General features: G+C 37.7%; 2 pseudogenes; both read right to left on the reverse strand.

Annotated features, from left to right (window-relative positions):
- Positions 1–24,598: 24,598 nt before the first annotated feature.
- On the reverse strand, positions 24,599–25,720 carry LOC149227125 (protein GAMETE EXPRESSED 1-like; annotated as a pseudogene).
- A 347-nt stretch (positions 25,721–26,067) lies between these two features.
- Positions 26,068–27,216, reverse strand: LOC149227126 (probably inactive receptor-like protein kinase At2g46850; annotated as a pseudogene).
- Between the last annotated feature and the right edge of the window lie 44,873 nt (positions 27,217–72,089).

A 72,089-nucleotide genomic window follows, 5' to 3' on the forward strand; every position in this document is an offset into this window, starting at 1 on the left:
TTCAAGATTTTTTTTTTTGGTCCACCCACAGAAATAGAAAACCACTTTGACCATGGCTGGTCTCTTTGAAAGGCAAAGATAGTGACTGAGGTCGGTGGTGCACTTCCATTAGATATCGATGTGAATTTTGCCAGAAACAATGTAGGTAGGTAGGTAGAGTTTGATGCCATCAACCTTTACCTGTTTTATTGTTCTCAGCAGAATCCCTTTGAAACATAAATTCTTGTATCTTTGCACACAAATGGCTTCTGTCATGAGGCACGTCTCGCCAAGAAGGATTCAATATGACATATACTCATTTTCAGCTTCTGATATTAGTTCTGCAGAACCAAGTAGTCCTTGTATCCTTTCCATTCTCTCATCCCGTTGTGGTTAGGAATGAGAGACAATCAACATCTTCAAGTCAATGCTTATCACCACCAAGGTTGTGGGTTTTCCATGGCATTTGAATTCCAGACATCAGCATTGAGCAATATTTGGAGATAATTTTTAAGTATATGCATTTTAGTCCCTTTGTTTTTGTAGTTGTATATGCGTATATTGACCGCTTGTTTCAACTCAATTTAGGGTTTTGGATTACTTCTCAGAATGTACATAGACTTCCAATAACTAGTGTGATGGTTGTTGCCAAGTTTCTTGATGATATTTGAGTATCTTAGACTTGGTTATCCATTAATATTTTATTGGTGGTAATACTTCCAATTTTTTTATCCCTGTTTCCTTATTTTCAGGAAATCAAAGAAATCAAAAGTATAAAAATCTGTTCCATATTTTTAGGAAATCAAAGAAATCAAAAGTATAAAAATCGTGACTCTATTTTTTAGGATTTTTTTAAAGATCTAAAAAATGATAAAAATGAAAAATGATTAGGGATAGTGTTTGAAATCCTCCATAGATTTTAACTTCCTTGAAATGTAATGAAGGTGCCTTGTTCCATATTTATGTTTACAGTCATTTCCTGTTTCTCTTTGGCTCAATGTTGTACTTGTGTTAGTGGTGAATATGAGTTAGGGTTTCTCTGATGAATTGTGATTGAATCTCTGGTTAATATCCGACATTAACTTCAAAATAATGTCATTCTGTAGTGGAGGTAGAGTGGGATGTTAGCTTGAAGAATATTTGTACCAATACTTTCATTCAACATCTGTTAGGAAAATGAAAATTGTTTCATAATGGAAACCCATGTTAAAGTTCAATACTGTAATTCATTAGAGATCCCTAGCCAAAGAAAATGACCTGTAAATGAGACCTTAAATATCAATGTTACTGGAGACCTTGAAATGAAGAAAAAATGACTTAAATGAACCCTTTAGTATATTACTTTTGTTTTCCTCATATTTTTTCCCTGTATCTTTCGCACAAGAATTTTTCTTTACTATTGGTATCTGAGTAAGGTTGTTTTATATTTCAGTCAAATCTAAACTTTAGCATTTTGTTGAACCCATGAAGCTATGGGTTGAGCACCTTTCATGGAGGAAAAAAACTTAGTGAGCCAGGGTTTCTAATCCTCTACAATCTCATAGCTTTGGCCATGTTTTGCAGTTTTATTACTTTATAAATTATGCAAGTGATATGCTTAATGCTTCTAAGATCTGGCACAAAAACCTTTGTTGTCAATGTTTAACATATGTCTAGAATTGTCATCTTCTTTTTAGCACAAGCTTCAAATTTCAAATTTTTAATGTTTTCTATCAGCCTATTGATTTCAGAGGACTTCGTTTTGTTTATGGACAGGAACTACAACAATGTGTATTATGCAAAAGTAGATGGCAACAGATTCATGAGATGCAGTGGGTAATTAAAAGCAAAAGACCTATTAGAAAAAAAAAAGTGAATTTGATGGGCGAAGAACTCCTTATGAAGCTGCAACTACTGATGAGTTAGAGGTTGAAACTGATGCAAGAAGCAAGGATGGCTATCTGACAAGTGATTCATCAGAAGCAAATCTTTTGTGGCAATTCAAGGTACCAAATGTGGCTGTTGTGACCCTAGTGGAACATGTCTCACTAATAAAAAAGCCACCACGGAGGATGTCAAAGATTCCTGAGCAAAGGTAACTTGCCTTTGTGCCTATTGTTCTGATTATTTTTTAACATTGGAGGATGACATCCATAGTTAACTTGACGGTATTTAAACTAGAAAATACTGGCATATTATCGAAAGGATAGAGCTAAGAAAACTATTACAATTTTTTTATGGCATAATGATTTAAAGTTCCTCTTCTCTAGCAATTTTGTCTCAAAGGTGCAAGCCAAGTTGAGACTCTTGTTGCCTGCAAAATGCATCAATTTAAAATTGAAAATGGACATTAAACAATTTAAATATTTTCTGTAGAATTCCAGGCCAAGCTCAAGGCCCTCTTGGAGCTGTTAAGCTTGAACGTAAGTCACATCTAATAAGTTTGATCGTAAGGTGCCTTCTGGAGGATTGGAAGGGAAGCAATCTTCATCTGGGGGAAATTCAAGGATGATTAATCCAGAGTTCTTCTGAGTAAGTAGCTCCCTCCAATAAATTTTAATCAGGAAATTCTTAAGGAAATGTAAGAGCATGAACCCATAACATCAACTTCACCCTCTTCAATAGAACTTGAAACAAGCTTGGAAGTTTCTCATGCTACGCAATTTATTTTGATTTCCATTCTTCCCCAGTTATGTCTGAAGGATCAACTGTTGAATATTATGCACAAAAGACTTTGCCCTGTCTTCTTTGGAAAGAGGACATAAACAAGCTTTTAGATGTTTCTAAATGGAGTACTCTTCACCTATGTCCTTCTCCTTTACACCACGTGATACAAATGCCAATTTTCATATTCTTGACTATGGAATTCTTCTTTTATACATGTGACCCTTGACTATGCCATGAAATCCTCCAAAATCTTCTTAAAGGATGGGAGCACCTCTTCATGCATGAAGCTAGTGGAATGTGACAAGTTATCCAAAATTCCTCGAAATATGTGATTTGTGCCTTGGGAAATGTTAAAGGTACCCTCAATGGAAAAACACATAAAGATTTGTGGCCAAGTTCCCTAAATGTGAGATGTTGCCATTTGTGCAATTGTGCCTCCTTTTGATGCTCAAACTGGCACCCTAGTTGTGCAAGGATCACAAGATGTCACTTTGGGTCAACTCAGGGTTGTTGGCACTATCACCTTATCAGCGAATCCTCTCACTTTGGATTACTTATTGAATCTTGGAGGTATCTCAAAGCACAAATTTATGGGGTCTTTTATGTGACTAGATCACTAGCACTAAAAACCATCTCTACATTGCATGGTTCAACATCTTGATGGTCCCTATCCTATTGACCACAACTTTTGTATTCATTATTGCTTTAATTGCAACACTTCCAGTAGATATTGATGGTGTTCATGAGCCTATTTATGGTTCTCTTCTTTATGGAAACAATATTATCTCCAAGGCACATGGTTTTGTGGCTCCAAGGCTTGAAGGAAGCATGACATAGGGTTTTGTGGCTCCACTTGGCAGATTGAGGCTTGAAGAAAGCATGGTATAGGGTTTTATCACTCCAGTTGTTGATGTGGTCTTACCTCTTTCTGGAGATTCGCTCACAGAGGGTTTTCATTGGTGGGATTCTATTCAAAGTAACGACATGGGTACAACTAGAGATTCAAGTCCTCACACTAGCATTAACGATTTTCTAGAATCTTCCATTAGTTGGGGTTTACATTCCTCGGAGGGTTTCTTATTTCCATCTCCCCCCCATCTTGTCTGTTTTCAATCATCTACTTGCATATGGGCTGCCAACCAAGGTTTTCTCCTTATGGTTATATTCCCCATTGTTAAATTGGCAACTAGGGCCAAACTCCATGTGGATCAGCTTATTTATGACAGCTGATATTTTTATTGGATCCCTCTCGTCGAGAGGTGTAGGATTGATCCAAAGATCATCCGATTCCGATAAGTATTTATGGAGATATGAATTTATTTTGTTTATATAATTATTACCAAGCCGACCAGCAAACTTGAGTGGGCTCAGAAGCCCAATAGACGTGTCTATTCATCATCTACGTTCTAGTATAAATTGGTGAGGATTTGAAGTCATTTTAACACACATTCTTGGTGTGTTCTCCTCCTCTCCACGTCTTGGGTTTTTGGAGAAGGAGGGACACCTAAAATATACAGTAGCTGATGCCCTAGCCACAGTTTAGTTGTGCCCTAGCCGCAGTGCAGATGATGCCCTAGCCGCAGGCTTATAAGAAGATCTAAATGCAGATAAGAGGAGACTTATGTGCAGCATGAATAAGCCCCTATACGCTGTCTCAAGAGGCTCCATCCGCAGATGAGAGGAGGGCTAATATAGGCCCTAAATGAAGGTTTGAATCCATTGTCTATTGACCCTATATGCAGCAAGAAAGAGACTCCTTATCCACTGTCATAATCTGCCTTAGCCGCAGTCAAAGAAGGAGGTTCCAGCCACAGCAAATGGAGGTCTTAAGCAACTGTATAGTAGTGCCCTTAGCCGCAGTAAGGAGAGCCCTTATACGCAGCTCAAAGAGACCTAGTTGCTGTCACCTAAGCCGCTGACATAATGCTACATTGCTGTAGGTAACAGCGTGGCCTATTTCAGGATTGTTTGGGCATAATCAAGCTGTTCTTGATCTCGGTGTGCTAAGCAAAAGAATCCGCAAAAGGGAGGAGCTAGGGACAGTAGTTTAAGGAGCTGTTTGGATCACTGTTTGAAGGGACTAAAGTTACAGTCCACTGATGGGCTAGGCCGCAGGCCATAGCCAGCAGTTGGAGGCCTTTATTTAGTAGCTGCGTTCAGAAGGTAAGCAGCCCTATAAGGCATCGTATCATTGGAGGATTGTATGAAAGCTAGCTGCAGTAATCAGGTGAACTGTGGGGCATGGTTAAGGTGTTGTGGCTCTCAGAGGGTGCCCTAACAAATGACCAGGTCTGCCATGCACCAGTCCTTATGAAAGGTACCAGATTAGCAGCCTTGACATGATCAGTGAATCGGCAAAGGAAGGAGAGTCTTATGGAAGGAAAGCTTCAGTAATATGGGTAACTGACTGAGCTGTTCATCTGCTACATATCTTTAGTCCTTGGGATCAGATCTGCAACCTCATTGTGTCATCTTCAAGGTGAAGATCTCTGATGTCTGATCTCCTATTTGGCAAGTCAAGTATTGACTTAAAATCATTGTACTCTATCTCTCTCTCTCTGCTGAACTTTGAAGATAAAAGAAGATTTGATCAAAGGGTTTCCCCACACATTGTGGGGTTTGTCCCTGGCTTGCGCCATATCTTGTGTCCTCTTGTCTTGGCTTGTCTTCTGTGTTTTATATTTATGTTCTATCTGCAGTTTATCATAATGCTGATGTGATTGCCAATTGTGAAAATTCAAATAAATTGCTCTAGCATAGAACATACCAAAAATTAACATGGCATCAGAGCTGAGGTGAAGACAATGCCCAAGCAAGAGTGAAAGAGCAATCACCAAAGGCAGTTGGGACAAGACAGAAGGATCAATGGGTTCCCCATAATTCACCTAGGGTGAAGTCAAAGCAGAGAATGTTATCAGAATGGCGCAGCAGAAGTTTCTGATGGCCCATCTAATGATCCCTTCATTGGGAAGTTCGGTTCTAAGGGTGAAAGGAAAGGCAGATGCCTTGTTGAAATAAGTTCGGCCGTTATGCGAAGGAGTGTCTGAATGGCAGGGACACATCTCTTGATGAAGATAACAATCATTCCTGGGACATCTTCAATAATCAAAGGAATGACTGGTAATGCAGGTCATCAAGAAAGTGGTCGACTCCTCCACGAAAGCAAGAAACCCCTGAATCTCTTTTATGTACCTGATCGCAAGAAGAACCCGATGACCATCTCGGAAATGGAAATCAAAGGTTACAAGATGGCACTTATCAATGGAAAGGTACGTGTTTGAAAATATATCTTGTTAAGATGTTTTGAGTTCTGGGTTGTATCAAGTTGCTAGAAGTCCACTGGGGACCATGTCCGTTGACTCAGCACTGGAGGTCTGTGAGTCAGATGGTGACTCGGATGCTTGAATTCAAAGAGGAGCATGTAGGTACATGTCTAAAATGTACCGAAGGAAAATATTATAAGGGGACCATTCCATTCATGCAGCAGGTCCACAGGCTTGGAACAACCCGAGGAGTTTAAGACTCATGATCGGGAATCTCATGTATACAGGTGGAAGAAAGCTCTCTATGGCTTGAAGCAAAACACCTCGGGCATAGTATGAGAGGATAGATAGCTGTCTAATGCAGCTGAGACTCACCAGGAGTGAAACTGATCCAAACCATTACTCGAAGGTTGTGGATGATAAACCTCTCATACCGGCACCTATGTCTGACAGGTGCAGACCCTCTCATTTATAGGAGATAGAGGGAGTTGGATTCTGAATGTGAAAAGATAAGCTGCAAGCCTGTGACTACCTCAAGGGTCTTAACTTTCAGAAGTTATATGGTAGTGATGTCGGACCTGATTTGGGAAATGCCTCTGAGTTTTATAAACTCATTCGCGTTGATGTTCTTGGAGAACCTCTGTCCGGACATCTGTGTTGCAGTTAGCATGGTGAGCTCATATTTGATTGAGCCTCACTGGATTGGTGCCAAGAATCTTCTGAGGTATCTTCAGGGCACAATCTCTCATGGATTGAGATACACTGCCGAAAAGATGAAATTGCATTATTATTCGAATGCTGAATGGGCAGGCAGTGTGGAGGATCACTAAAGCACTTTTAAGTGCTCTTTCTCTTTGGAATCTGCCTCGATACCCTGGATGAGCAGGAAGCAGACGTCGGTGACTCTGAGCACCACCAAGGCAGAATACATTGCTGCTAGTATGGCCTTCTGTGAGGCAGTCTGGTTGCTGAAGCTCTTCAGTGAGCTGTTTGTTCACATGATGAGTACCACTGTGATTCTCTGTGACAACCAGAGGTGGGATTCGATTATTGAGGAATCCCGTATTCGTCGATTGCTCCAGCAGATAGACATCATGGTAAGTCGATGAGCAAGGAGGCTCCATCGCATTAGGATGATGCACAGGACAGAGCCCCTAGGAAAGATCAAATTTGTGATTTTCCTGAACGACTTGGAGTCGTCGAGAGACCTTTGAAGAAGGGTCCTACATGTTGTATACATTGAGCTCTGGGAGCTCTGGGGGGCTTGCAGTTCTACTGGAGCAACATATGACCACAGGGTGACTCACCCACTGTGATTCTCTGTGACAACCAGAGGTGGGATTCGATTATTGAGGAATCCCGTATTCGTCGATTGCTCCAGCAGATAGACATCATGGTAAGTCGATGAGCAAGGAGGCTCCATCGCATTAGGATGATGCACAGGACAGAGCCCCTAGGAAAGATCAAATTTGTGATTTTCCTGAACGACTTGGAGTCGTCGAGAGACCTTTGAAGAAGGGTCCTACATGTTGTATACATTGAGCTCTGGGAGCTCTGGGGGGCTTGCAGTTCTACTGGAGCAACATATGACCACAGGGTGACTCACCCTCCCCTGGTGGTGTGCACTGGAACAAGATGATTCGCTCTCTTGTGGGACAAGATGATTCGCTCTCTTGTGGAACAGGATGATTCGCTCTCCTGTGTGGTAGGATGATTAGTTCTCCTGTGAGGCCTGGATTGATGTGTTCTCCATGGCGATTGTGGCAGGATGATTAGTTCTCCTGTGAGGCCTGGATTGATGTGTTCTCCATGGCGATTGTAGCAGGATTGATGTGTTCTCCTGTGAGGATAGGATTGATTAAGTTCTCCTGTCGAGGCATCCTACCCATGCAGTCTGGGACTCATGGGAAGTACCTCTCATCTGATCAATGAGCAGGGAAATGAAGTTAGGGACCATAGTAGTACCGATGGACGCATCGTTGTATCTACCGTACTCCCTATGCTAGGATGACCTTCATTGATCTGGGATCAATGATACTGGTCTGGGACCAGTGGTAGGAGTTGTACATACTATGACGCTGACTTCGGGTCAGCTGTGACTGGTCTGGGACCAGTGGTACATACTCCGAGACTGACTTTGTGTCAGTGCAGTACTGGTTTGGGACCAGTGAGAGTGGTACATACTATGACACTGACTTCGGGTCGGTTGAAACTGGTCTGGGACCAGTGGTACACTCTCTGAGACTGCGATACTGGTCTGGGACCAGTGGTAGGAGTGGTACTTACTATGAAGCTGACTTCGGGTCGGCTGAGACTAGTCTGGGACTAGTGGTACGCACTCTGAGACTGACTTCGGGTCAGTGGAGAATGGTATGAGACATTCTCGATCAATTCTTCTTCTTCATAGTTCAGCAGAGCTGAGCAGAGCAGAGCTAGCAGAGCCAGCAGAGCTGAGCAGAGCAGAGCTAGCAGAGCCAGCAGAGCTGAGCAGAGCAGAGCTAGCAGAGCCGAGCAGAGCAGAGCTAGCAGAGCCAGCAGAGCTGAGCAAAGCAGAGTTAGCAGAGCCAGCAGAGCTGAGCAGAGTTGGGCAGAGCAGTGCAGGGCACTGATGGCCGAGATTGTACAGTCGGACTTATGGATCACTGGATGGAGTTCTCCCTAGTTGAGAGGGAGTGTTAAATTGGCAACTAGGGCCAAACTCCATGTGGATCAGCTTATTTATGACAGCTGATATTTTTATTGGATCCCTCTCGTCGAGAGGTGTAGGATTGATCCAAAGATCATCCGATTCCGATAAGTATTTATGGAGATATGAATTTATTTTGTTTATATAATTATTACCAAGCCGACCAGCAAACTTGAGTAGGCTCAAAAGCCCAATAGACGTGTCTATTCATCATCTACGTTCTAGTATAAATTGGTGAGGATTTGAAGTCATTTTAACACACATTCTTGGTGTGTTCTCCTCCTCTCCACGTCTTGGGTTTTTGGAGAAGGAGGGACACCTAAAATATACAGTAGCTGATGCCCTAGCCACAGTTCAGTTGTGCCCTAGCCGCAGTGCAGATGATGCCCTAGCCGCAGGCTTATAAGAAGATCTAAATGCAGATAAGAGGAGACTTATGTGCAGCATGAATAAGCCCCTATACGCTGTCTCAAGAGGCTCCATCCGCAGATGAGAGGAGGGCTAATATAGGCCCTAAATGAAGGTTTGAATCCATTGTCTATTGACCCTATATGCAGCAAGAAAGAGACTCCTTATCCACTGTCATAATCTGCCTTAGCCGCAGTCAAAGAAGGAGGTTCCAGCCACAGCAAATGGAGGTCTTAAGCAACTGTATAGTAGTGCCCTTAGCCGCAGTAAGGAGAGCCCTTATACGCAGCTCAAAGAGACCCAGTTGCTGTCACCTAAGCCGCTGACATAATGCTACATTGCTGTAGGTAACAGCGTGGCCTATTTCAGGATTGTTTGGGCATAATCAAGCTGTTCTTGATCTCGGTGTGCTAAGCAAAAGAATCCGCAAAAGGGAGGAGCTAGGGACAGTAGTTTAAGGAGCTGTTTGGATCACTGTTTGAAGGGACTAAAGTTACAGTCCACTGATGGGCTAGGCCGCAGGCCATAGCCAGCAGTTGGAGGCCTTTATTTAGTAGCTGCGTTCAGAAGGTAAGCAGCCCTATAAGGCAGCGTATCATTGGAGGATTGTATGAAAGCTAGCTGCAGTAATCAGGTGAACTGTGGGGCATGGTTAAGGTGTTGTGGCTCTCAGAGGGTGCCCTAACAAATGACCAGGTCTGCCATGCACCAGTCCTTATGAAAGGTACCAGATTAGCAGCCTTGACATGATCAGTGAATCGGCAAAGGAAGGAGAGTCTTATGGAAGGAAAGCTTCAGTAATATGGGTAACTGACTGAGCTGTTCATCTGCTACATATCTTTAGTCCTTGGGATCAGATCTGCAACCTCATTGTGTCATCTTCAAGGTGAAGATCTCTGATGTCTGATCTCCTATTTGGCAAGTCAAGTATTGACTTAAAATCATTGTACTCTATCTCTCTCTCTCTGCTGAACTTTGAAGATAAAAGAAGATTTGATCAAAGGGTTTCCCCACACATTGTGGGGTTTGTCCCTGGCTTGCGCCATATCTTGTGTCCTCTTGTCTTGGCTTGTCTTCTGTGTTTTATATTTATGTTCTATCTGCAGTTTACAATAATGCTGATGTGATTGCCAATTGTGAAAATTCAAATAAATTGCTCTAGCATAGAACATACCAAAAATTAACACCCATGTATTGCTCCCCATGGGTTACCGATTTCCATTACAGAGCCCTACCTTTACGAAAATCTTTCGTTGTTGTTGACAGACCTGACTACCCTTGTCGCCCATGGGCTCTCTTCCCCCTCCTCGCCTCTGGATCTCTCTATCTCGCCTGTCGGTTTTGAAGGATTTCTTCCTTTTAGTTCTTCAGAAATTGCTCCTCCACCTGGCAGTCTTGCCTCCATTCCTTTTTCTTCTCACAATGTAGTCCCCCCACCAATCTCATTGAAACCTCCTCCCTTGACCACAATCCCCTCCGTAAAGCCCACTCATTCCCCCAAGCCCAACCCCCCATTTGCTACTAGAAAATGAAAGAACCCCTCCGTTAAAGAAAAGAAGGGCCAACTCTCCTTCATTCTGGGTGACAGGATCGAGATTTACGAAGTCGTTTAAATGTATGAGTTTGCATTGATGGGTTGTGCTCGTGGTCGTCATTTTAGTGGGAAGACAATATCAGAATGGATGATAAAGGAGTAGGGGGCTCATTCAACTCACTACCAACTTTCAGATACCAGTAAGAGGTTGGCTCATTTTCTTTTTCAACAAGTCTAAAGAGGTTCATTGGGCTTTGAATAAGGTTTGGAGTATCGACTCCACCCCTTTCATGCTTAATCATTGGACCCCTCTTTTTGATCCCACTTGGATAGAGGCTAGACAAGGCCCCTATCTGGGTTCAACTTCCGAAACTAAAAGTATAATTTTGGTCAGAGTAGGCTCTTAGGGAAATTGGAAACAAGCTGGGGGAATGCTTGTAGGCCAACCTCACTTTCAAAGACTCTGTGGAGATGAAGGTGGCGAGGGTATTGGTAAATTTGGATATCACATACGACTTATGGGGTGAAATGAAGCTCCAACATCAAGGCATCACTTCTCTTCATAATTTACACTATGAGGGTGTCCCCTTTAGATATCCCAGATGTCACAAGCATGACCACAATGCTATGAATTGTTCACTGGGGTTCCATGGCATCAAAGGAAAGTACAAGCCCTTGTCTCCCAAGATGAAAGAGAAAGGATTTGTCTCGATGATGACGACTCCTTCCGTCCTTTCTGTAACTGTCTCGGCTACCCCTACTATCTTGATGGCTTTGGCTCCCGAACTCACTGCGATTGTTCCTATGATTATTGATTGGGCTTCCACAAAGCACAAATCTAATCAGCCACAACTCCACTTAGCCACTACTTCGATGGTGTCGCCTTTGGGTACTCTCTCTTCACCCGTTTCTTTAACTTCTATTCTTAGTTGTATTTTGGATTTGGGGAAATATTGGAATACAATAGAACATGAACTCCTTGTATATATGTTATTGAAATTTTTGAAATTGAAATGAACTCCTTATATATATAACAAAATTTTTGAAATTAAATCTCATTGGGAAGAAAAAGTTTTATATTCCATTAGGAGGGAAAGACATCTCTTTATCTTTCCTTTTTAATGAACTATCTCACTTTTTGAAACCTTCACATCTTTGCTCTAATTCATAATTCATGGAGGTCGACATTTTTCCCCTCCTATTACCTACTTTCAAGCCCTTTGTTTATGTAGGTATAGTTATGATCTACCCCACTTTTATAAGGTAAACTCCAAGTCGTGCATTTCTTTTTATCTAAACTCAGCGACTGAAAATCGTCCCTCTATATTCACCATACTCAACCAGTCTAGCGTTCGATGGTACATGAGCCTAGCAACATAGGTGTGCCTTCTTCGTGTCCTCAACAACAAAGATGAGCAAAGATGAGGCATATGTTGGGGTTCCGAACACCCACAACGGTAGGTAAGAAGAAGGATTCTGATCTCTCTCCTGTAATTCCTTAGACTCCTATAGTCGCGGGTTCAACTATCTTGACTAGGTTGCTGAGGTGGGTGCACTGCGATGAGAAGGGAAAATTTAGAATGAACCCGAGGCCTCACTACTCTTCAGCTAGTCAAAGGGCCCATCAGCATCATTTCTATTTGCGGCCAAGGGCACATTTATTAGGAGGTCGAGTTCATTTGGATTGGAGGCAAAAACTGTTCAAAATTACCAAAATTATCTGGAGGACAAACTCAATTACTGGAAGGCCAAGCCCATCAAGTATTGTGACCATATTTCTGAAGAGGTTGAATCTATCTGGAGGTGGATTTATTATCAGAGGGGTCAAATTATTCAGTCAGGGCAAGATCATCGTTTTCTGAGGCTGTATCCTTAAGCAAAGAGTAGCAAAAGTTGTTGAAGGTTTAAGTGTTTTGGAAGACCAAGATCAACTTCTTATAAAGGCCGAGTTGTTTCATTGTTGCCAGATCTATAAGCCAGGTTCAACAATGCACTGTAAATCTTTAGATCAAGCTAATATGATCTACAAACCACTTGAATTCTCTCAAATTAATGAAGCTCCACATGAAATTCTAGAAAATTCCATTGATAACATTCCTACATTCCAAGAAAATAATGTTCTTTTTGCCTTGGATCATTGGCCAAAATTAGGACTGTGATATTTAAAATGGGAGGAGCGAGACACTTAGATGTCACCACAAAGTTGTTTACATTGTCTCCTGTGGATGGTGTTGTGGAATGGTGGAAAGGATTTCTTGATAATTAATTCAATGCATGCCCCCTTCAAAATGCTTTCCTTGAGAAATAGGGAGAACGAAAAGATAATAGATACTTATTGGTTGCTCTTAGTAGTTCTAAAGGAAATCAAACTGAAACTATAGAAGAGTTTAATAAGTGGTTTAACCGGATTGTGCAAAAATCACCATGCAAATATTAAAAGTCTAGAGGCAACCATACTTATATATTACCTTGATTCAATTGATGGAGAGCTTTGTTTCCAGATCAAAGAAAATGATCCCCAGAACCTTAAGGCAATCCAAATTTGTTGAGTTTAGGATAACATGTTCTTGCTTAAGATAAATACTTCAAATTCCATATTAGCCCATTTGTTAGTCCATTTCACTTTCATTAGCACTGAATCATTATCACATTGAGAGCAACTTAAGAAAGAACATATGATCGAATCAGAAGACAAGCCAAGACAAGAGAACACAATAATTGGCACAAGCCAGGGAAAAACCCCAAGATGGGGAAAACCCTTGATCAAATATTCTTATTATCAATATCAAATGTTCAGCAGAGAAAGAGAGAAAGAGAGTACAATCAATGTCAAGGTTGACTTGCCAATATGATGACTAGAACCACTGACCATGTGCCAAATATACAACCCAGACAAGTTTGCAATTATGTCTTCAAATAATAGCAGATAAGTTCTGCCCTAACCAGTAGACAATAGTATTCAAAGTTGCAACTCAATTGGTTCCAAAATGAGTTTGGTCCTAGTTTACTTCAAGCAGCTTCCTTTGTTGATTATAAATAGGCCAAGACAATCCCAAATTGAGCAGTGAAGCTTGGTCAAAGGGTTGACGAGTTTTGAGGTTGAAGATCTGCAGTTAGGGCTTGTAGATTAGCCCAGATCTTGAGACACTTGTTGCGGTCCTTCCTTCAAGCAAACCTGATCTAAGGTTTTGTGCTACAAACAACCTCCATCAAGGTTTCATGTCTACTTGTACTGCGCCCTGTTCTACTCCTTAGAACAGCCTTTCGGCCCCCTGTCCAAGACTCACAAATCCTGCGGCCCTCCTGAAATGATTACAAGAAGATGCATCCTTCAATAGAGATGAAAGCTCACCAAAATTCTCTGCCCTGACCTGCGGCTACCATATTGCTTCAAGATCGAACCTATGGAAGGAAGAACACACCAAAAACATACCCAATACTTGTCCTCCTAGCTCCTTCAAGCTGCGGCTACCTCAGAGATATATTAGAGCCCTTGAGTTGTGTCAAATGAGGTTGAAAGGCACCTCTTTATATACAATTCAATGGGGTTGAATGTTAGAGAATCTAGGGAAAAGTAGTGTTGTGATGATTCTCCATGACTTGATAACAATTTGTGAAGTCTTTTTACTTTTTCTAGTTTAGCTTATGCTTCTTGTTCTTCTTATTAGTGCATATGTGTGTACTTCATCAAACTGCTACCAAAACAAAATAGCAAGAACACAAAGTTTGGTTCTCTGCCAGGGACAAACCCTATCCACTCTTGAGAGGGAAACCATTTGTAAGATTTCTCTTATTGAAGCTTCTTATTTGAACAATTGCCAAACCCTAGACCCTTGACTATAGGATCCTCCAAGCACAAGTCAAATCCTTCCTCTTTCTTCACTATAGCTTCTGGCACATGGACCTTTGTCTTCCGACACTTTTGCTCCTTAGTACTTTGTCCTTTTCTGTTGTTCTAAGTTAGGAAACCCTAGTATATTAGGGATTCTCTTCTTCGCTATAAGGAGGACCTTCTTCGCTTTCCTTGGGGACATTGTAGACCTTGTTATACATTCAAGTGAGGTCTCTCAATATGCTGCCTTTGTCTGTTGTCAAGTCTGCAACAGTCTACTTCTGTAGTCTTCGCACATGTGGACAAAAACCTTAGAACAATCCTCCTTTCTTCGCTGGATGGGGAGGCCTAATGGACCTTGTGTATTAGCCAAAAAATAGAGATATTGCTATTATGATTTCCTGCTATACTTGACCGCAGATAGGTCCTTTCTTCCTCGCACGTGTGGCTGTTGATGCCCTAGAAGACAACCCTGTACCTTCGTTGTTTTGTCTTCTTGTCTTGTTGCTCTTGTAGACTTCCTATTTCGGCTTTCTTGTCTCTCTTTGCTTGCAGATTTCAGAGCCAAGTTCCACGTTGAATGAGGAGTGGACAACCTCTATAAATAGAGGTTTTTCCCTCCTCTTTAGGCCAACTTGACTATCTTTTAAGGCCGACTTACAGTTTGCATTATAATTCAATTTTTACCCATCGTTTTGCTGCTTGGAGACCACGTTGATGCTAGGAGAGGATTTGACCATGCTTGGAGGTGTTCCCTTGACCTTGTATGATGTCATACATGATGTAACATGCCCTCAAAGGGTCTTAACATGCCCTCAAAGGGTCTTATCATAATTACATTTGACTTTGAATCTCTAGAAGAACTTCAAAATGTGCTTGACCTATTTTCAATGAGCAAGAAACTCATTGACAAATAATACAAAAATAATTTATCTTTTCTTGAATAAGTACAAATATCAAAATTACATTTATGAAGACCTAGCCTAGTTACATTTCCTTCAACATTGAAGAGACGTGACTTTTGGGCTTATTGAGCCAACATATAGGTGAGGCCGACCTTGATGATTTTATATGATAGAAACATAAATTCAAAAACACACTTTTCCTTAACCAAATTCGATGAAATTTAGGTCGATTTTGGTCCTCTCAGAAAGAGGAATTCAATGCCATAATTATCTTCTTCAAGAGACCTACCCAAAGTGGAATTTGGCCCTAGTTTTAAATTTTAACACTCCCTCTCAACTAGGGAGAATTCCACTTGCCAATCCATCCAACATCAATCATGCCATCGTGTCGTCGTGAACCATCTCAGTATCTCTTCTCTGGTCTGCTCTGCTGAACATTGATATGAATAATAAAGAAGAACTGATCGAGAGTGAGTCACAAGACCTTTCCACTCTCCACTGACAAAATTCAGTCCATATAACCAAAGGGTGAACTCCAATCGGACTTGATCCCAAGTGATCAAGTTGAAGAAACATCATTCATCCTAGACATAGGGAGTACGACAATACATGCGTCCATCGGTAGTGCTATGGTCCCAAACCATTTTTCCCAACTCATTGGCCAGATGAGAGGTACTTCCCATGTGTCCCGGACTACATGGGTAGGATGATGCAAGAACATCAACAGGGAAAAGAATATATCACATCCTGCTCACAACCACTTGTAGGGAAAGGGGAAACCACATCCTACAAACACATGTCATAATCACATGTATGGAAAGGATGAACCGCATCCTACAAACACATATCACAATCATCATAGGGAAAGGATAAACCACATCCTACATGCATGCAAAAAAATAATAGTAGGAAGGATCCTACACGTGGGGAAAGGATGAACCACATCCCACCGACATGTCAACCACAAATCGTAGGGAACAAGCATCCTACATGTGGGGAAAGGATGAACCACGTTCTACCGACATGTCAAATTCCCATATGCATTTCTCACAGGGGTATCCGCAGGATAAGGTGAACCACTCATCCTGCTCATATGCCATAGGAGAAGGTGAACCACTCATCCTATGCATATGTCATCAACAGTAGGGGAAGATGAACCACTCACCCTACACACATGTCAACCACCATGGGATATCACAGGGGAAGGTGAACCACTCACCCTGTACACAACGCACCAATAGGGGAAGGTGAACCACTCACCCTATGGTCGCTCATAGCTCAATAAGTACCCCAGGCCCCCAGGAGCTCCCAGAGCTCAATGTTCAACCAGGACCCTCATAGTAGGGTCTATCCATGACTCCCAGTCTCTCCCCGAAGAAAGATAATCTTGACCTTACCAAGAGGATGACAGTAATATGCTCATCCAACCAACAATGATGGAGCTTGGTAGCTCTCCAATGTACCATATCAAAATAAGGCGGTACCCAATACTTGGAGTTGTCGTGGAACATGGATTCCCTGAAAAATGAACCCCACTAAAAAATATCGCAATATACAATGGTGGTTACTAGTACGTGCTCAAATGGCTCACTGAAGAGCTTCCTCAACCAACTGGCTTCATAATAAGCCATACTTTCTCCTATATACATCCAACCTCAATAGTGCTTCCAGAGCAACCAAATCAAGAGATACAACACTGAATGTGCTTTTCCATCCATCACACTGCCAACCGAGCCAATATCAGAATATCCAATATATGAGGCTTTATCCATAGATCGACTCAGAGTCTTCATAGCGAGGCATATGACTGATACGGTGTTTATCAAGAATACCAGGGATCCCACAAGATATACATAAGAAAACTTGCAGCGTTTCCAACTCATCAGACCTTTAAGTGCAGGAAATAGTGCAACATGGCTAGGTCTTTCATCTTGACTTTAAAGGTCAACTCCCTCTTACATTGATAAATGAGAGGGTCATCAATCAAACATCATCAATAGTTGCATCTTTACAATCAGCATGGCTTGTCCATAACTCCCTCTGAATATAGGGAAAGTGACCATGCCAAAGCATAATCACCGAGCCATCTGTAACCTGACCCTTTTCCTTAGGTCCATGTGACAAAGTCATCAACCATAATTTGCTGCCATGACTTGTCTTTGTCAACAAACATCAGGCAGGAAGAGTCATCGAGATATACTACTGGGTGTTCTGAAGCCTTGCTTGATGAGATTCTTATGAGAGAGACTTTCCATAAGGCACCTGCAACAACAAACTTCTAAGAAGCTTACCTCAGAACAGAAAGAAAGCTTTGTAGAATCATCATGGTCCTTCTTCAACCAAAATGAAGAAATAGCTGCATTATCCTCCTTTGCTAGATGACGATGACCAATGAATTAAATTACCCAGTCCATGATATCTAGGCATCCATATTCATAAGTCTGTCTTTCATAAGATCTTGGCTTAATGCATCAAGGAGCTCAATAACATAATCAGGATGTCAAGATCAGGGTCCTCACAGTTCCATCTACTTATCATGCTTGTCAAGACATAGGATTTGATATGTTTTCATGTTGATAAGGGCTGTTATAAGGAATATCTCCAAAAGTGCCATTCAATTTTTCTCCTAGCTGCCAGACTTCCAAGGATACTCAAGGGTACCAATATAAAGGTGCTGCATAAACTTCCATTCCTCCAGCTGCTAGATAAAGATGTAAATGTTTGCTTCCATACACCATCATTTCTCCTTCGATTATTGCTACAATTCACTACATCAAATACCACCATCATTGCTTTAAATGACTATTGTTGTTGCTCCTCCATTCCTCCTACACTTCTCTTTTTAAAAACATTTTGTTGATTGCTTAACTCATCAAGTTCTTATAGACATTAAAGTCAAAGATACTGTATTATTGATTATTGTCATGAACACTCCCAGTGGAGCCTCTAGTGTATCTAAACTTAAAGGCTCTGGTCTAGAATTATATATTAATCAAAAGCATCTAAAACAAATTTCCTACTATACTCTGTTCTGTATGCGTTAATGATAATTACAACTCAAGTGTAATGATCCTTTTTGTACTTGAAGCATATTGCTATCAATAGTACATCACAAGGATTAGGCTGGTTGATGCTTTTAGGATCCCTTCAGGTTGATGGTCTTGATCTACAAACCACTCATTCAATACCATGCTAGCGAACTCTAGAAGATCTCTGTGCTAGCGAAACAGTGTGATCTTCAGAACTTCCTTATTGCAGGTATTCTTCAGTTAGATCCACAGGTGGACTATCATGAAAAATTTAGGATTACTGTCATACAAATGGTTACTATCACAATGGTGATGTGTCAAATTGATAGTCTTAAGCAATTGTTGTAGGGCAATGATGAATTTGCTCTTCCCTTACTACTGTGAAAGGATGCTTGACCTGTTGTAGTAACACTGCAAATATTGATGAAGTCCTATCAGCTATAATATTGCAACTATCCTTTAAGTCTCTTTACTATAAAGGTCATATCAGGGATACATATACAGTCATTGAGATGAGCCTTCAATTTTGCCTTCTACCAAAAGTGCACTATAGCTTTCTTTAGGAATTTTTTATTCAAGTTTCAAGAGAATGACTTCAACATGTCTCTTACTTTTCTGTAGGCAGATAATCACTTTCCATGCTGCTTCTCAATAAAAAATTCTGCAATGAAGGCCGAGCTTGGAGAATGCCTTTCAGTGGCCTGAACCTTCAAGCTCTTTTCCGAATCAGTGCCCTAAACTCTTTGCTACCCAGACAATACAGAAGAATTGTCACAAATCCTTCACAACTGCACAAGAATGATGTCATATATAGTCTTGCGTTGAACCTACAGAAGACGAGACTTAGCTTAAGAGACTTGTAATGATCCTTCAAGACCTGTAGAATATTCTTAGATCCAAACCCATAGAGATTAGAGACAAACTTTGTTCTTCACCTTGCAGAATAGTTTCCCATAAACAAGAGAATTATGCTGTGTCTTAGGTCTTTAGGTCTGCAAAATAAAAATAAAACTTTGGTGTTCTGCAATTGATGCCCTAATTGGGGCTTGTCAATGAGACTTCTTTCTTCTACCTCAAGGATGACCATATCCCAATTGGATTGCTTGATCTTTTTCAGTCTGGGATATACAAGAGGATGTCCTCAAAATACTTCGGTTCTTTACCAGCAAGAGAAAGGAATACACCTCAGCAAAATACAGGTCTGCAAAATATACAGCTCCTTGGTCTAGAAGAAAAACAAAAGAAAACTTTTTTTGTTGTGCGTTAGCATCCCAGGACCACAAATATTTAGAGATAATCGAATTCTCTGTCTTGGACCATTCACTTTGATCAAAATTCTCTGAAATAATGCACTTGGATCTTGACTTGAAATAGGAACTTGGTTCTAGGTATGCTACTTTTAAACTGACCTTTTTTTCAGCCCTCTCTGAAACTCTGACAAACCATAGATCTGCAACCTCAACTATGGCTATTTCCATACATATTCTTCAAGAGAAATGAGCTCTAAATTAGACCTTATGGAGACTTGGTGTGGTATAAGGTTTCTTTGATTTTCGATTGAAAACAACAAATTCATCCTGCTTTCTGCTGTTGATCAACAAACTTCACTTAATGATGCTTTCTCTTTCACTCTTGCTTGGGCTTGTCCTCACCTGAGCTCTGATAGCACGTTTAGTTTAGGATGACATGTTCTTGATTAAGATAGATACTTCAAATTCTATAATAGCCCATTTGTTAGTCCATTTCACTTTCATTAGCATTGAATCATTATTACATTGATAGAAACTTAAGAAAGAACATATGATTGAATCAGAAGACAAGCCAAGACAAGAGAACACAATAATTGGCACAAGCTGGGGAAAAACCCCAAGATGGGAAAAACCCTTGATCAAATATTCTTATTATCATTATCAAATGTTCAACAGAGAAAGAGAGAAAGAGAGTACAATCAATGTCAAGGTTGACTTGTCAATATGATGACTAGAACCACTGATCATGTGCCAAATATACAGGCCAGACAAGTTTGCAATTTTGTCTTCAAATAATAGCAGACAAGTTCTGCCCTAACCAGTAGACAATAGTATTCAATGCTGCAACTCAATAGGTTCCAAAATGAGCTCGGTCCTGGTTTGCTTCAAGCGGCTTCCTTTGCTGATTATAAAGAGGACAAGATAGTCCCAAATTGAGCAGTGAAGCCTGGTCAAAGATTTGATGAGTTCTGAGGTTGAAGATCTGCAATTAGGGTTTGTAGAATAGCCCAGATCTTGAGACACTTTCTGCGGTCCTTCCTTAGGCAAACCTGATCTAAGGTTTTGTGCTACAAACAACCTCCATCAAGGTTTCATGTCTACTTGTACTATGGCCTGTTCTGCTCCTTAGAACAGCCTTTCGGCCCCCTGTCCAAGACTCACAAATCCTGCGGCCCTCCTGAAATGATTACAAGAATATGCATCCTTCAATAGAGGAGAAATATCACCAAAATTCTCTGCCCTGACCTGCGGCTGCCATACTACTTCAAGATCGAACCTATGGAAGGAAGAACACACTGAAAACATACCCAATACTTGTCCTCCTAGCTCCTTCAAGCTGCGGCTTCCTCAAATATATATTAGAGCCCTTGATTTGTGTCGAATGAGGTTGAAAGGCACCTCTTTATATAGAATTCAATGGGGTTGAAGAGACGTGACTTTTGGGCTTATTGAGCCGACATATAGGTGAGGCTGACCTTGATGATTTTATATGGTAGAAACATAAATTCAAAAACACACTTTTCCTTAACTAAATTTGATGAATTTTAGGTCGATTTTGGTCCTCTCGGAAAGAGGAATTCAATGCCATAATTATCTTCTTCAAGAGACCTGCCCAAAGTGGAATTTGGCCCTAGTTTCCAATTTTAACAAAATTTCAACAGTTAAAATTGTGAAGAAGATGACCATTACTTTGGCTCCATGCAACATCACTTGCAAGCAGAGAAAGCCCTTCCATGATTCAAATCAATCCCCGAGATTCAATTAGAATACCCTTTATGACATATTCATATCCTACATGTTTAGCGAAACAGGCAAGTCTGTATTTGTCTAGTCTTTCTTTACTAGGCGTATATTTCAGTCAGCATGGTTAACATGCACACCATGTACTCGATTACATCCTGAAATTCAATGGCATTAAATTTGCACAAATAAAACAAATTGAAAGACATCAAACTTCTAACAACCACAATTTTGTAATATGGTGTACCTTCAAGGTCCACAACCACTCATTTCATCAGGACTGGCAAGTCCCATACAATGGGAAAGCGAGCAGAAGTTGAAACTTTTATTTAATTAATCCATATAGGTCAACTGATGGAGGGTCACTAACAATGAGAGCCAAGGTATATATTCTCTCTTGTATATCTTAGCAAGGGTTGATAACTTTATAACTCTTTGTGAAGATTAATTATTGTAACTAACACTATTGCTAATATAACTACCACTTCTTTTATCTGAGTTTTTAGTTGGGACTATGAAGATGTTTTAGTCTAACTTGTTTTGAGTTAACATTTCACTCATCATCAAAGAAGTGAACTCTTCAAGAAAAATGTGTCAGATTAAATATTTTTACACAGTTCATACCAAAACTCAATAGTGTTAACCTGAGAAAGCCTCCACTTGACTTCTACTTGATTATTACCAAGGTACATCAACTATAACATGGCAGATCAAAACCATTTCTGGAGCATCTCTCATAATCTTTTGCATTATTCTAGCACTTAACATCTGCTTGTTGAATGATTTGTTTGTGTGGATGCATGTTAGGATCTTTTGCAGGATGTTATTGTTATCACTATGGAAGTTCTTAAAAAATGAAATGCTTTTAGAATTGAGATTCCTTTGGTACTTCCAATTCTAGAATGGTGGCATTTGACACTTATACATCTTCTTTAAAATATCTTGGGCATGGAGCTTCAAATATGTTATTGTCAAATCTCTACTTGACCTCAAGGAAGAAATTTTAGTACCATATAACTTGTTTTTTGCATGATAACAAGCATCCTAACAAACTTTGCTTTCTCTAGAACTTATAAACTGTCTAGACACAAGCACCTTTTCAGGTTTGGCAATGAAGCAGGTGTGATGCCCCATAGTTTAAATTTAAAATTGTTAGAATGATACCCAGAGACAATAAAAAAATACATTTAAATCATAATGAATAACCAATTTTCTAGCAATACCCTATCCATTCCCATCGTGAAAGGTAGGTTCCACTTCCAAACCGAAGAATAACACTCCATCCTCAGTCCACATTGGCACTAAAATCAACTTTTATAACATACAGGTCCATTGTATTCAATGACCAGATACATTCTCACACTAAAAAATAAAAACCTGAAGAAAACTGACAATCTGAAATCAAAACTTCAGTAAGTTAGTTGCTTTATTACATTTTATGAGAAGAAAAGTGACAATCTGAAATCAAAACTTTAGTAAGTTAGATGATTCATTACATTTTATGAGAAGAAAAGTGACAATCTGAAATCAAAACTTCAGCGAGTTAGATGCTTTATTACATTTTATGAGAAGAAAAGTGACAATATGAAATCAAAACTTCAGTGAGTTAGATGCTTTATTACATTTTATGAGAAATAATTCTTTGTAGTTACCCAGTTTGTTCGGGGTACAAATTCTTTAAATGGTGTTTCATGTAATTTATTTGAATCTTGTTGGATTGTGATCAAAGAATTTTATAATTTGTACCTTGGTTTTACAGTTTTTGGGATTCCTCTATAGAGATTTACGACAAAGCTTGGTGGACCTAGATGCTCTTTTCAACATCTTAAGGTAAGTTTCTTTGATAAACCCTAGGATACACGTTGATCTTTAGTTTTGCAAGACTTCAAAAATGCCATTAGCTTTATGTGTGACCTAATTAGTTATATTTTTTACATGTGCATGTTGGAGTGTACATCTAAACCAATTTAATCATTTTACTTAAAAATCTGTTCAGAATATTAACAAACCATAGTATGACACTTATAATCAATTATGCAAAAATTCCAAGCAAACATAAATAATTATATAACATATCACTAAAAAGAGATAGCAAGCATTTATGGAAGCCAAATCTGCACAATGTTTATTATCTTTTCATTGGCATTGAGAATGTAAAGTCTATTTCTATGATTATTGAGAAGTAGGGAACTTTTATAAGTGAATATTTATTCACCTAGTGGATGAGTAACCGTCATGGTCTATAACTTTTACCATCTTTTCCCTATTATGATGTTTCAACAAAGCACACTTCAAGGGCCCCTACAAGCAAAATGTCCTAGGATTTTTAGGTCAATTTCACATGATTTGCTTGAGGGAAGTAGAGCCAAGTTCATAATATATTTTTTGGGTTTTTTATCATTCAAACAGACTCTGATATCGAGTAAATTTTTCTAGTAAATTCTAGATTGCAGAACGAAACAAAATGGGGTAAAAAAGAGAAGAATTTTGGATTTTTTTTTTTTTTTATTAACAAGGGAAGAAGACTAGTGCCTTGATCTATTATGGGCACATTATAGCAAAATCTAGCCCCTATTCTAGTCAGCATATCATTTTGAAAATTTTAATAGATTTTGCAAGAATTCTTGTGTGTGGAAAATTAGGCATCAAGTCTTCCTATAGGATTGAATGTATCTACCATAGGATTCACACAGAGGAAATGCCATTGTGAAACATATAGAACCTGAAATAGTATGTTGTATGCAATTCGATTTTGTGCCTTGGAGATGCTTCACATACAGTGGGTTGGCTAATCAATCTACAACCTGTCAATCATGTGATGCCATTCTTCTGTATGTGTTGAGTCTGTCATGTTGTACCTTTTGTTTATATCATGCATCTTGATGAGTTAGCAAAACATTTATTGTTAGGTTGTAGGTTTTTCCAGAGAATTTACTAGTGTTCATCTTCCAAAATGGTTGATGTTTTGAATCCTCAACTGGATTCATCTTCAGGATGAACACTGGTAAATTCTCCAGGAAACCTACAACCATTTATTCCATCCCACGGGATTCTTAAACCTGTAATATATTGTTAATTAATCAAAATTACTGTGCTGTTTTGTGGTTCCAGTAATCAAAGAAATTGATGTGTTGTCTTTTGGGTTCTATTATTTGGATACGAGTCAAAAATATTGAACTCCCAAGAAAAGTTTATCGGTCAATTTCATGAATGTTAATGCATCAGCGATGGTGATCCCGTGTTATATTACAAATATACATGTATATTAACTTGGCAACATTGAAGTGCAGAATATTTAGCAAGAGTGCCTTTCAATATTTAGCACATTAAAAAAGTTTATGTGCTGTTTTTTGGGTTCCATTGTTACTGACGGTATACGAGTCAAAAATATTGAACTCCCAAGAGAGCAAGGTATATGAAAATGTTGTTCTTACATAAAATGTCTTTGAGGCAATCCAACCTTGTTGTGAAAGACACTGCCTTTAAAATGGGCTATGATGAACTCAATGGAAAATGATATGCAAAGTATAGAGTACAGAACACATCTGACCTTATTGGTTTGCTTTTGTTTTTATCAACATATAGAGCACACACATCATAATCAAGTAGAAGAAGATGGTATTAATAGCCCGAGATTCAAGAAGAATGGAATTTTGCAATGAAGATAACTTGTTCTAAGCCATGACCATAGTGGCTTTCTTTGACTCAAATTCTTCCTGAGTTGACAAAACCACAAAGGAGCTCTATGCTAGGAAATTATGAGTTGGCTAAAGCTCCTCTTGGTAAGTAGTGAACTCAAGCTAGTGCTGGCAAGCATTATCAGCAAGCTGTTGTACTGATACTTGCTTTATTCAAATGCTTCAGCTTGAGTTTGTGTAAGAGTATCAAGGCCTTGCAAAGCAAGACTTTGGTCATCCAGTAATAGTTTCTGTTGACCCAATGACAAAGTCACTGTGTTGCCAATGTCATCTATTTTATTTTGAATATTGTCTAATTGAGATGATATAGTGCTAGCCACTTCAGTGATTTGCTTTTATATATGTGAAGTTAATTTTTGAAGGTACCCTATGTCTTGTCCTAATCTTACATAGAACTTTTGAAGATCAACCATACTAGTATCCACAGTCTTCTGCATATCAAACTACTGTTCTTGAAACTTAAATTGAGTGCCAATTATCTGATGAGATTGCTCAAAAAAATGGAATTGCACTGATCTATAACATTTGTCATTTTATCTTGTACAACCTTTGAATTTGATCCAGTAGTTCTGCTTGAGAATCAATAGAGTCTAGGGAATTATGGTTTTCATTAGAGTGCTCCAACTAAGAATCTGGTTGTTGCTCTCTTTGATCCAATTTGTTCACTACCCGATTAGTGGATGACTTCAACTCATTCACAACCCTTTATGTATCTTGCTTGAATGCATTTCTCTGCAAATGATGGCACATAGCTCTCGTACCATGTATGCAATAATCTAATCTCTAGAACACTAATTTGCAGAATCTGATACTAGCAGAATAACAACAGTAAGTAGGGAGTACTCAACCTGATATGATAATCACAGGTAGAACAGAGATGAACTCTGCTTCTTACTGACTTGGTTCCAAAATTCTAACATACTTTAACAACAAGGTAAACAATGTAGGAAATTATATCATCGCCTCATCAACATTAGTATATATAAACCCTCAGTTCAAGTAGAGACAAATCCAGTTAATAAACAAAACCAAGAATTTGTATTAAGTTTTATTTTTTTTCACTGTTGAGAAGATATTAATTTCATTTAATAGTTGATCTACTCCATGAGAACTCCCAAAATGGATCCCTTTTATAGCAACAAGGTGACCATCAGTAAGCCTCCCAGCATATATAGTCCCACAAGCACTATGTCCACACTTTTTTTTGTAGTAGCAAAGATTTTAGTGGCCTTCTCCAACATCTTATAAGAGAATAGATCAAGTTTGAATTCTTCAGAGTGCATAGGTAGAAGGCTTGTAAGTTGGCTTCCTCCCTAGACTGTCTAATTCAAAAACTAGATTATTTATGTTGTCTGTGTAAAGCAAGTGCAATAAGACTTGTTGCCACAAGTGTTGTCGAAGCCATAAGCCTAGCTGCAAGGACTATTCTCTTTGTTGCATTGTGATCTCTTCGACAATCCTTATCATGTGCCTTCTCACCATGCTTTTTGCATACTCTTATGTATCCAGTGCCTTGACAGAACTCATCTCCTTGATAGCCATCTTTAGAAGCACACCTCACATTGTCAGTTACATCTATTGCATGTTGATAGACCACATTGGGGTCATAGTGAACATCATCAAAAAGTGCCCATAACACCTAATTCCCACTTAGCCCACACTTTGCATCCAAACGGGTCAATATGGATGTGAGTATCCAACTAATGAAACTCTGGCACTGCAACTAGGAGAAGTGAGCAAAGTCATCATCTCCATGGTGCCATATTGTCTCATTCAGAAGGGGATAGCAAAATGTCCTATCAAACATGCATTGCTCATTGCAGCTCTGCATATAAGGAATATTGCACTTCAGCAGACAATCTGGAGTGTTCTTGCAGTCAGATAACTGGAGAAAGTTGCTGACAGAAATTGCATAATTCTTCATGCCTTTGACACTGAAGCCCTTGAGTTTTTTAGGATAGGAAGATTGGAGAGGATTGATGATGATCCCATCTGATGAGAAACTTATAGTAAAGGTTGTTCACTTAAATCCTTACAGTGTTGTTATAGCATTGCAATTTGAATCCATCCAGCTGACAATGCCTTGAATTGATATAGAAAGGATATGGAATTGAGGCTTTCTCGCAGCTTTCACTGCATTTCCCTGTGCCCTGGACTATGTTAGAAAACACTCTAATCGAGAAGACCTGAGGTAGCCATGAACCCAAAAAGGCTAGAATAACAACATAGGAAAGGCTAATACTCATTTGTCTTGAAAGTTACCACATCATTTTAAGGCATGCTAAGACAATATAAACTTCCTAGAATAACAAAGCAAATACCCATGTATGTTTTGTATATCCTCTTGGTTTTGAAGCCTGCTATGGGAAGATTTAGCACCTAATATGATGGTAGCATTCATCTTATGCTCATTACCTACTCTAAACTTCTCCTTTCAGCTTCGCTACTTCATTCGATTGCAAAGTCTACAATGGTCCATATCAAATCAACCCAAAGTAGGACAATCATGGCTCAAAATATATATGCATTCAATTTCTTTGTTCATACTTTTTTTTTCTTGGTTCTCGACAAGACAAGAGGTTGAATAATTGCTTAGACACTGTAGTAGTCTGTCTTTCATAGTGTGCTTGATTAGTACTTCATTGTATGTCCACAACCACCGAGTATATGTCATATATATTTGCTCAGCCTACTACATATACACACTACATATCTATCCAAATACCAAAAATGGCATTTTGGACATGTGGGTTCAAACTTCTTGCATTTGGGTCATGAAGACATGACTAGTGCTTCATTGTCGAATCCCGACAGCTACTGCGTATACATCCTAGTCTACAATATACACATTGGGTATATCACCAAATCCTTGAAATGAAATATTTTTGCATGCGGGCCAAGAGTCCTATATTTCAGTCACGCATTCACGATATAAAATATCAGGGAACCACCACTTTGATACGAGTGCCAGAATTTAAGTGCCACTCTAATAATATGTTTGTTTGCACCAAAACCAGGAAGTAGTTACAATGAGGCAAATGGAATTCAAGTCCATATCTCTGTAATTAGTGCAATAAAACATTTATTTTGCACAAATTTTTACCAATCTGCCAAATCTTGCAATGCTTTGACAATAGCCATGAACCATTCCAATAAAAAAATACATTATAGACCCAAAGAGGGGGTCTTAATTTTGGTCGATATAGAAATATTACCAACTTGGTGAAAGTTTTCTTTGAAAAAGCTGGAAGAGACTACAATGATTTTGGATCTTCGTAAACATTCCTGGCGACTGCTATGTGCCAAATTGTAAATTGATAAGACGCGACAATCGTATGACCTCTTAAGTGGATATTTAATAAGAACAGAGCTATGTTTGAGCTTTGAGCAGTTTGAAATAAAATTGAATGTCTGAATATAGAGGCATTTGGTGCTACTTGTGCAACTGATCCACCCTTTGTTAAACTTGGGGAGAAAACTTTAGAGGGAGACCATTTGTACTGCCTCAACGCATATTCTTAGTGGAATTTTAACAAACACTTCCCTTGCAAACTCTAATCTCTCACTAGGAATACCACTTCCGTTGCAAACTCATATGCGGGTGTTGTCATTGGCAGGTTGCAGGTTCAAACCCCACACCAGCTAGCTTTTGCCAGATTGCATGGCCCACCAGTTCGATGTGCATGGTAGTCTTCAAGTCAGGTGGCTTCCCATTTTGACTTGAGTTCACTTCTGATAGTGTGTACATTGACTTTCCTGCCCTACTTCAAAGTTGCTAAATGGGCACATGAACTTAAAACACTAACAAAGGTGACCCAATCTGTCTTCATTCTTGCCAAAAACATTTCTCTAAAAATATGTAGGGTTTTCTCACCATACCCAACCTAGGCATATGTTGCCATCATTGCATTCCAAGAAACTACATTCCTTGTAGGCATTGTATCAAATAATTGGTGTGCACTCTCTAAGGTGCCAAACTTGTAATGATTGATGTCCATGAAATGACATCTCACATAACCATTTTATCAAATAGAAGGTGTGCATCATCTATACTCCAACACATTTAGTATACATGTCTGCAATGGAACTCCCGAAAAAGACATCCAATTCAAGTTCACTTATGATTATCAAGCCATGTAGATGTCTTCCTTGCTCGATTGAGTGTAAGGTAAAAAGCATTGAGGGCACTATTGAAGGTAATATAATTCAGCCTCATGCTAGACCTATGCATTTCACGAAGCTGTTGGAGGGATTCCTCACTATACCCATGTTGGGTGTAGATCCCAATCAATGTACTCCAAGAGACCAAATCCCTCTCAGGAATCATATCAAACAATTACCTTGCACGCTCTAACCTACTGCATCGGGCATATCCAACAACCAAAGAATTCCATGTGAAAACATTAGGCACGCAAATATGATCAAACACTTGGATTGCATCCTCCTTTCTATCACACTTAACATACATTTCAATAAGAGCAAGCTCTCGAAAGGCATTTGATTCAAATCCCACGTTGATTACCTTTTCTTGAACTTGCACACCACACTACGGACACATCAAGTTGGCACATGGATTTAGACCACTTGTCAATGTAAATTGGTCTGGCCTTAAACTTGCAAGCTTCATCTAAAAGTAAAGCTTCAGAGTCTCCTTATTGTGGCCTTGCTGGCAAAAGCTAAAATGATTGCATTCCAAGACACAAAATCCTAATCAAGCATTTTTTCGATCAGTTTAGCTGCATCTTCAACATTTCCCCTTGACAGCTCGGGGTGGAGATATTTTTTTGGATTCCTGGTTGTTTTCATTCTTGAGAAACCTCCTTATGCCCTGGAATCTAGCTCGGGGCTAATTGGGCAGCGAGAAATACCACAGTGCTACCCAATCTATGGCTGGGTGGAGAAGCTTAGTCCCTAACTTAGTTGCCCATTTTATCTAAGATTAGTACTTCTTATGATTGAAATGTGCATTAAACTCTAGGTCGAATTCAAGGTATGAGGCATAATCTTTTATAAGGCAATATATCACTGATGATATTGCTTGATAGTGCATGAATTAATTTGATGGTTGTAAGAGTTCAATTACAAGCCTATGAGTTCATTCTTGAAGCATACACAGGTACAGTTTGTGAGTTAGATATGCATTATTTCTTGTCATCTTACAACCATTATCACTATGTGTTCATAATCATATCAACATTCTAATGCAATCAATGATGGCCACTTGTAATTTATCCTTGTTTCTTTCTACCCTAACTATGATATGAAAATAGTTGCAACTACTGTATATCCTGAGGTCTGCCAGAAAATGCAGATATGGTAGCAAACTTTTGGGCGTTGTTATCTTCAGTTCCGCAGTTGGTATTTTTATTCGCTTTATCCAACATTGATTTTTGTTATCCAATGGTTTTACCTATGAGCCATTGACCATTGTAAGAATACATCTGGTGCAAAGAGCATTGAAAGGCTTACATGCTGCCTATAGGCTTAATTACACACACACACATATATATGTGTGTGTGTGGGTGTGTAGCACCCATAGACTTCATGATACCTAAAGGAATAAATACTCACATTAGTAACATAGATCTTTTTTGATGTGTGACTTGCAGTTTTACCCAGTGATTGAAATAAGGGAGAAAGATCTCCATCTATAGGAACTTTCACATAATATTTCTAACTCTAAACCTTGATAGTTATTAAAGTTTCCCTCATTGTAGAGGGTGTCGACGACAAGAAAGTGAATTATTTGGGAAGCTAAAGTCCCAAAAGTGTGGTTAACGCTATGTCCAAATTCTATAATTTTGTGCTTTGGTTTCTAAACTATCCTGCAAGGTAGATATCTTCTTTCATTCATTTCTATCTTCATTTTCATTTTCTAAATGTTCATGAAACTGGTTTGTCGCTAATAAACTGACTCAACTTGTAAAGCTCTATATACATCCAAAAGATAATGTGCACAACTAAGATTATAATATAATTAAATTCATTATCCCAATGATTCATGATTGTCATCGTTATGAATATTTGAAAGGTCTTGAAAGTGTTACAATTGTTGGATTATTAAGCGCTTAATACTTTTTCTGGCTGGTGACATCTTAAATTTAAATTTATCTTTTATGACTCTTTAAATGGAACAAGTGTCCTTAAAGTGAATTTGTAAGTTTTGCACCTTAACCAATTCTGAATGATTAATCATTTAGTTATGGACTTGAAGAAACAATGCCGACTACTAATTGTCAAATTGTAGTATGTCACCTGTGAGATTACCCGTTGAAGTTTGTTTAGCTTGAAAGTGTTTCATGCACCTTAATCTAAATGAAACTTATGTTACGTATAAGTGTACCTTCTTATGTGGTTGTTTGCTGGGCCCCCTTGACCTGTTGTAGTGAATTTATCCTCCTTAATCTTCGCTGCCACAAAGATATCTTTTTATTTTGATTGATGTGTCCCAAATGAGAGGGAATGATCCTCTACATATACAATTCAGTGGGGTTGAGGGGATGCGACTTTTGATCTCTTTACCGACATATAGTTGAGGCCGACCTAAATAATTTACATGAGAGAAACATAAATTCAAAATTCTACTTCTACTTATCCAAATTTGATGATCTTTAGATCGATTTTGGTCCTCTCGAAAAGAGGAATTCTATGCCACATTTATCTAGCCCCAAAGGAGTTGTTCAAAGTGGAATTTGGCCCTAGTTTCCATTTTTAACAAAAATAAACATCAATATTTTTTTTCTAGCATTTTAGGTTGAATTCACAATAGTATGCTAAAAAGTGTCATTTCAATGTCTGGAAATTAGGATATATAAATGTGAGATATATGCTCTACATCTTTGGGTTATCTCATTTTCAAATCTAAGCTTTTTTAGGCCACATGTTAATTGTTTGAACTTTGAACTTTGAAGAAATTTCTAAATGGACTTCGTAAGGCAATGGTACCATAAATTGTGTTAATTCAAAGATTTGACTTCCATATTTTCACAAAATACAATGTCCTCAATAAATACTTATATGTATAGATACTTATGTTTAGGATTATATATGTGTTGGAGCGGTTCATTTATGTTTTACTATAATTCTGATGTTGACAAGCTTTAGCGGACTTTTTTCATCAATTGCTTATAGAATATGAAAAAGGAAATGATTGTCAAAATGTGGCAAAAATTACATTTCTCTTGATCTCTTTTTTTATTGTTCATGACAAGATAATCATGTTGCAGGAATGAGTTATCCTACAATCTGTTTCAATTTGTGGATTTTTTTTTCCTCTCATTTTTTTACAATGATGTAGATTTCATTTCCATGTTGATGGCTTTTGCATGTATCTTATCTAGCCCCAAATGATGGTAATGGAGTGGATCTTGAGAAGTAGTCGTGGACACAGACTCTATTAGTGGTTAATGTTACAATACCACTTCCACCTGATATCAGAAAAAGTTTAATGGTCCGTGACATAAAGAAGAGTCATTTAACGAAATGGTTGAAGGGGCAACCTCATGTCTTAGTTGTAAGTCATTTATTTTCATTTTTTAGCTGTAAGTCATCTGTTTGATTTTGAGCTTTATCAGATCAATTATTTCACTAATCCAATATGCATGGCCTGTATTTCTCACTCGATGTTAGTTACTTGACATGGTTGATATAACATTCAATTTTAGGCCACTTTTATTTTAAGTCACAGATTTTATTGATTAAAAGGATGTTCATATTTTAATTGGTTTACTTGGAGTTTGATTTAATTTTTTTCGTAAATTCCACGTGGATGTTATTTTTTCAGGGTGAGATTTTTGCACTAGTAAGGTCAGATGAGTCATAGAACATAGGTATACAACAAGCGCATCTTTGGCCTTTGTTGTGTATCTGTTATTCTTTATATCATTGATGGATGGTTATTGATTGATGTAAAACAAAGGATGGGAAGGTCTTGCCAATTCTCTTGACAAAACAAAATCAAATGGAGTGGTAGAATTGTGTTTTAAAGGGTGAGCCAGAAATCAATACTTGAAAAGTAGAACTTGAGAATAGAAAGCTATCTGATCTGGATCTAGAGACACAACAAACCTTGGAAAAAAAATGATGGTATTGATGAGTCTTCCCTGCAAATAAGCTCTAATTGTTAGACCACTGCCCAAATTTCAGTTATCTACAATGGCAATAGTGACTCTAGCTTTATTTGTACGAATAGTGACTTTGGCCATTGTCCTGTTCGTTTCCTATGAATGATTTTGATTTTCAAACTCCAACTAGTTTGTTGTTAAACTAATTAAAGCTTTGATGACAAACATATAGTTTTCAAAGCTCTTTTCTAAATCTATTTTCTTGAGAAAATTTTTCTTTTTACTTTAGGTACTGTAGATTGCTACCGCGTGACATATGCTATGATATAATTTCCTGGATAAATAGACAGAAGTGTTGTACAATGTAGTCTTTTTTAAATCTAAAGAAACATAATTTCCAAATATAAAGTTTATTAATTAAGAACATCTTTTAGACTTCTTAGCTAAGTTATGATTATATTCTGGTAGGGGATTTTGTGTACGCTGATATTGTGTTGTCTCTTTGGTTTCTGTCAGATAACAATGGTTAATAAGGAATGTGTTCTCGAGTAGCAGGCACACATCTTATTCTACTATTGACATGGATCTCCATGGTTTTCAGGCATGGCAACAAAAATGCAGATGTTAGTGGGATCTCCAAAGTCTGTGTTGGATGAATTTAATACTAGTGATGATTTTGATTCCTTGTTAGATAAAGAATGTCACAAGTCGAATTCAAATAAACAGAAGTAGCTCAGGAATGAAGATGAAGCTATTGCTTTCTGTCCAAGTTAATTTTTTTATTTGTTGGTTGTTGTTGTGTTTTGAGTGCGGACTTGTGAAATTCTAAATTGCATGTTGGTTTATGTGAAGGGGGAATATATATATATATATATATATATATATATATATATCGTTCATGGTTTCTGGAAATCCATGTTACATTTGCACATAAGTTTAGATATCATTCAGATATCTAAACACCCAACAACAACAACATTGAGATTTTTATTTCACTCAACCTATAACATATTGCATCAGTCTTCATCAATGCTCTTCTTCCATATGCTATCCACTTATGACATTTCCTTTGAAATATTTGGTGAATTTGCTAGTTATAAGTCATTTATAGGTTATAAATGTCTTCAGAGTTTCACTTCTAATTGAGTATTCAACTTCACATATTGATTCTCTTATACGTAACTATTTTTCCTTCCATCTACATTTCATAACTTCCATAACCATTAGGTAGGGACCTGCAATTTCGATGCTTCTTTGCTTGTTTAGTAAAATATTTATGAGACTTTAATTTATTGAAAGTTGTAGAATTTACAATTTATGAAGTTTTAAGGTCTAATTCTTTAAAGGGTGCTAGCTCAATGGAAGAGCATCTGCTTTACAAGCAAGAGGTTGGTGGTTCGATTCCATCGTGCCCTGATATCCATATGGAATGACGACGATCAATTTTTGGTGACGGAGGCTCTTTTGCCCATCACTAATGAGCTTATGGTGACATTTTTCGACCCTCACCAAAATATGAAATGGTGACGGTCAACAAACGCCACCATATACGCATCAGTAGTGACGACCATGAAAGGTCCATAACCATAAATCGTTATTGTTGATATGAAATGGTGATGGTCATTGTCCGTCATTATAGTCATTATTCGTGACGGACCTTGAATGTCACCACAACACCTATACTTTTGGCAATGCGACGTTTGGTGACGGTCAATGAACGTCACCATATATATGCACAAATAGTGACAGCCATGAAAGATCCATCATAATAAATCGTTGTAGTTCATATGAAATGGTGACGGTCACTATCCGTCATTATAATCAATATTCGTGACGGACCTCGAATGTCACCATAACGCCTATACTTTTAGCGATGCCACCTTTGGTGACATTTAGTTTTTGGTGACTGAGGCTATGGTTTGTCACCATTGCTCATATGAAACGGTGACGGTCGCTATCCATCATTATAAATCATTATTGGTGATAGACTTTGAATGTCACCACAACACCTATATTTTTGGCGACGCCACCTTTGGTGACGTTCAATTTTTGGTGACAAAGACTCTTTTGACCGTCACCAATGAGCTTATGGTGACATTTTTCGCCCCTCACCAATGTCATTTTTTCTTGTAGTGATCATTAGTTTTTCATACTATATCTAAGATATAATTGTCTTAGAAGTGGGACCTATGATTACAAAGAACTAATAAAGCTCAACTGCAAAGCTTATCTGTAATACTTGGATGACTATAAGACTTTGGGGTTTGGTTAGTAATAACTAATTTTTGACTGGTTCATCATTTGGCATGATCATAAAAATCCTCCTACCTACAAGGAAGGAGAGCCCTTTAAATTTATAAAAGGTTTCTTTGCTTGAGCATAAAACTGTTAAAGATTGATGAAATCTTATGTAATGAGTGATTTGAAATTTCTTTTATGCTTGGTGTTAATTTAGCATCATTTTAATAAATCTGAGTTGAATTATTTTTGTTCAATATTTATCTCATTAGCTCCATCGTTTTGTTTTTAAGGGTCCTTTGTATTGAGTCATCTACACAACCCTCCTCACTTCTTCAATACCTTACCTTTCTTGCATGAGAATATGAAAAACCTCAGACATGGGGGAGTGGTTGTTGGGATTGTTTTTAACATCTTCATTTCGCTTTCTTTAGCTTCCTTCAGCATATCAGATTGGCACTCATCAACTTCGACTATTCTAGATCATTTAGGATCTTCAGCCTTACTTTTCCTCATTTTTTGACACTTCCACTGCAATTTCAAAATTCCTGTACTAGTGCGTTGTTTGTAGTTTTTCTAGTAGAACAAATTCAGATGCAACATCAGTATCACTCAACAACTACTCCATCTTGACCTTTACGACATGTTACAAGGAGCAGCCTAGAGGATTCCAATTTGAAGACTATGCATCAGGGCATCTTATTAAAATTTCATCCGGTATTGGAAAGAAGTTTCTTGAATGCATTCGGTACTGAAAAACTATGTTCATCTAGTACTAGAAAGGAGTTTCATGTGTGCATCTAGTACTGCAAAACAATTTTCATACGGTACTGAAAATATTTGTCTGTGGTACAGTAATGGAGGAATGAGATCAATATTTTATTTTCTGCTATTAAGATTCATATTAATCATGTGATGAATATATAATTACCCTCATGAAATTTTATTACCATCACTTGTTAAGCCCCTATCCTAATCCTAAAGTACTTACCTTCATTCCCTGGTTGTTCCAAGAAAAAATCCTTTTTAATATGATTAAGTGGGATAATTATGGGTGTGATTGGATGAATGCCAATCATAATATGAGAAAATGAATTCTAAAATCGAGCCTCTGTGGGTCGTTTAAACAATGATGTTACCACCATTTCATAACCATAAAGTTGAATGATGGCAATGAATGATTACCAGAACATTGATATGGACTGTCTCGTACTATTGTACTCGACCACATTCTATTCATCATGTTTAAACATTTATTTGCATGAAGTGCGATATCATCAACGAGAATGATTTCTAAATCAGCTTCACATACAACGTATCGCCATCATCCCATATGATCTCGCCTAGTAATTATGGAAACAATGTGATCGTTGCCATTCCCTTTCGAATTATAAATGCTCCTCTGGATTGCTTCACCATCCAGATGAGCATTATTTCTCTCTTTCATAACCATTTGCCCTTTCATTCCACTCCTCCATCTAGCGTCAGTTCCAGTACTCTGCTAGTTCTGGTACTCTGCTATTTCCGGTACTTCACCACTTCCAGTACTCTGTTATTTCTGTTACCCTACTACTTCCGATACTCAACCCTCTTTACGATTTATCCCTAAGAATTTTCTAAGACCCGTGCTTAAAGCTGGCGTGGAGGTAGATATGCACGAAAAAATGTTCCAGTTTTATCAAGAAACAAATGAATATTAGTTGTGCAGAGAAAAATTCGAGCACTTAGATGGTTGGATTCCATTTCTGGAGAAGTTTAAAGGATACCATGAGGGCGTTTCTCACGCCTTCACTCAAAGTTATGATGGTGAATATTTTCAACTAGGAGGTCTGCAGTTAGAGATCACATAAGCTACTATAGAGGAAGCTACAAGATTATCGAGTGCAGGGGAGAAATACTTCAAGGGTGTAAATATTAACAAGGAGTTGTAAGAAGGCTCCATTTTTGAAATTTTGAAGAATGGTTTAATACTTTTTTTTGCATGAGGACATGGAATGACTAAGGCATGGGGGAATGTTGATTCCCATTTTTTATGCCTTTCATACCCCATATTGTCCTCTATTTTTTACCAAATTTACCTCGAAACCTACTCACCACTTCCCTACCTTCAAAAACATGACTTTTAGCATCCTTGTGTATATATGAGGTAATTTATATTTAAAGCTTGATTTTTATGTTTTATTGTAGTAGAAATAGAATTATTTGATTTCTTATACTCTCTGATTAATTGGATTGGCTCACATAGATGTGCTCCTGCTCATCCAGTACTAGTGCAGTGATCTGGTACTCGTGCTCCTATTCATCTGGTACCAGTGCAACAATCTGGTACCCGTGCTCCTACTCGTCTGGTACCAACATTAGAAATCTGGTACTCGGGTTCTCATACGGTACCCGTGTATTTACTGATCAGATGCCCGTGTTTTTATCCACCGTGTACCTGTGTTCACCATACTCGTGCACCCATCTAGCACCAACAACAACACGTGTAATTCTGGTACCCATGTTCCAGCACCTGCATGATTTTGGTACCTGTGTTCCTGCACTGACTGTATTATTCCAGTACCAGACCCTACTTTCCAGGTTCGATGGTTGAGAAAATTGTCTTCGATGAGGCCAAGGAAATTGTTGATCAAAAACATCATTTTATTACAACAAATCGAGATATGCTTCCTCCTCATGCAGTGCGTGTGATGAGGATGATGTTGAATATGTAAAAGAGCTAAACTGTAATATTTGGTATGATTTGTTACTATTTTATTAAGCCTTTATGTAATGCCATTTATCTATAAGAGAAGGCTTGTAGACGATATTTAGAGATTGGAGATTAGAGAGAGATTAGAGAAATATAGAGAAATAGAATTTTAACTTTACTGTTATGCTAGAGACTTGATTTTGTAATATTTCTTTGAAATCAATAATATGAGTAGCAATTGATGAATTCGATGTGTTAATTAATTTCTTAGTTCTGTAAGTCTTCAAGCTTTCCTTGGTAGCTTGGAAAGGGCCCACCGAAGCCATCAAGGCAAGTTCTTATTCTAGTTATTATATGGTTTAGAAGTGTTTTAGAGTTTGATGCAATTCTAGTCTTGTTTTATGTAAGTAATTTCTGAGTGACAATTTATTAGTTTTATGAATGAAAACTTTATTTCTTAACCTGCACATTTATTTGTTGATTGTTATTTTAATGAACAGGGAAGCAAAGATCAAAGATCTCACCATTCACCTACATGTGCTGTTAGTTAAGACTCTTGTCATACATTTCCTGTACTAGAATGCACAATTTCTTTCAGGACTAGTCCCAGTTGCTTTGTTTAATGCTTGAATGGAGTGAATTGATTCTAGTGTAGTGTTTGAGATCAACTGCTACAGGAAAACAGAGTTGAATCCATATTTTCATTTCATGAGACTGTAAATGGATAGACTTGTTACCTGAGCAAGAACCATTAGATTACATTTCTTATTAAGATTTTATTTTTGAGTTTCGCTTTCAAATTGTGTGAGGAAGTTAGTATTGGTTTTTATCTAGGCTATACTCATCTGACATAGGAACTTACCTATTATCGGCACATATAATGTATCAGCTCTACTGCTTACGACTCCCTGGTTGAAAATTTAATATTGTGGCGATATATCATTCATATAATTGCCCCAACAATCACAATGGCCCTACTGTGCAGGGATGTAATTTTTGAATTCAGGGTTCTGTGATCCATAATATGTTTGAAAAAAAATATTTCAATAAAACAACTAAGTAGGTTTTCTCTACATCTATTTATTTCGATGCCTAGATCGGGTTCCTCATCTTGTCCTGAAGATGAACCACACTAGTTGGTTCGAAACACGTCGATGAGATTTTCTCCTATGTGATTTTTATCGAAATATTTTTTTGTCAAACATATTATGGATCGCAGAAGCCTGAATTCAAAAATTACATCCTTGGACAGTAGGGTCACTACAATTAAAGTTCATCATTTCGAGAGGGCACGTTTGCAGATCTTGAAGATGAAATCTGATCTAGTGTTCCTAAAAAGATGTAGGGACTCATATTATTAACTGTTCTTGAGTCAAACTAGTCGTTCTAATCTAATTGCTAGTTAGTGTTTCCCTACATCTATTTATTTCGATGTCTAGATCAAGTTCCTCATCTTGTCTGGAAGGTGAACCACACTAGTTGGTTCGAAACGCACGAGATTTTCTCCTATGTGATTTTTACCAAAAGGTTTTTTGTCAAACATATTATGGATCAAAAAAGCCTAAATTAAAAAAAAAGGTTAAATATTTATAAAATATTTTGATTGTGAATTAAGTTAGGGTTTTTGGGCAGGTGGTATTGATAAGCCATGATATTGGCCCATGTTATTGTAACAAAACCTATTTACAAGTTAATAATATCCATGGTAATGTGGGGGTGAATATCCATGGCTAAGAATCTTATCATATTGTTATAAAATATTTTGATTGTGAAATAATTTATGGTTTCTAGGCATGTGGTATTGATAAGCCATGGTATTGTAACAAGGCCTATTTCCAGGTTAATAATATCCACGGTAAAGTGGGGGTGAATATTCATGGTTACAAATCTTTTCATATTGTAAGTTTATTGTAAGTATTAAGTTTTTATGTGTTTATTAATTAAATTTAAATATGGTTATGGAATCATTATTTTAATTTATAAGGTAAAATGGATTTTAATTTATAATTACTAGTTATATGTTATATTTTTTAATATGATATTTACATTATGATTTTCTTTTATCTAAAAAAGTGTTCGCAATTTTATTAATAAATAAAAAAATTAAAATATAACAAATTATATTGTACAATTTTTATTATTTTTGACTTTTTATTATTAATTGAGCCAACATTTAAATACTTACACTCATCTCGATAATAGGCTCTATATTACTTTTAACTTTTTATTATTAATTGAGCCAACATTTAAATGTTTACACTCATATGTGGGCATTATATTACTTTTAACTTTTTATTGCGAGAGGCGCTCTACAACCTGGTATAGAGTAGATGTGTAAGTGTAATGTAAAAAAGTTTGTCAACAATGTCCGGAAAAATATATATAGAAAAAAAAAACTTATATGTTAAATGATATATTATAAAAGAAAATTTAAAAACAAAATAATTGGATAAATATAAGTACAAAACCATGGTCTAAAATAATATATTAAATAAATATAAAGTACAAAACTAAGAGTTATAACCAAACCATGGGCAATAATACTTTTCTCAAAAGCTACTTTAACACAAACAAATCTAGTGCCTAAAAATGCACTGTTCTATAACTCAAGTGATATTTATATATAATATTTATTTTAATAGAAATTTAAAAAATTAATAATTTAGTGATATTTTTAAAATCAATTAAGATTAATAAAAAATAATTCAGATTAATGTAGGGTAGTTAAATTTGACTATCAAAATTTAATATAGTAGTACATTTATTATACAAATTATGCGTGTGGTACATTAAAACAATTAATATAAAATATAAATACAAAATTAATGACTTAATGTTACTATATTTATTATAGAAATTGTGTTCATGGTCCATTAAAATAATTAATATGAAATATAACTATATAGATTAATGAGTTAAAAAATGAAAATATCTATATATGAGAAATGAACAATAATTATTGTAAATAATATATATGAAAATGTCATAAATAAATAAATCGAGAATTAAACACAATAATTTATAAATGGATTAATAATTGAAGGTTATAACATTTTTTTATCAAGATTATGAATTAAGTTCGGGTACTCTAAGTAATATATGAAACAGTTCTATTAGAAGTTTTTTTTGGGTCAATTTTATTCAAAATCCTATACAATTTTTAAAAAATCATGTGTTTAATTTGCAAAGATCAAGTGCCTCATGGGTTTTTCAAGGTGCAAAATCCATTTATGCATTCAAAAGTGTATTTTACACAACAAGAAGCCACAAACATACTAGATATTGTATTGCCATATTCCGACCAAAAAACTATTTTGTGTATACTATATTGAATTAAGTTTAAGATACTAATTAAATTTTACTAACAGTTAAAAAATAATAAACCAGCCTAGATCTATCTTAACTCCGGATCTACCAAGCATCGAGAGGGATCAATTTTTTTTTTTTCACATTAAAAGAAGTTTGTATCTCGAGAGATTGGATCTCTCTCTGCACTTGGTAGATTCATAGTTAAAATGGATCTAGGTTGGTTATGAATTATCCAACATTTAAATGTTTACCCTCATCCTCGATACTGGGCTATATATTACTTTTAACTTTTTTTTCATCTCTAATTGAGCCGACATTTTTAAATGTTGACAATTTTTCTTACATTACACCTACACGTCTCCCTTATACTGGGTTGTAGAGCACCTCTCGGTGCAACTAGTATTCCTCATTTTATAAAGAAATAAAAGTCGTAATGACCTTATTGGTTAGGTTGGTTTTAACTCTAAAGGTAGAAGTAAATATAGATCTTATTTAGATTGAATTTTCTTATAAAATGGTTTTCATCATGCATTCATCAATACACAATTCCTATTGAAATTTCCCTTTTAGGTCAAATAGCATATTATTAACCACTATGAAACACCATTGTTCTCACTTATGTCGATCATTCACAATACGTCCAAGGTTTTATAGTGCTCAAATCACTCACTTAGATAGTAATTCTTGTTTTGTAAAGCAACCTACCTTCATTTTCAATGCATTTTTACATTGCCATGGTTGCAAAAGCCCAATAGTAATTAAAAGAGTTGAAAGTTTACACTATTCTTAATATGGAAATGAATAATATAAAAGTGATAACATCCACAATAACTAACAAGAAAGGAATAATTATAATTAAGCCCGTGAAAGAGAAATCCTAATATTGATAGTGAAATTGATAATAATGCTCACAACACCATTTCGAGGGATTAACCTTGAAAATAACAGAGTTCCAATATCATGTGAAATATTTCTAGCAATCCCTAACTATGATTAATACATATTACATTATTGAATTCCAACTACATAGTGTGCCTTAGTTCAATATGCCACATTATATTATTGAATACACAATTTGAATGCTTAGGGGACCTTTTCTAACAAGGTCACATTAGATTCTTACATTATTGAGTACACACTTTACCTACTTAATGTGTTACAGGCCATTTTATCACATCTGCTCAATAGGCCTGCAAACTGGATCAATCAACATCCTCGAACACTTTGTCATAACCCCTTCACAAAGCCCTAAGCATAATTTTTGAGACAATTAGCTCAAAAACATTGTTTTTAGCCCCAACGCTCCTTGCATGCTTGGCCACCTGTGCTTAGTGCATGTTCCATAACTGAGCACCAGTTTTGGTCAGCACATGTTACTCCCTTATGTAGGTGCACTGATTCTAAATATTCGGGAAAAATAAAAAAATATCTCCTAAGCTTCCTCTTCCAGAAGCTTCCAAGGTAGTTTTAACTATTTACTACATATAGAGAGCTCAAATTCCTATCTGATCCTATCTTGGAGACATTATCTCTTATCCCTTGAGCTCATCCTCCCATCATATGTGGATCTCAAACCTTAAATGGTAAATCCTAAACTACCACACTCATCCTATAAATTTACTGCCTCCCAAAAGGTCTGGGTTGGCTTTTGGAGATTGATAGTGCCCTCATGTTGCTGCGTTGAGCCAAAAGGAGTCATTGCATTCATGCATTACGGTTGATTTTGAGGTGTGCTTTGTGACAAGGAAGGACACGTCAATTTGGGGAGACATCTACAATGTTAGACTTCTATTTATGGTTGTAACTCTCTCTTATATTTGTTAATACAAAGAGCAACTTGTTTTCCTATATTTGTTGTGTTATGTTTGAACTCATGTATTTCAATGCCATGTTGACTCATTGATTAGAGATTTTAGATTATGCTACATGGATTGTGGCTCTTTTTCTTGTTTAGTGATGTGTGTAGGTTCCAATTATAGCACTTGGAGATAGACTCGGAGCTTACAAGCAAGGAGGAAAGGAAGGATTGCTACAGATTCCAAGTAGGCTTCTTTCCCATTTTCTAATCTCTCTAAGGAAAAATTGAATCTCTTTGTTGTATGTTGTTCTATATCAAACCACTAGATCTAGGGAAATCACCTTTGTCCACAATCGTGAAAATTACGCATAACAAATTGGCACCTTTACACCTCTTAAAGCTATCTTGATTGACTTACTCAGATAGTGATTGACCTTAGGAAAAACAAAATTGGGCTTGGTCAGGTTTATTGTGTCATGTTTTGACAAAAATATCCCTAGCACTTTCTCTGTTACGATACAAAGCGCCCCAATGCTTAAGTTTCTTCTCTGTACCTGCGCTATAGTGTATTGGTTCTTGTTCTGCACTTGTGTGAAATTGCATGTTTTTGTAAAAGAAATCCCCCTCAATTGCTTGGGGGGGGGGGGGGGGGGGGCTAAAACTGTGTATGAGTGTTAATCACCTTTGAGTGTCATCACCTTTTTGATAAGATTTTACTTCGTTCTTTCTTTCTTCTTGTCAATTAGGGTTTGTATGCATAGATTGATTGTTGAATTTGAAAATTAATTTTTACATTACAGTTAAAGTTTGTGTGGTTTCTTTTCATCAACAATCAAGTTGCATTCATATGTTTCTTTGTATTTCAGACATTAAAAGAAAAGAAAACTAATTATTTGCATTGCATATAGGGCTTTAATTTTGATTTGAATAGGTAAGTCAAGGAGATCGGTTGTTGCATCACTTATCTGTTGCATTGTTGATTGATTTCTTCTTCCCCTACTTAGTTAGGCCTTTCATTGTTAAAAGTAAAATGAAAAGAGTTATTTTTGTCATATTGGTTGCATCATAGGTGTGTTCAGTGACATCAAGTTTTGAGCCTTGAAATCAAAACATAATTTAAGATAAAATCTAAAATTCACTCAATTAGCCTAAGGAGCATTTGAAACTTAATGACATACATAGAGGTCTAGGCTAGAGACGTGTTCCGATGTATTTAAACATAGGATCTGTCGTTATTTGTCAATGTTACATTCCAGGGGTGATATCTCGTTACACATATGTTAGGTATATTAGATCATTCTCCACGTACCTTCGGTTATATCGAATGACACTCCACGTACTCCGAGTATATCGGAATGCTCTCATCAAACAATTACACATTAGACAACATTAATACAAAATGTGTTTCCGCATACCTCAAGGTATATTTTGGAAGTCCACCATAGGATGCAAGCCAGCCTTAGGAATTTATGTCAGTCACCTTGTCACTCATAATACACTAAACACAACATTTGGGGAGATTGCCTGCAAGTACGTAAATCCTTGTTTTACCAAGGTGGTATATCGCAGTTCATAGTGATCAGGTAATCCTTATTCGCCTAGTTACCCATTTGTTTTATTTTGTGTCTTTAATTTCTAAAATTAATTAACCAACCATGAAACACCTTAGTAGATTTTAGGTTGAGACTAATGGCAATAGTTTCAGAGTCTACCAATCAAGGAAACCCCTCTGATGGGAATCCTAGTCCTTTTCCTTCTTTTGGAAATATTGGTGCTCCTTATATGGAAATTTTTTCCATTCCCGGATTTACCATTGGTTTACCAGTTTGGTTGTTTTCGACCTCCTTGGTTCCAAACGTCCAAACCACTCCTTAACTAAGTTCTCCTCCACCTGAACAACATCAACCTCAATTTGATCCTAAAGTTGACCCTTTTCCTTCTTCTATTTTTTCTTCATCCCTTTATTCCTCCTCGCCTGGTGAAAGTCTTGATTCTAGTAACCAAGAAGCTAAGAAGAAGAAGAAAAGGATGAAGAAGAACAAGCAAAGTAAGAAGGGAGGCAACCAAGAAACCATTGCTACCAATAAAATTAGTATGGAGAAACCTTCCAATCAACCTATTGTAGTGACTACAACCACCCTCCAAAATTTTGGCCTGCACCAATTTCGGAGCCTCCCTTGAGAGTTTCAATTGATGACTGCACACATTCGGGTTCACTCCGTGAGCTCGTGTGAGTCTTTACATCCGCCTTGCTTGTTCATTTCATTCAAGTTTTTGCATGCTGGTGTCTAAGTCATGCTTGTGACCATGTTCTGGTTATGCTCAAAGTCTTCGCTTCGTATGTGCTTGTTGTGTTCGCTATTAAAGAATCTGTCGCACTCACACACGGAGTCACTTTCACTGTCGCGCAAGCGTCGTCTCGATCAATGAATGGTTAATCACGAGTGTCGCGCTTGTCACTTGCACCGTCGGTCAGTCATGTTGAACATGTGTGTCTGAATGGTTTGGGTCGTTTCATCGTCGAGTCATGCGAGTGTGTGTTTGTATGATCACCTATGCATCTTTCGATCGTTCACACACTTAGTCATTTTTGCTGAAGTTCTAACAACCAGACTCCCCTCTGACAGCTGGACCATCACTCTGCTTTCGACTCGATCAACTGTCAACTAGAATAGCGCAGAAGCACCAAGCTAGTATTTTCAAGTTGTGCTGCCCGCAAGCAATTCAATCAACCCTCATGTTGGCCACCCGGACAGTCGGACCCAGCAGTCACCCCAAGGCTGACTCCCCTAAAAAATTGCACAGAGGCCACTGACCTTACTCACTCAGCTGACTGAGGAAATTGCACAGACAAACTGGACAGGCACCAAGTGCTTGTCCCTGTCTCCCTCAGAAAATTGCGTAGTTTTCCCAGTCAGTCATCTCGACAGTCGACCCACTGCTCATCTCGGAAATTGTGCAATTTCATGAGCAGGCATTCTGCTGCCAAGAAGTCTGCTCAGATGAGAAATTGTGTAGAAATGATCAGCAGGACGACCTCCCGGCCTTAGTTCAGTTTCCCCTGCCAACAACTCCCAGCAGCAGACTACCAGTTCCCTTTAGGAATTGTGCAGTTTTTTCTGCCAGTGACTGAGCAGCAACTGCTAGTTCCCTTTGGGAATTGTGCATTTTTGGCTGCCAGTGACCCCAGTAGCCAGCTGCCAGTTTCCTCTAGTAATTGCATAGTTTTAGCTTCCAGTGACCCCAACAGGCAGCTGCCAGTTCCCTCTGGGAATTGCGCAGTTTTGGCTGCCAGTCTCCTAGGCAGTTCCTCCCAAAAGCTGCGCAATCCCTACCTACTAACCCTCCTCACAACCCGGCCTGTTCCTCTAGAAAATTGCACAATTTTTGCCTTCCAGTCCCTGCTTCCCACTCATTCCAGAAACTGCACAGATCCTGCCTACCTTGCCTTCCTGTAGCCCGGACTGTCCCTCCCAAAATTTGCGCAATTTTGTCTCCCAGCCGAGCCAGACCTCGCAGATAGTCACTGTCAACTCAGCTTGCCCATCTTCATCACTCAATGACTCTTGTGCAGTTTTCATCAGCAGTGCCCAGAGCCATCATCCTGCTTCGCAACCTTGCTGCCTCTCCCGATCACTTGCATCCTAAATGATCATGTGTCATGGTAGACTAGGAGGCTTTGGATTTGATGTCATCTCGTCATGAGTGACTGCAGGTACAGGTACACCAACAAACATGGCAAGACGACGAATGGGATGAACGAAGGGAGCACATGCAGAAGGACAGGTTCACCAACAGATGAACGAATGATGCATGTGAAGGGATGTGCTCACCAATGGACGAACGAATGAACATGCACCTTCGCGAACATATGAGCCTGTCAGGCCTTCCAACATGCAAGCAAGGAGCAACATGCCAAATCTTCATCAAGCAAACCAAAGATCATTGAAGACTCCACGCACTTCGCCATGCGGAGGTGAAGCTATGATACACCATGAAGACATCCATCACGCAGCAGCACTGTAGCTCGACATGCATTCCAGCAGCAACACGAATGTACTAGCACTCTCATGTCAAGTCATGTAATGAGACATGTCACCTACATCTCTACTATGGGATATGTTGTCAATCAATGTGATGTAACATGGAAGTCCAAGAGACCCACTTGTTGAACAAAGAGTCATGTAAGTCGAAAAGTCATGGAAGTCAAACGGTCATGAGGGTAGTCAAACAACCACAAGGGTCAGTTTCACCCTTGGCTATAAATACCCCCTCATTTGTACATGTAAAGGAATTTTCACCTCAGCTCCTCCCACATAGCCAAGAGAGTCTGTAATCTTTTCTTTGAGGAGTAAGTAGTGGCTCCAACGCCCCGCACTTGGGGTTAGTGATGTATGGTGTAACGATGTGTCTTGGAACTTTCGCTTAATTCATAAGCCTGCTAATAGGCTAGCACATTTTCACACATGTATTGTATCTATTGTAAGACTAATATTTAACACTTGTAATACATGTTTCTTTAACCTGTGTTAAACATCTGAACTATTTCACCTGTTGTAATACATAATCTATTAATGGAAATGTTTTGTATATGATGTTAACGCTGTCTCACCCGTGTAGACTACTCTCCTGGACATCAGACGAACCTTTCACATGAAGCTTGCTGTAACAACCGTTTTACTCGTTTGGACTCATCTGTTGAGTGTTGTACGTGTTATCTTACCTTGTATGTTGTGACTGCTGCATCCGTGTGGACTGCTCCTCCGGAATCTGTGCACGTCCTGTTGTGTTGTGTGTTCCTAGCTGAGTTGGGACTACATCCCAACCAACCCAGGACTCACTTTCACCCTCTCCCTTTACAGTGAAAGAACCATTGACACAAGTGACACTTACACTCACCAGGCACGCGAACCTCACTTCCCGAAGACAAAGCATACCACTCTCCTGTGCTAATAGGCAAGAGTTGAGGCAAATCCTTAAGACAATGGCAACTGGGCCATCATACCGGATGGGACTCCCACACCAAATGGTGTGAGGTCTAGTTGGGACTTCATACCAGGGTGATCCTCTAAATGTTGGCGGGTCTAGCACCGTCAACATTTCTGGCACTAGAAGGAGGGCAGGAATTGTACATGGCTGAAATTCCCCTCACACTCATTTATCAACCATCTGGTCAAGGCAGTAACTCGCACTCCCTCTCACCTACACGTGACTCTGTAGTTGGTTACTCCTCACCTCCCAGAATTGAATACGAGATACCATATCAACACCTTCACTCCATCCATCCCATCACTCGCCAGTTCACGAAAGCAGTCGGATTGATCCTATGAATACAACATCTTCCATACACATCAAAGAAGTCAAAAGCCACTCCCACCGGAGTTGTCATATCATCAGTGGAAGAAGTAGTCCTTTTCCACACTTGAAGGTTTGACAAAAGCCATTGAAGACAGATAGTAACCTCAAATCTTTCGGCAAGGCGAATGAGACACTCTTGTGATCTTGGGATCAAACTTTGATATAGGAGGTAGAGGGGAAGGCAACAGAGGACGAGACAAACCAACCGACTCAGAGTGAAAACCATCAGGCTCTGAAGGAGAGGAAGAGCACAAAGAAGAAGAAGAGATGGCTGATCCAAATCTTGAATGGATGACAGAGGGACCATTGGTTCTCCCAGCTGTTCTGCACAAGATGCTGAAGTGAGCGGAAAGAATGAACATCAATTTCAACCCTGACAGCATGGTGAAGGCAGAAGATCACTTAGACAACTTCTACCTACAACTGCAGACCCTTGAGGTAGGTTATGACGACGTAGCATGTAGATTGTTTCCATGTACCTTGGACGGCTACGTAGCTACTTGGTATCACAACCTTCCACCCAACTCGATACAGAACTGGGGTGCTTTCAAATGTATGTTCCTTGAAAAGTTTGCTAATGACAAGACCCCAGCCATGCTACTCAAAGAATTGGGAAGCTTTAAGATGGAGGGAAAAGAGAAAGTGAAAGATTTCAATAAGAGTTTTACGCATATTTTGAACAAGTTTGCAGCAGACACTAAACCTCATGACTCCATCACTGTTGACTATTACACGTCTGCACTGCCAACCACCATTGCACAGTTTGTCAAGCGAGCTGTGAAGCCAACACTTTTGGAATGTTGCGAAGATGCCATTGTTGTTGAAAAGGACTTGCGCGCAATCAGAGTCATCAAGGATGACGAATCAAAGAAAGACACCAAGGATGCAAGCAGGAAGCCCCAAGCAATGACGAGCAAGGGTAGAGACAAGGAAGCAACTGATATTGAGAACCTCACTCGCCTTGTCAAGAACTTGACCACTGAAATGTCCAAACTCAAGCAACAGAAAACATACACATTCGGAAGCAGTCATCCACCCAGAGAGAGATAGGTAAATAGTTCATCAATCGGCTCATCAAGCAATAACTGGTTCGCTTCCAAAATTGCACAGAAGTCTATGTTCCAACTCGATCAGTGTGCAGATCCTAAGTTCTCTTCCTTCCATGAAGAGTATCATCCCAAGAACTTTTGTTGGGATTGGAATCGAGTCGTTAGATCTCTCTGCAATCATACACTCGATGCGGAAGGTGATATGCAGGAGCAGCCGGAAGACACTGATGATGACGAAGAGGAAGAGGTTGCACCTGATGAAATACCAAGTTCTGGGCATGTGGTGAACACATATCAGTGCTCGCAAGTCATCTCGAAGACGAACACCGAGAAGAAGCCCCAAAAGAAAAATGATCGTTACAATCTTAGGAGTAAAGGGGCTCCCCCAACACTTAGGGAAATGCAAGAGAAGGTGAGACTGTTGATAAAGAAGGCCGATCCATCGACTGCCTCAAAGCAATAAACATAAAGCAAGTCTGGGAAGACAACGGCAAATAAGAGTACATCCATGAGCAGCAAGTTGCAAAACACTCCGCCGGACAACACGAACATCCGTTCCACCTCGAACACCTCGGTGAGTCTACCACCTCTAGACTACAACATAGTTGATGACATGAAGAAAACTTGAGCAAACATCAGTTTGTTCGAGTTTTCCAAAGTCCAGAGTGAGCAAGATATTCTTCTGCATGCATTGGGACAAATGGAAACAGACAATGCAACCTCTACCAGCAAGGGAGCATGCACACCTCCCAGGTCACTTTCCACTGTGCTCAATACACTCCGGATGGAAGAAGAAAACTCAGGTTTCCCCCCATTCCTGCTTTCATTTGAATTTTTCAACTACAATGTTCACAACTGCTTAGTTGATTCTGGCGCGGAAGCCAACATCATGCCGCTCTCCATTGCTAAGAAGATCAACGCACAATGGAGCGAAACATTTGCGAGAATCATCCAACTTGATTGAACATCAGTACCAGCGATTGGTGAACTGCGAGATGTGATCATCCGACTATCTCATGACAGTCGAGTCCACCAATTCATCAACATAGTTTTTGTGGACATATCAGAAGCATATGGCCTGCTACTTAGTAGAGACTGGTCCAGCAAGCTAGATGGATATTTTGCTACAAACTGGTCTCACATGTGGCTTCCGTATAAGGGAAAATGCAACCAAATTCGGGTGTTATCCGAGAGGTATATGAAACACAATGTCACTCCCCTTAACGACGAGAACGAAACGTTGGCCTTCGCAGAACTCATGTTTGGCAACTGCCTCTTGGAAACAACATTGGAGTGTTATCCTGCACGGCTAGCTCCAACCTCATCAGACACTCAGTTGGGACTCCTTCCCTGCCCAAATGATGGTAATGAAACTTGTACAATTTATTTTTCCGATAGTAGAAGTAGTAGCAGCAATAGTAGTAGTAGTAGTACTAGCACGCCAAACGGTCCATGTACAAATGAGTTGTGGGCCATGAGTCTTGATGAATCATAAACACATGATGGCTTAAGGACCGAGTGTATCTCAGTCATCCAAAACAATGGACAATGCATGATTTCGAACTGTTTGAAGTTCGAATGCACAAACAATGATGTTGAGTATGAAGCTATCATGCTGAACATACAAAGGACTGCTGCTACGAACGAACAAAGCATCCTGGGAACCTATCATAATCTGGAGATGGCCAATCTCGGTGCAAGCTACACACCGCAGCAGCGACAAACCTTTGACCGCTTGACCAAACAATATCGGGATTGGTCTGCACGGGTAGATGATGACTTGAGTACACACTACACGCGAGCAATCCAACATGAGATCTCAGGTAAAGGAGGAGACAAGCCATTGCAGTGAAGACTAGGTAACACATATATGTTGTTTGCACTCCTTTTATAGAAAAAATTGACTAACATTTTGGGTGATTGGATTACTTGCAAAGTTCTAGTTTAAATCCCGCACGTAATCAATCCGGGAAAATCCGCTTATGCATTGAATTCAGAAACTTGAACCCTTCCCGGAATAAAAACAACTACCTCGTGCCATCATTCGAACCCATGTTGCATGCAGTACCTGAAACAGTGGTGTTGTCTTCACTTGAAGGTCTTCTGGAATGCCACCAGGTTCCAGTAGCGGAGCCTGGTGGACTTGCATTGGTCTACGAGAAGCTTGGCCCACACACGTATCATTTGCAATCACTTGATGGAAGGATTGACAACCTTCCTATCAATGACCAAGATCTCAAGCATTACCTTCAGTAGGTCAGTCCGTGCCCGTGCCATGTACATAGTCTGCTTGCTACTTGTTGTTTTCATATTGTTTGTTTTGCTTATTATCTTTGTTTTTGCTTTGTTTGATTCTGCTTACTATTTTTTTTCACATTCGTTTTGTTTGTTTGATATATTACTATTTTTGTTTACGGAAAAAAGTGCTGCCAACTACTATGTTCTGGCTTTTGAATAGAGTATGTGGCTGAAATTTGAGGAAACTCGTGACACTGCAGCCCTTGGCCAGTCTTGTGTCCACCTTCTCTGTGCTTGGTTGTAACCTTCGACCGATGAAGTCCTGACAGAAAATATGAACCATCTGCAAGGGAAGTTTCGGTCCAACCATGAACCTATGTCCACATTGGGAAGCCCCATGCTTGTACTCAGCCTTCTGCTCTGTGTGTTCAAGCTCATCCAACTAGTAGAAACGGAGAAGGGGAAAATCTAAACGAGCAAACCTATGTCAGAGGTCTTACATGCTTCTCTGAAGGAACAACCTCTTCTGCTCTCAATAAGTCAGGATCCCTCTTCCACCCCAAAAATAAATAAGTGCCTATGCATAGTCCTCTTGAAAAATACAAAGGTGAAAGAAGAGAAAGGCTTCCTGCGCAGAGAGGTGAAGCATGCAACTCCACCGGGGTACTGACTAGGCTCACTAGCAGTGGAGAAATGTGTGTGTTCCTACGTGACTCTGCTGAGGTACTGTCCAGGCCTATTGGCAGCGGAGCAACACCAGAGATGAAAACTTATAGTCTGAAAATCTTTAACTCGAGAGCTAAACTACCCTTCCCGGATTCGAAAAACTGAGATCTAAGCTGAACTTTTGATTGTGTTTGACTGAGTTGGAAAAGGGTGAACCATGTATGTCCATGGGATAAGTGGGGAAACTGAAGTAACCCGCACAACGATTCAATACTCCCTAAAAGACCAAGGCCCTATGCTAGCAATGAACCGAAACAGAGAAGTTGGAGTTCTACCAATGTGTCACCAAGTGTTGTAGCGGCTACAACCACCCTCCAAAATTTTGGCCTGCACCAATTTCGAAGCCTCCCTTGAGAGTTTCACTTGATGAATGCACACACTCGGGTTCACTCCGTGAGCTCGTGTGAGTCTTTGCATCCGCCTTGATTGTTCATTTCATTCAAGTTTTTGCATGCTAGTGTTTAAGTCATGCTTGCGACCATGTTCTAGTTATGCTCAAAGTCTTCGCTTCGTATGTGCTTGTTTTGTTCGCTATGAAAGCATCTGTCGCACTCACACACAGAGTCACATTCACTATCGTGCAAGCGCCATCTCGATAAATGAACGGTCAATCATGAGTGTCACGCTTGTCACTTGCACCGTTGGTCAGTCATGTTGAACATGTGTGTCTGAATGGTTTGGGTCATTTCGTCGTCAAGTCATGTGAGTGTGTGTTCGTATGATCACCTATGCATATTTCGATCGTTCACACACTTAGTCATTTTTGTTGAAGTTCTGACGACCAGACTCCCCTCTGACAGCTGGACCATCACCTCGCTTTCGACTCGATCGACTATCAACCAGAATAGCGTAGAAGCACCAAGCTAGTATTTTCAAGTTGCACTTCCCACAAGAAATTCAATCAACCCTCATGCTGGCCACCCGGACAGTCGGACCCAACAGTCACCCTAGGGATGACTCCCCTAAAAAATTGCGTAGAGGCCATTGACCTTACTCACTCAGTTGACTTAGGAAATTGTGTAGACAAGCTGGAAAGACACCAAGTGCCCGTCCTTGTCTCCCTCAGAAAATTGCGCAGTTTTCCCAGTCAGTCATCCCGACAGTCGACCCACTGCTCATCTCAGAAATTGCGCAGTTTCATGAGCAGGCCTTTTGCTGCCCAACAGTCCACTCAAATCCGAAATTGCGCAGAAATGATCAGTAGGCCGGCCTCCTCGCCTCAGTGTAGTTTCCCTTTCCAGCAACAGACTGCCAGTTACCTTCAGTAATTGCGCATTTTCTGCTGCTACTGACTGAGAAGCCAGCTAACGGTTCCCTCTGGGAATTGCACAGTTTTGGCTACCAGTGACCCTAGCAGCCAGCTGCCAGTTCCCTCTACGAATTGCGTATTTTTGGCTGCCAGTCTCCTGTGTAGTTCCTCCCAAAAACTGCGCAATCCCTGCCTGTTGACCCTCCTCACAACCCGGCCTATTCCTCTAGAAAATTGCGTAATTTTGGCCTTCCAGTACCCGCTGCCTGCTCGTTCTAGAAACTGTGCAGATCTTGCCTACCTTTCCTTCCTACAGCCCAGACTACCCCTCCCAAAATTTGCTCAATTTTGTCTCCCAGCCAAGCTAGACCTCGCAGACAGTCATTGTTGACTCAGATTGCCCGTCTTCATCACTTAGTGACTCTTGCGCAATTTTCATCAGTAATGCCCAAAGCCATCATCCCTCTTCGCAACCTTACTGCCTCTCCCAGTCACCTACATCCTAAATGATCATGTGTCATGGTAGACTAGGAGGTTTTGGATTTGATGTCGTCTCGTCATGAGTGACTGTAGGTACAGGTACACCAACAAACATGGAAAGACGACAAATGGGACGAACGAAGGGAGCACATGTAGAAGGACAGGTTCACCAACGAATGAACAAACGATGCATGTGAAGGGATGTGCTCACCAACAGATGAATGAACGAACATGCGCCTTCGTGAATAGATGAGTCTGTCAAGCCTTCCAACATGCAAGCAAGGAGCAACATGCCAAAGCTTCATCATGCGAACCAAAGACCATTGAAGACTCCGCGCACTTCGTCATGCGGAGGTGAAGCTGTGATACACCATGAAGACATCCATCACCCAGCAACACTGTAGCTCGACATGCATTCCAGTAGCAGCACGAATGTACTAGCACTGTCATGTCGAGTCATGTCGCCCACATCTCTACTATGGGATATGTTGTCAATCAATGTGATGTAACGTGGAAGTCCAAGAGACCCACTTGTTGAAAAAAGAGTCATGTAAGTCGAAAAGTCATGGAATTCAAACGGTCATGAGGGTAGTCGAACCGTCACAAGGGTCAGTTTCACCCTTGGCTATAAATACCCCCTCATTTGTACATGTAAAGGAATTTTCACCTCAACTCCTCCCACATAGCCAAGAGAGTCTGTAATCTTTTCTTTGAGGAGCAAGTAGTGGCTCCAACGCCCTGCACTTGGGGTTAGTGATGTATGGTGTAATGATGTGTCTTGGAACTTTCGCTTAATTTAAAATCCTGCTAACAGGCCAACACATTTTCACACATGTATTGTATCTGTTGTAAGACTAATCTTTAACACTTGTAATGCATGTTGCTTTAACCTGTGTTCTACATCTGAACTATTTCTCCTGTTGTAATACATAATCTATTAATGGAAATGTGTTGTATATGCTGTTAACACTGTCTCGCCCATGTAGACTACTCTCTTGGACATCAGACAAACCTTTCACATGAAGCTTGTTGTAACAACCGTTGCACTCGTTCAGACTCATCCGTTGAGTGTTGTACGTGTTATCTTACCTTGTATGTTGTGACTGTCGCATCCGTGTCGACTGCTCCTCTAGAAGATGTGCACGTCCTATTGTGTTGTGTGTTCCTAGTCGAGTTGGGACTGCATCCCAACCAACCTGGGACTCACTTTCACCCTCTCCCTTTACAGTGAAAGAACCATTGACACAAGTGACACTTACACTCACGAGGCACGTGAACCTCACTTCCTGAAGACAAATCAGACCAGTCTCCTGTGTTGACAAGCAAGAGTTGAGGAAAATCCTTAAGATAATGGAAATCGGGCCATCATACCGGATGGGACTCCCACACCAAACGGTGTGAGGTCTTGTTGGGACTTCATACCGGGGTGATCCCCTGAATGTTGGTGGGTCCAGCATCGTCAACACAACCCCACAAAGTTGAATTCCCTTACAATTTATGTAAGGGTGACCACCTTCTTAGAGGTTTCCCTGGTATTCCAAAGGTATTAGAAGTGTGGTCCATAGGCTCATATCAGCCATGGTCATCAGCCTTTGGAGATCATGCTAGTGACAAACCTTAAACTAGTGATAATAAGGTTCACAGGAAGAAGGGTAAAGTTAAGTTTCCCTGTAAGTTATGTGAAGGGAATCATCCAATTCACCTTTTCCCTTATATGGATGAAGCATCCAAATTATTGGGAAATATTACTGTTTCTCAACTGTAACTTCTAGATGGCTACCAAAAGCTTTCTCCCAAATCCTCCACTAGTCGATGAAGTGATTGATCCAAATCCATCTCCAATCAAACCACTCTCTATGAATGTGAATCCCATGAGTCTGTTCCCAACCAACTGTTGGTTGAGAAAATGGTTGACTCGATTCCACCTTCTATTGATCGTACTTTTCCCGTAAAGAGTGAGTCTCATACCACTCAGATTCTTCTCGTTTCTTCAAGTACCAAATAACTAGGGGGAAATCCTCCCATTCCAATGACATAGGGGGACAATTCTCCCGTTCCCACGACATAGGGGGGAAATCCTCTCGTTCCCACAACACAAAGGAGTAGTTCTCTCGTTCCCATAGCACAAGGGGGTAGTTCTTCCATTCCCATGATGCCCCCTTCAAGTAGTATGGTCACTTCCTTTGATTGGAGTCAACTGGAAGGATATTTTCTTCCTCCTTACGTGGCCTTCCAAATCATAGTACAAGATTATAATATGGCCATACCTAGCACAATCAAAGATGAACATGCACCTGTTAGTATTTTTTCTTCGACAACTTGGAAATATTTAGGTTCTCCACAACTTGTTCCCGTTACCTAGAATTTGTTGGCTTTTAGTAGAGGAACCATTCAACCATTGGAGATCCTTCCTCACAGAGCAGAGTTCCTTTTCTTGTGTCAAGCTCGTTAACAAATGAAACAAGCTTCCCGAGCAGAGTTCCTTTTCTTGTTTAAAGCTCCTTAAAAAATGAAACAAGATCCTCGAGCGGAGTTCCTTTTTTTGTGTCAATCTCCTTAAAAAATGAAAAAAGGTTCCTCAGTAAACAAGGTTCCTGGAGAAAAAATCCTTTTTCTTGCGTCAATCTCCTTAAAAAATTAAACAAGGTGTCATGAGAATAGTTCTTTTCTTGTGTCAAGCTCGTTAAAAAATAAAACAGATCCCCTTCCAATTCGAGTCTTTGACTAGATCTCGTAAATTCTGAGTCGATTCTTTCACTTGATCTCATAAATGAACCTTCATTCCATCTGACTATTAGTAAGTAGTAGTCAAATTAGGTGAATGAAATGAAGCTTGGGGGGCATGTGCCTAGAATTGAGTCATTATGTTGGGGGTATGCAAGCATATTTCAAGCATAGTTTTTCCCTGTTTCAAGGTTGTGTAAAAATGAAACAACTCTCAAGCATAGTTTTTCTCATGTTTCAAGCTTTTGAAAGAATGAAACCATCTTCAAGTATTCTCATGTATAGTTTCCACATGTTTCAAGATTGTGTAAAAATGAAACCATTTTCATCCTATCCCTCATGATTTCCATTTTTATCATCCTGTTTCTGCTAGATGAGCCTTGGTTTTTTCATTTCATCATCACCATCTGCTTAGCCAATAATACACTTTCACTTGGTTGTTTTATCCTTTCCCGAGGAACAACTGTGATGAGTGGTCTTGTTAGCCTGTCTCTTGACCTCTACGTGTTTTGAGTAGTTCCATCATGATCGGAACCAATTGCTACCCTTTATACCACTTGTTACTCTAGGAGGATTCCTCTTTCAGCTCTTTTCAGACTCCCAAAACATGAAAAGGCTGTCAATCACTTGTCTTTTGAACTTGTTAAAAGTAAATGAAAATATATCTACTTAGCATAATTTTAACCCTTTTCCGGACTGGGATAGACTATTTACAAAAAAGGAATACTTTAGTCAAACATGGCTAAAAGGTTCTCTTCAGTATCATTTTTTTCCTTTTTGGACTCAAGAGACTAAATTTACGAAAATGAACCTTTGGAGTTTTCTTTTTTGCCTCTTTTTCAAACTCTCTAAACATGAAAAAGGAGTCGAGTTACACCTTTGTTGGACTCGTAAAAGCATCAAACATCATTGGACTCGTCAAACATCATTGGACTCATCAAACATGACAGGACCGAACCACTCCTTCTCAAGGTTATTTAAATATACTCAGAAGGATTCATCCAAAAGATGAACTTATAGATAAAGCATATGTGATCCTCTTCAAGCTTGTTTAAAAATAAAGAGGTACTAGTCAGAAATGACTGGGAAATTGGGGAAATAGGGTTCCAAATCCTATTAATGGCAGTGAGTCGCTCTTGAACATGACACTCTTCCACTTCATCTCCATAACTGTTGGGTTGGGAAATCTTCTTTCCTCTTTGGTTCATCATACCATATTAAAATCCTCCATAATCGATTTTGGTTCAATACTACCATCTCCATTAAGTGTCGCCGATATGTTCAAGAGAATTCCTTTAGTTGATATCTGCTATAATACTCCTACGACTTCATTCATGTCTGCCATTCTTGAACCAATTTTACATCATTATTCCATCTCAAATCCTGATACCTATTTCATGTCATTGATGGGGGATACATCAAGGCCCTCCTGCGACAGGTCGCTTCCTATCAACATCAACTCATTATCCAAGAAGTTTAGTTAGAAACTCCCTTTGCTACCTTAGAGCTTGCATACATCAATGGAAAGTTTCCTCGCTTTTGGCAACATGTCTTCATAATTTGCCTTTGACCAAAAGATTCTGTGTGGTTTTCGACTTCAACTCATCCATTCACACCACATAGATTGTACTATATTACCTTGAGGGCCATTAACATCATTGATGGTTTCTCTCGTGTCTATTAACGACTTACATCATTGGTCGATAATTGGATGGTGTCTACCATGTTCGACCTTAGCTCATTTATTCACATGGTTAGGCTTGTACATCAAGCAATCGAGTGAATGAGATAGAAGTCCTCGGATCTAGTTTCATCCATCTAGGCTACATTTCAGGATTCATACCAGATCACAAATTATGATGACTATGATTATACAAAAGATTATCCAAGCATAGGTCCACGCTTTCTCATCCATGGGGGGGAATTTTTTGATCATTGTACATGTAATATGGCTTATATATTGAGTATGGGTATACCTCCCTCAACAGTGATATCATGATGGAAAATGTGTTGTAACATATGATGATCTCGAACAATTGTTCTTGATCTAGACTTGTCACAAGGTCAAGCACGTTAGTCCTCAACCACTACTTATGACTTTGTTCTTTAGGGGGGAATATGTTACATGCCATTTTGTCACATCTTCTCAACAGGCTTGGAAACCGGATCAATCAAAATCATGGAACACTTTATCATAACCCCTTCACAAATCCCTAAGCATCATTTCTCCAAAATATCTGATTTTCTGGGACAATTAGCTCAAAAAAATTATTTCTAGCCCCAATGCTCCTTGTATGCTTGGCCACCTGCACTCAACGCACGTTACATAATTGAGCGCCAAAGTTGGTCAGCACATGTTACTCCTTTCTATAGGTGCGTTGATTCTAGAAATTCGGGGAAAATAAAAAATATCTCTAAATCTTCCTCTTCTATAAGCTTCCAAGGTAGTTTTAACTATTTACTATGGATAAAGAGCTCAAATTCCTATCTGATCCTATATTGGATACCTTATCTCTTATTCCTTGAGCTCATCCTCCCATCATATGTGGATCTCAAGCCTTAAATGGTAAATCCTAAACTATCACACTCATCCTATAAATGTACTGCATCCCATAAGGTTTGGGTTGGCTTTTGGAGATTGATAGTGTCCTCATGATGCTGCTTTGAGCCAAAAGTAGTCATTGTATTCATGCATTAGGGTTGATGTTGAGGTGTGATTTGTGACAAGGAAGGAAAAGACAATTTGGGGAGACATCTACAAAGTCAGACTTCTATTTATGGTTGTAACTATCTCCTATATTTGTTAATACAAAGAGCATATTGTTTTCCTATATTTGTTGTGTTATGTTTGCACTCATATATTTCAATGCCACATTGACTCATTGAATATAGATTTTAGATTATGCTACATGGATTGTGGTTCCTTTGCTTGTTTAGTCATGTATGTAGGTTCTAATTATAACACTTGGAGTTCTAATTGTAGAGTAGGTTGTGGAGTCAACTAATCCAAAATGGTTTCGATACCATTTAAAAATGAAACAATTTAAAGGTAAATATATGAGTTAACTAGCCAAAAATTATAACCAAAGCAAGTTGAAAAACTATTAAGTAAGTATCTTGATATTATAAGTTATATTACATGAAAATATTGACTTATGATAAGGAAGTAATATTTAATTAGTGTCTAGGGTGTAGATCACTTGACAAAGCATGTTATGTAAATATTATGAGGTCCTTGGTTCAAAACCATAACTTTCATGTGTGCATGTTAATATAAGTCATGGTGAACCTAGTGGTTATAGTGATAGGGAATGAAATTGACCTGATAACATGTAATTACAATATTGTCCCACTTGTCGATTCGACTAGTCACACACAAAGAAAAAAGAAAAAGAAGCAAGTAATATTTAATTGGTATATATTTTACATGTATGTATTGGATCATTCTCCTAGGAGTGAAATATAAAATGAAATTTAATATCATTTCTACATGGTTATGATGAGGTTGGAATTAGATTTTATGTGGAGGAATGAAAAATATCTAATCAAAAGCATCAATACATGATCAACCTTTAATTTGGAATTAGATTTTATGTGAAGGAATGAAACTATCTAATCAAGAGCATCAAGATATGATTAACCTTTAATTAATTTCGTAGGTGAATTTAAAATATTTCAATGATGGAATTCCACAAGAGACAATTTAGCCAAAATATATTTTTGTATATGTTTTTTCTAGAAAAACAATGAGTTTAGGAAATGGCAAGGCATGTCATATCAGTCATTTTCTCCACTCTTATTAATTACTCTCTTCTATACCTTCCCTTACATATTCCATGGGTTGATGTCAAATCCCTCCATCATAGAATCCATGCATAGTCTATATTTGTCCATCATAGAAAAGTATAGTGACAAGTAAAGGTGTCCAAATAAATTTGATTATTGATTTTACCTATAACAATCATTGTCTCATCCTTATCACCAATGTATCCAATTGGAAAATATAAATAATTATTTGTCTAGGTACTTTATCAAGTCCCATCATAAATTGATGGAATAATATTTGATTGATTTGTCTATTGTAGTTGAAAGGTCGAATGAAAAATAGAAAATAGAAAAAATAACATGTATATGGTAATATTAATTAATGAAAGTGCTTATTTTTATCCTGTCCAATTGAAAAAACATCCCTTATAAGACTACCATCACACAAGATATTATTTAGGTGTATAATATTAATTTCTTAACTTTTTTAACAAACATTGAACACAACTATTAAATACTAGTTCCAAATGATTTGATGCCATGGTTATTTACAAGATTTTTCTCCATCTCAATATATTCCATTCCAAATTAATTGATGCAATGGATACTTGAGCTTTTACAAGAGTAAATATTGTTACATTATTATTATAATGGGTTTGAATCATTATGTTTATGTGGTACAGATTAAATTTTGAATCTTTCTATTTTCTCGGTGCTGAGTCCAATATATACCAGCCTAGATCCATCTTAACCCCGTATCTATCAAGCATCGAGATGGATCAAATCTCTCAAGGTGAAAACCTCTTTTTTGAGTGAAAAACTTGAGGAAAGGTTTGCACCTCGAGAGATTTGATCCCTCTCGGCACTTGATAGATCCAAGGTTAAGATGGATCTAGGTTGGTTTCAGTCGTGTGCGGTGACAAAAAGATATGTTGAAAATATAATTAATTTTCTCATATTAAATATATTTAGCATGTCTAAGATTATATATTATGACAATAAAAATGTTGAATACAAATTTATAATATTTAATGTTCTAAAATTAAAATAATAATAAGAATATAGTTGATGAGAAAATAGATTACAATGTTGTTTCTCTCAATAGCTCTTCTTCCTCTTTTCTTGACGTCACAACTGCTACTTTTTCCATCTTTGCATACCAATCATATGAAAATGGAGGTTGAAATTGTAGACCATTCATATCTTTTACTTGATATATTACAATAAACATCGTACCCTGACTCTCTTGCTTCCCAATATTAATAGTAGCTTTCTCCAAAGTTAATCCTTGTGACTTATGGATTGTTAAGCCCCAAGCAAGTTTCAAAGGAAGTTGTTTTCTACTACCTCTTTCAATAGGTTTAATTGGAACTATTTGAGGGGATGATTCATCCCAAGGTACTTTCATATAATTATAAAATCTTACTAAAACATCTGTGGGTGGTTCTGGGGGTGAATTTCCAGGTTTATATACAATTTTTTCTACAATTCCAAGAGCACCATTTATGAGTCTTGCATCAATCTATATGTTTGATATAAGAATCACTAGAGTTCCTTTAGCAATAAGTAACTCATGTTCCATTTCCTCCTCATCTATTTCCATGCAACTTCATTTTACTTTTGTAGCAACACTAGATGCAATGGGACAATTTAAGCTTCTTAAACAAACCTTATTATGATTTTCTACATCATCATTTGTCGCAAACAAATGTATTTCCTTATCAAAGGACTCTTTTGTGGAAGGATCATCCCAGTTCAACTTGTCCATGTTAGGAGCATTTTTTAACCATAGAAATCCATGCACATGTGGAGATCCACGATGTTGCCACTCATAACAACACCAATAATATGTAGTTTGATGAAAACGTTCAAAAATTTCATCTTGAAATATTATGTTCCCTAAGTGCATATAATGTGCAACACTATGAGGATTGTCAATTAAATTTTGATGTCTTTATTTTCTCGCTGCCCCTGGATCTGTAGGACATGTACCAGGCATTACTTGATGTAAATCTGGCCATTGCATATCTTCTACACTTAATGTAAAGAATATTGTAGGATACCCTATCTATTGAACCAAGTTAGACAACTCAACACGACACTTATTCCAATATGCATGTGTGCCTCTTAAGACAGTTCCAAACCGAATCAAGCTTTCTCGAAGACGTGAATCAGGAAGTTTTTGTAAATTTTCTCGTAACTCTTCCATTATTGTCAGTAGATCTGTCATATTCTTATAGGAAGCTTGAGAATGATGTATCATGATGATATTGAGTAAAAAGTATCTAAATCATGGGTGTCTTCCAAAATTGTTATCATGATATCAGAGAAGATGTTTTGTATACTCATGAAGATGGAAATGTCTCTCTCGTTCTTGCAACCAATCTACTTCACCTTTTGGAAATAATGATGGAAATGCCATATCAAATAATCCCATAGTGTTATACTCATTGATTGGAGATGAACCAATGCCAGGCAAACTAAGCACTTCCTCTACATTAGGTTGTTCCTCGACATTAGGGTTATTTACCCAATCTCGAATAATATCAATCTCTTGTCGAGCATTTGGAATATTTGATGCAAATGAAGATGTATGCAAGCCATTTAATGCATCATTAATACCTGGAACCCCTTCCAACATTGCAAATTCTGTGTCATTATCTATCTTTGGCAAAGTAATTTCATTAATCATATGTGATACATTTGTTGCGATTTCAGGTAATGTTTGAAGAGAAGTATTATCAACTTGAACTCCAAGGTAATATGGATCATTCTCAATCTTATAATATAATGCATGCAATACAATTTCTTTTCTAACGGTAAAATCATAACTTGATCCTTTTGCACCTTTTTTCTGCACAACAATTATCAAATCTAAGTCTTTAATATGTCATGGTGATTTTTTGGCAAGATTGGTAACCTCTTGTGTAAAACTAATGGTGTGTCATATATATTTGTATTGTCCACCTATTGAGTGCATAACCTGCAAAATTGGACTTGCGTGTGCTATTAACATTTCTTCAACTTGTGCGAGCTCTGCAAGAAAGTTAGGTTGTTCTCATAGATCCATATGGTTAGCCTCTGAAAAATTATGATGAATTACTTCTCTTTTACATCTCATGCACATTGTACCTATATTTGTCTTAAGTACATGAATGCCAACATATGACTTTTCACACACATGACATTTTTCAACTTCAGCCAATCGATAAATCCTGTCAGAAATTTTTTGATGTGCAATATTCATATCAGCAAGAGTTTTAGCTTGAGCTTGGACATTTATATCTTCTACATCATTTACCATGTCTGATTTGGTTAGATATTGTTTTCTTTTTCGATATTCTCTTTGATATTCATTTTTTGTTTCATCTTTTCTTCAATTTTTTCAGTTGTCATTTCTCGTTGATTTTCTCTTTGTTGTGAATTTTCTTCTATTCTTTGTTGTGCCTTTTGTTTGTTGATAAGCTCTTTGGTATTCTCTTTGATGTAATATTCTCTCTTCCTTCTCTTTTTCGGTTGTCATTTCTAGTTCATTTGTATGCTCTTCATGCTCTTTAGTTGTCATTTCTTCTAGTTTTTCTCTTTGTTTTTTATTTTCTTCTATTATTTGTTGTGTCTTTCTTTGTTGATATGCTCTTTGATATTCTATTTGACATTTTCTTCTTTCTTCTTTTTCTTGTGCACTTGTTATTTTTAGTTCCTTTCCTTGTTCATCATGTTCTTTAGTTATCATTTCTAGTGTTTTTCTCTGTTCTTCATTCTCCTTAGTTGTCATTTCTACTGGTTTTTTATGTTGATTTCCTATTTGTTATGCATATTCTTCTATTATTTGTTGTTTACTTCTTTCTCTATATGCTCTTTGATGTTGTCTATGACGTTCTCTTCTCTCTTCTTCTTCTTGTAAACTTGTCATTTATAGTGCCTTTATTTGGTCTTCACGATCTTCATTTGTCATATACTCTATATTTTTTTTGTTGATTTTCTCTTTGTTGTGCATTTTCTTCTATTCTTTGTTGCACCTTTCTTTCTCTATATGCTCTTTGATGTTGTCTATGACATTACCATCTCTCTTCTTCTTCTTGTACACTTTTCATTTCTAGTGCCTTTATTTGGTTTTCATGCTCTTCATTTGTCGTATCATCTAGATTTTTTTGTTGATTTTCTCTTTGTTGTGCATGTTCTTCTATTTTTTGTTGCCCCTTTCTTTCTCTATACGCTTTTTGATGTTGCATGTGACGTTCTCTTCTCTCTACTTCTTCTTGTATACTTGTCACTATTCTTTGTTGTGCATTTTCTTCTATTCTTTGTTGTGTCTTTCTTTGTCACTATGCTCTTTGATATTCTCTTTGACGTTCTCTTCTCTCTTCTTATTCTTGTGCAGTTGTCCTTTCTGGTGATTTTCTCTGTCGACTTGTGTTGATTTGTTCTTCATGTTCTTCAGTTGTCACTAATGGCGCCTTTCTTTGTTCATATATTCCTTGATATTCTCTTTGATATGCTTGATTCTTTTCTCTTTGTTCTTCACTTTTTTTTTCCTTCTATCTTCTCTTTGTTCATCATACATTTCTTCCAAATTTTCCATTTTTCATTGTTGTTGTTGCTTAATATGTTCACATGCCCATCTTGTTATATCATCAACATGTACATTATCCTCTCATTTTTATGAGTGGATATGGTAAAGACAATTATTGTAACATAGAAATCAATGCATTGTCACAAATATTTTTTTTTAATATCCTCTAAAATCAATGCTTAAATCCATGCATTTAATTTAGAAACAACATAATGCTGAAATCAATGCATTTAATTAAGATGATCAATATTTCTAAAAGATTTATAAATCATCATAATGCTGAAATCAATGCATTTAATTTAGATGTCAAATATTTTTGAAAGATTTAGAAAACAACATATTGTTGAAATCAATGCATTTAATTTAGATGTTAAATATTTCTAAAAGATTTAGAAAACAACATAATGTTGAAATCAATACATTTAATTTAGATGTTAAATATTTCTAAAAGATGTATAAAACAACATAATGCTGAAATCAATGCATTTAATTTAGATGTTAAATATTTTTAAAAGATTAATACTAATTTAAAAAAGATTAAAAACTAATTTACTAAGGATCAAAAACTAAATTTAAGAAGTTAATTTACTAAAGAATAAAAACTAATTTATAAAAGAAGTTAATTTACTAAAGATTAAAAACTCATTTATAAAATATTTTATTTTCTAAAGGCAACATTATACTGAAAACAAAAAGATTATACTAAAAACAAAAACATTTTACTCAAAACAAAAACATTATTTTTTCTAGAATGTTGTTTTTTCAAACCATTATTTATTTAATAAAATTAATAAGCTTTTTCTCTTTGATATGTTATATGAGATCAAGATATTGGCTTTGCTTGTGAATACCGCTAAAGATGTTGAAGAGGACCAAATAGTATTCAAGTTAATGTATCTTTGTCCTCTTGTCTCTGATCTTAGTAGTGAATTATAAGAATAGTGGATGACATACTCTTTTTATAGTTTGTAAAAAGATACTCGTTTTAAAATGGGAATCGTCGTATAAAAAGACATTCGTTCATTTGAAATTTTATTATTTAAATATCATAAACTCTCAATTTTATTTAAAATTTAGTTTAAATTTCTAAATTTGTAAAGTGTAGCTAATATTAATTTATATTAAAATAAAATTATTTCAAACTTATATCTCATCTTTTATATTTAAAATTAATTAAAATTTGAAAATCAATAACTACACTTTCCCCAACCAAAAAGTGAACAAAATAATAATTCATCTTTCCAAATTCACTTTTTAATAAGGTCATATTTTATCTTTTCAATGAAAATTGTTATAATAGAAAAAATCACTAATAAATTAAATAAATTAAAAATTATGTATTTATTTATCATTCTCCACTATTTTTAAATAAATTACAGTGTTAAACTTTACCATCATATAAAACAACATTTTTTTAAAACTCATTAAAATAAAATATTATAAATTTTTTTTTTTAAACTAATAATAATTTTAATCTCACATTTATTTCTCTTAATGAATCTAAAAGTTAAATTTATATAAAAAAAAAAAAAACTATTACCAGAATGATACAACACTTATAAAGACTATATCATATGCAGAAAAGTGAAAAGTGATTAATAATAACGAAAGCCGAGTGAAATATTATGATGAAAATGACGATATTAGGAAGAAAACTAGGGAAAATAGTTGGGGAGAATAGAGATACCGCTATGGATCAATATCAATTTGATCGAGAAAAGGAAGCCAAACTCTCTAAAAAATATAAAAGATGGCCATGGCACAAAGAAAAGGAGACTTCCAATAAGATCAATGCAATGATCTGTGTCATATTTTGCGTATTAATCACAATGAAAATTACAGTGGAGGAAGATCTATGTTACTGGCCAGTCATAAAATATCACAATACTGTTAAAATGGTAAGACAAGGTAGACAAATATAACACACATATGTATATGCAGTATAATAATTATTTATATCCATTTGAATTTCTCCCTAGTTATTCATTAGAAAATTCAATTTTAATTGAGGTTTTTTTTGGTAATTTGGTAAATATCAGACACGTATAAGCTCAATTAAATATAGTTTAACTATTATTTTTGTTGTATTAATATTATTATTTTCGCTATACTCACCCATCTAATACTCACTCATCTAACACTTACACATCTCACATATCACATTTAAAGCTCACCCATCTGACCTCACCCATCTAATGTTCACACATCTAACGCTCACCCATCCACCCTAAACTGGGTTGTAGAGCGCCTCTCGGCGCAATGAGTATGGGTACCGATTTTTTCTCATATACACCATTATTACACTTCACCTCCCTTAGCATTGTTTTAAACCCAATGCAATATGATTATTACTGAATATACAAGATCAAATTGAAATCCCTAGTTGAAACAATTTTTTCTTTTAAAATAGAGAAGTACCAAGGCGAATAACACTAGAACATGAAAGAAATTTATTTTGCATGAAAGCTCAAGTTGCAACCATGAAGTCAATCTAAGCATCCTTGGGAGAAATATATTCCTGCGATAAATGGGGCAGTTGGATTTAAGGACAATAACCATCCAGTTAAAAAAAACATGATCTGTAAAAATATTCCTGAATCAAAATAAACATAATATAGTAAAAACCACTACTACTATCCATTTCCGATGGACATTTTGAAAAATCTATAATAGATCAAGGGAAGAATTTTACCTTAAATATATTTTTTTCCTATTGTAGTGCCCACAAGGGCATTAACTTCTGTCTCATGACATTCTTATCCAATCATGGGAAATAGTAAGGAAGACATTGGTTCACGTCTTCTATCATGTGGTATGGAGATGGTTGGCACTATTGATTACAATGATCCCAACTTCCTCCTCCTAAGACCAGGTTAACCAAATTACACTTTCTCATATTTATATTCAAGTTCATGGACATCCCTAATGTATATCATCCTTCTGCTACCATGAATTTTAAATATTTCTGCAATGATTTTTCATTGTTAAACTTCATAAGAAAACCACCTAAAATTAAAATCCTTGAAAATAGATCATACTTAGGTAAATAACCTATTTACCATCAGTTACTACCCACCATAATCTAAGCAAGTATTTGCATAAAAAATGTATAGGAACAAGATGGAAATAAATATACCTACCATAGTTACTACGATTATTTATGTTTTCTTCAATGCTTTAACATGTAGAAATAAAAGTGTAAATTTGAAAACTTTGTATTGGTTACCACCCACCAAAAATTTATGCAAAGTCGTTATCCCTTAGTAGGAAATTAACTTTTCCACTTCATATATCAATTTGCTTATTTTTCTAAAAAAACATGGCATCCACTTAAGTGGTAAGGACTATGTTGCCTTGCAATACTTGTTATGGATTGATGCCTAATATCATTTACTAACCATTTAATTTATATGGCTGGGCTAGTATATGAGTTAAACATATATACATTTAAAAAACATGTAACAAGATTCTTAATGATGGATATTCACCCCTACTCTTCCATGGATATTAAATAGGATTTGTTACAATACCATGATCCAATACCAAGGCTTTTTAATATCACATGCCCAAAAAGCCATAATTCATTTCATATATATATATATATATATATATATATATATATATATATATATATATATATAAGATTACAGAGGATTCAAATTGTGGATTTAATTTTATGTTAATACGCATTTCCTAAAGCAAAAATATGTGCATATGAATAAATTATATTCATACATATGATTGAGGTATAAAATTTATAAGAAATAATATTGATGCTGGAGTACATGTAATATCTTTACAGTGGCGCCGGTTTGACAGGGGGTCTACGTTGAGGTATTTTTTGCTATGATGGGGGAATATTGGAGTTTTTTGTGACAAGTACCTATTGGCGGGGGCCTACAGGTAGGGGTTATCTCTTGTGTGTAGGCCATTTTTTTATGTTAGTGGTCAAAGGACATGCTCTTAGTCTAGGTTGTCTATAGGATGCAGGAAATGGTGGAATATTCATTTGATCAATTATTTTCCCCCTATTAGGTTAAGGTACCACCTCAGACACTTAAGGTGGAGGCATGGGGTACAGTTGGCTCTGTGGATCTAGGAGACAATGCAACATTTCAGCTTCAGGAGACGGTAATCTCTTATTCACTTTTCACCACCTCTCTCAGTTTATCTTCTGAACATGGTCAGGGTTTACCATTGGTTCCTGGATCCCAAAATTTGTTGGGGATTAACACCTCAGTCCTCACATTATGCAGTGAGAAGTATATTGCCTCCCCCCCGCATGGCCAGTTTCCTGGTATTTTCTTTGGTGGTTTTCCTAGTTTTGAGCAGTCACAGATTGGGTCGGAATTGGAAGGCATTGCGTTTTCTTATTCGGGAGGTACTCTTGAAGGTAATTTTAATGGAGGGTTTGATAATGGTTTAGAGAAAAGGCCAGGGAATGATTTGTTAGTCAGTCCCCCCCAAGGGCTAACAGGGGAATTTCTTGTGGGGTCAAATAATCTCATGTTTGTTCCTGAAGGGGAAAATAGCAAGCCTCCAAGTATTGGATATGGATATGAACAATAGGTGGAAACTCCAAGAGCTCGGGTGATTCCAAAAGGACAACACCATTCCAGGAAAAAAATAAATAACTTGGAAGGTGTGTAAAAATCAAATGTGATTACCAGAACCCAGTGCTTGGGGTTGATGTTCAACTAAGTGAAGTCATGGAGATGTTGGAGAAGGTGGTGCAGTGTTGGGAGAGAGGTATGTTTTTTTTAGTGGAGATCCTATGTGATTCGATTGAAAAGGAATGGGGGAAAGTGTTGAATCAATCTCCTAAGGTAAGTACCCTTTCTCATGGTTGGTTCATATTCAAATTCAATTTGGTGGATGTGGCTATTTGGGTTCTTGGAAAAAATGGAGAAAAAACTCTTCTCCGGTGATGATGAACTTGTGGAACCCATTATTTGATGTCATTCATAAGAGTATGGAAAATGCTCCTATGTGGGTAAGACTTCCTGTGTTGTCACCACAACTCTGGTCGATGAATGTATTCAAGGTTATTATGAAGAAATTAGGATCATTTCTATAGGTCAACATGTCTTATGAAATAAGTGGGAAGATGACCATGACAAGGGTACTGATAAACTTTGACTCACAAGAAGGATTATATGCATAATTAAATCTAAGTTATCGGGGTTTCACTCGGAGATGGGTTTTAGACTATGAAGGAATACCATTTAGGTGTCGTATATGTCACAAACAAGGAAACATCATGAAGGGTTGTTCATTATCTTTTTTGAGCAAGAAAGGGATGAGGGGTTTGCATCTGGGGGATAATAGTGGAGGGAAGCAGAAAGATAAAAAAAATTAGTTGAAGGAGATCCTTCCTTAGGTGCCATAGAGGGATACTACAGAGTCTCAACCGATGGATGGGGGATTAGAAGCAATGGGTGGTGTGTCAATAAAATTAGGGCAACTCGACACTTTAAAAAGGCATCCCTTCCACCTTTGGAATCTCTCCTCTAGGTAATAATTTTCCTCTACTCTCTATTACAAATTTAATTAGCTCCTTTAGCTCACTAGATATGGGGTTGGGTTATCTATCACATTCACATTCTTCATAATTTTTTACTCTTTCATCACTCAAGTTGGCTCTTGTCTCTTGACCTATTTCCCCCCCTTCCCACCCTCCCTATCTACCTCTCTCCTAAATCTATCCCTTCCTTGGCTATGGAGGCATCTCTTGAATCTATCTCACACTATAATATATAATCTAAAAATAAAAGAGGGGATTCCATCTCATGTGTAGGAGGCCTTGGCCTTTCTTCATCGATCAAGCCTGGAGGGCACTTACAAGGAAGAAAATATCTCATATCAAGCAAAAACATTAAGATCGGTCTTGATGTTGCAACTAGCAAATAAAGGTCTATTATTAAGGCACTTAGAGAAGCACAACCCCCTAACTAGTTCCCCAAATGATTTTTCTTTCATTCAACTATCAGGGCCTATCTAGCTCATCTAAAAAATTAGCTTTGAGGAGAATTATCAATTGGTTTTGGGATTGAGTTTTGTCTCTTCTGAAAAAAAAAAGTAGATCACGGGGTTGGCTATTGGTTGAAACCAAAAATATATTTAGATAATAGGCACTTGGGGCACTGATACGGTTATGTGAGATGATATATTTTCTATTGAATTGGGGAAGGAGCTCAAGGTGATTAATATTTATTTTCCTTCCCAAGAAATGATTTATTTCTAGGATCTGTTTATGGCTAGATCATTTATGAAAGATGAAAATATAGTGGTTTGTGGGGATTTAAATTTTTTTATTGGAGCTTCTAAAATATGGGGTCCTCATGCTCATGTGGAATCCCTATCTTGCTATTTCATACATCTCCTGGAGGAGAATAAACTGTGTGTTGTGGACCTGATTAAGTACAAGCCTACTTGTAGAAATAAGAGAACTAGGGAAGAGATGGGTGATAGGAAATAGGAAGATAGATCGGTTCCTTATTACAGAGTCTTTGCTGGAAAGGACCCCTCGGTTTTGACAATGGCCCTGGGCTGGGTGATGAATCTGACCATCACCCCATATTTCTTGAACTGAAAGGGGGTTTTAACAAACCAAGAAGCCCTTTCAAATTCAATGTTTCATGGTCAAAAGACAAATCTTTTCATAATCTAGTCTCTGAAAATTGGATTACTTATAATCTTGTTGTGGATGTTCCTATTACGGTTCATTTTGTTGAAAATATCAAAAGGGTGAAAAAATATATGATCCAATGATCCACCATCAAAATAAAAAGGGAGGAGGAAGAGCTTAAATCCATGGAGGAAGAGATGGGACGCTTGGAAGCTCCTGATGGGGTTGG

The sequence above is a fragment of the Pinus tabuliformis genome, chromosome J, assembly GCF_031772625.1.
Source record: "Pinus tabuliformis cultivar Carrire ecotype Pingquan chromosome J, CPIR1, whole genome shotgun sequence".
NCBI lineage: Eukaryota > Viridiplantae > Streptophyta > Pinopsida > Pinales > Pinaceae > Pinus > Pinus tabuliformis.